Consider the following 72,089-nt stretch of genomic DNA (forward strand, 5'->3'; position numbering starts at 1 on the left):
TTTAAAGGTTCAGAAAACAGGACGTGCAAGGCAGCTCCTCCGGAAGAGTTACTCTGGCTCCATTTTAAAGTGGCTCCACTTACGTCATGTTTCACAGCTGCGATTTCTTCCTGAGTGTTCAGGATGTTTCTTAGCACATACTGGGCTTCCTAGTTAGTTGAATTGATGGTACTGTTACTCACGGATACATTTACCCAAATATGGCATTGTAGGTCTAACTAATGCTAGTGGAGCTGGCTGGAGCCTGGCAGAGGTGTTGTCAGATTTACACAGAATGAGGGGCTCCTGGAGCTGCTCAGACAGAACGCTCACAGTGACTTCATAAAACAGCACAACAGAAAGTGGACCATAATCAATGAGAACTTAAAGCATGACAGGAGAAGGGTGATGCTGGGAGTCGGATCAGACCTATAAAATCAGGTTGGAAAGAGCAAAATGAGTCATGAAGTCAAAATCCAGGAGAATTGGGACCTGGAAGTAGTGAAATACGAAGGAGGACAGGAAGTGGTTCCACACCAAGGCTGTGCATGTTTCAAGCCTGCTTTGGTCCTGCTCTCATTTGGTGTCAATAGCATGTGACAAATTCAAGACTAATAGTTTACAAATGGACAGCACCAAAATAGACACACACGCTCTGAAGATAACCAATCTCTCTCTACCTCAGTTAGCTTCAGGTAAGAATTAATATCAAAGGAATTAAGATAGACTTTGATGTACTATTTTGATTATTAACTTTGTGAAATATATTTTTCTGAATTTGGATTATAATTGGTCGTTGTGCATTTATATCTTTGTCTAATGTTACTAATTGGTTTAAAAAATATCTTTTGGGATTTTGGAAACATATTACTTGCAAATACTAAATAAGATTTCATCTTCATCTCGATAACCCAACATGAATTTTATTCTTCATTTAAATAACTTACACTCTGGATAGTCAGCCAAAGTTAAATGCTAAATGATATATTTTTCTTATTTTGGAAATATTATAAACAGTGGATTCAAAAGTGTCCAAATTTTTGAAACTCTTAACTTCCATGATGATACAGTATGTTAAGTAAGTGCTCAGTTCTCAATATTGATTCAGAACGGTTAGGTACAGAGTTTATCTATTCATTAGTACACATTCCCTAAAATTTCTAGAGAAGTTTTGTAGCAAAAAAAAATGCTCTATCCACTTAACTGTGTGTTCCAAAATTGAAGTAGGAAAACAGGGTAAGTGTAGTTCAAAGGTCAATGATCAGGGAAGCAGATTTTTATTAAAATGTGAATGAATCATCTGTGCTATTAAACTGCTATATAATGAATTGGATTTGAAAGCAATTAGAAAGCTATGTACACCAATATGGGGATAATTCACATTTTAATATTGATGGCAAACATTTTTGCAGTAAAATGTGTATGAAAATGGAGAAAAGCCTATTAAAGATGTACGTAAAAGAAAAAGTTAATGATATTTGGAAAATAGCATGTCAGTTATGATTTTATTAGAAATATTTTCCTTCTAAACTTGAAAATTGGAATGGAAAATCAGATTACAAGACAAACTATTGCTTTCTGGCATTTTAAGTTATTTTGATGGTTTTAAAAAAAAGGAACTGTGTTAGACATATATATAATAATTTAACTAATGAATGAGAGAACCAAAGAATATGCACAATAAAGAATTGAAAAACCAACATAAGTTATAAATAACTTCTCTGGACATTATTAAAAAACTACTTCTCCAGAGCTAATGGCTATACTGGTTCAAATAATATACAAAGAATAATTACAATATGTCTTATTTTTCTGGATACGTTAATTAAAAAGGTAAGTTACTGTGAGCATGAAAACATAGATTCATTAAAAGATGGCAAGTTCCTGAGGAATAGATGAATATCTCATGGTAAAAACGAGATTGTTCAGATTTTTTTCTCCTCCCTAAAATAGTTTTGTACCTCCTTTCACAATTTTATGTTTAAATGTGATAGTATTAATTACAATAGTATTTATTCATCTACGTAGCTGCAAGCCCATGGTTCCCAGAGTATTGCGAGAATATTTTAAAGCAAAACTCTTATGTGACTGTTTAAAATGTATTTTGTGGAATCTAAATATAGTAGAGACTTGATATTAACACATAATCCAGTTTAAAAACACATAAATAATGCTGTTTTAGAGTCAAAATTTTACTTCATTACATGTTTTCATTGAAGTCATCATTCCATTCCACTTTCTCCACAGAATTTTATCCTAATCTGTTTTTATGCTTGAAATTCTTTTATGGATAACCCTCTCATTTCCCTGTGACAACCTTCACCTAAATCTCATAGAGTTGTATATTTTCTTCTTCTTTGTTGAGCTGGTTTTAGAATTATTTTGCACACAGTTTATCACAATAAATTAAATGAAATACACATTTTTAGGAATAATTAAGAGCTACAAAAATAAATTTTGATTGGAGATTCACTTCTAAGTAACTTATATGGGGTTTAAAGTTTTATGTTAAAATGTATTCAAATCAGGGGCTGGCCCCGTGGCCCAGTGGTTAAGTTTGCGCGTTCCGCTGCAGGCGGCCCCGTGTTTCGTTGGTTCGAATCCTGGGCATGGACATGGTACAGCTCATCAAACCACGCTGAGGCAGCGTCCCACATGCCGCAACTAGAGGGACCCACAACAAAGAATATACAACTATGTACCGGGGGGCTTTGGGGAGAAAAAGGAAAAAATGAAATCTTTGAAAAAAAGAAAAAAAAATATTCAAATCAAACATATGGCTATAAAAGGAACTTTCTGTGTTTTTAAACTTAAGAACGTAATTCAGTGCTTTGAATGCCTTCTAGCCATACGCCAAGAAACACATCCTGACCTGTCATGAAAATTGCTCATGACAGTCTGTCACGGGGCAGCTCAATCACACTGTTCCTTAATTGCATTGATAGCAACAAAATAAAATGAAATGAAAATGAAAAGGAAATTACCTGATCTGCTGATAGAGCTGTTATCTCATCATTAGAGTCATTCATTTTCTACTATTTTCTGTTTTTCACTCTGATCAGTGTCCTGGATCTTTTGTTTCTTTGTTTTCATTAATGTTAGCTTTTTTTTTTCTTTAACGGTTTTGTTGAGATGTAAGTTACATGTCACAAAGTTCACCTATTTAAATCATACAATTCAATGGCCGTTAGTGGAATTACTGAGTTGAGCAGCCACCACCATGACCTGATTTTAGAACATTTTTATCACCTGAGTAATGAAAAAAATCACTTGCCATTCACAGGCCATCCTCGCACAATGCAGCGTAGTAAACTTCACTGTCGTGTAAGAAAACGTCTAACTGGGCTGTGATTCGTGCAGGCAGGGAGGAGAAACCGCCTATTTTCCAGGCCCTTCCCAGGCAGATATTGTCAAGAATAGAGTACACATAGGAATTAAAGAGATGGAAAAGGACTCCATACAACGCTTCATGAGCTGGTACCTTCTGGAAAGTCTTTATACGCACCTAGGAGTATGCTTGCACAGAAGGATGCCATGATGTAGTAAGGCATTAGTTATCTTTTGAAACCTATTCATCTATTGAGGAATAGATAATAAAGTCAGCATATAAAATTTCAGTAGGAAAATTTATAGATAGAAACCCATAAATTACAATAAACAGAATTTGGTTATGGGCATATAAACCAGTAGCCTGAATCTTTTGTTGAAATTATTATTATTTTTTGTTTGTTTGTTTTAAGGAAGATTAGCCCAGAGCTAACATGTTCTGCCAATCCTCCTCTTTTCACTGAAGAAGACTGGCCCTGAGCTAACATCCATGCCCATCTTCCTGCACTTTCTACGTGGGACGCCTACCACAGTATGGCTTTTGCCAAGCGGTGCCCTGTCTTCACCCGGGATCCGAACAGGCGAACCCCAGGCCGCTGAGAAGTGGAACGTGCACACTAACCCGCTGCATCACCGGCTGGCCCATGAAATTATTTATAAATACTTTGCGATAAAGCATGGCTGTCCTTTGCTGGATGGTTTGGCTTGTTTGCAGACTGCGAGAACATTTTCTTGCAATATCTTGCCACTGATAGATCTTTGGTTTTTTGAGGAAGATTAGCCCTGAGCTAACTACTGAGAATCCTCCTCTTTTGGCTGAGGAAGACTGGCCCTGAGGTAACATCCGTGCCCATCTTCCTCTACTTTATACGTGGGATGCCTGCCACAGCATGGCTTTTGCAAAGCGGTGCTATGTCCGCGCCTAGGATCTGAACTGGTGAACCCCAGGCCACCGAGAAGCAGAATTGGGAACTTAACCTCTGCGTCATCCGGCCGGCCCCTGATAGATGTTTAAAGTTCATGCATTCAGTCATTTTTCAGGGTGTTTCACCCTCTGTAAAGCTTAGTGTTACTCTTGGGTCAGCATAAGCACCTGACACTCTGGCTTGATATCTTGTGACTGTATCTATGCCACATGCTGATGGCAGCTCATTGAGTGTTAGTTGACCTCTCAGGGCCACCATGGCCCGAAGAACTGCACCTGGTCATTTTGATGCATTAGAGGAAATAGTTAGCACGTTTATGTTCAATATATTTCCAAAATGTACGTTAGCATCAAATTTATTATTGCTACGTGACGTTTGCACAGACTCATCTGAGAAGAAAGCAAATCCATAATTCTTACCCCATGCCTACTTTAGAATTGTTTAGTCAATGAAATGATAGTAAAAGAACCTATTTCATTTGTTATTGTTGGCTTTCTATCTTTCACTCCAACATATGCTCTCTCTTTCCAACATCATGTAGTGTGGCTTCCCAAAAGGATAGTCTCAAAAAGCAATAGTTTTCTGTGGAGTTTCATAACGTCCACACATATGATCATTCAGTAAATTTGGTGAAATATTTAATATCCATAATCAATATTGGAAAATCCCTTTATGTGAGTCTAATTCAATCTCCTTCCCAATGCTAGATTTAAAAATACATATATATCCCTAATTATTGGCATTCACCCTCTGTCGAAAGACATATATTATCAGAGAATACACTAATTTAAGAAGCAGCACTTTCCAATTTTTGCATAAATATTATTGTTACAAAAACCTTTCTTATTTTAGCTTAAAAACTACATTTGAGTAACTTCATTCTCTAGTCCTGTGTCCAACTCATAGGTGAATGTAGGTAACTCCTTGGAAGCTAAACTTTTACAGATGAAATAAAAAAAGCAAAATGAAAACAATAAAACTAAGACTTGCATTATCTCAAGTCACTAAGATTATTGAAATCAAATCGTATGTTTAATCACAGCACTGTAATACCTATACAGACAAAATTTAATTTTAACCTATTTATGCACTTAGAAAGCATTTATCGGATGCCAATTTGTGCTGTCTTCTTTTTCTGTGAAATAGCTAGTGTAATAGGACCCTTGATAATGTTGTAAAAAGGTAGTGAAAAAGTAAAAGAGTATGGGAGAAAATAGAGAAATAAATAAACAGAAGGAAACACATCTTTTCTGTCTTTTTTCCCCACATCCCAGCTACATAGGTCATAAGCTACCTTAGACCAGCGAGATTTTCCTGTGGAAAATTAAAATGTTGAAATGACTACAAATCCAAATGTATGCAGTATAGGCTCAGTGGAAAATGTATGCTATTATGAAGAAATAAAGAAGAAACGTAATGAATTCATGATTTTATAAATGATCTTAAAATACTCTGAAGGAATAAGCATTGAAAATTAGAATGGTAATAACAGAAATAAGTCAGTAAGTTTTTAAGAATAAAATAAGGAATTAGGCAACAAAGAAAAAAAATTCTTTGCCACGATGACTAAACAGACAAAATGATGACCAACCAAAAAACACTCTAAATCAACAGAAGTGGAAGTTAAGATGTGAACCCAGTTCTTGTCCCCCTGAGGGGAGTAACGTGGCGGTGGAACACGGCGGTCACCTCAGTGCCTTGAAGGCGAGCTGCCTCCATCTCCTGTTAGGGTAGTGAGCCCCCTCGGGGGCAGAAGAGTGGGTCCTGAAAGACGATCATACTTGCTACTTCAGAAACAGATTATTTATAATTTCATGAGATGTATTTATAAATGAGAATGTGAGTATAGCTAAAACAAGAAGCCCAGGAAAGCACCATGTTAAATAGATCATAATTCAATGTGTAATAATTTATCAGAAATCCAGTAATGTTATACTTTAATAACAATTTGAAGGCTATTTTAGTTCCAAAGCTTCTAGCCAATGGAATATAAAATAGAGTTTAATAGAAATCCTAACTACAAAATTCTATTTTCATAAGTATTAAGGAATGTCTCCAAGGATTATAGCAAAATAACTTTGAGAAGAGACAAATACTGATTTTATAAAATAAACATTGAAAATCAGAAAATTTAAATTTACAAAAAAAGCATAAAAGTGAAAATATAGCAAAAATATATCTGCATTTTATGTGGCAGTTAGTAAATTACTCAGGCATGTGAATATACAAAGATTCTAACAGGTGAGTGGTGGAATACTGTGTTTGTAAAATGACCCACATGAAAACAGAGATATCACTCTATTCTGCCGTCTGCTCACATCTTCGGAGCAAACATGGCAGCAGACAAACATTCCACACTGTTGCTGAATAGATGGTCGGGTGCATCATTGAGGGGGCAGATTCTGAGACTAGCTCCCTCCAAATCTTTGACAACATTGGATCAGGGAAAGACGTTGCTGATTCTTTCAGGGTAAGGCCAGTATGCTGGTGAGTTTCTCCACTTGTGAGACTGTGTCTATTGCTTAGAAAATTACTCAAACATGATTTTCAAACTTGACAGTAACCCACCAGTAGGAAATACGTGCACATAAATAAATAACTAAAGTTTCATGAATAAAATAGACTTAACATAGACGTACACCCTGATATTTTATGTTCTGTTACATTCAAACATATTTGATTGCAAGTTGCAAAATCTGTTGTAGGCCCGGTGATGAGAAGAAGCCCACTTTAGAGCAATCCCCGGATATTGCAGTTGAGATCAAGAGAATCCATAACTTACCCTAGTTTATTCAGATCAGTAATATCAAAACTCAAGTTTTTTGAGGGGCTGGCCGCGTGGCCGAGTGGTTAAGTTCGCGCACTCCGCAGCAGGCGGCCCAGTGTTTCGTTGGTTCCAATCCTGGGCGCGGACATGGCACTGCTCATCAGACCACGCTGAGGCAGCGTCCCACATGCCACAACTAGAAGAACCCACAACGAAGAATACGCAGCTATGTACCGGGGGGCTTTGGGGAGAAAATGGAAAAAATAAAATCTTTAAAAAAAAAAAAACAAGTTTTTTGAGACCTAGCAGAGCACCTTCCATAACTATATGCAAAGTCAATATTTATATTCAGGCTTCAAATAAGCAAATAAAGCTATAAATAAAAAATAAGAATCACCTTTGTTCCAAGCTCTTAAAACTTGAATACTTCATAAGTAACGGTAAATGTGTTTGCTCGATTTATTTACTAAACATAATGTGTTATTATGACTAAAGGAATATATTTCAAAATCCCTTTATATTTGTTCACATTTTGAGCAAGGCTGATAAATATTGTTCTACAAGGCAAAGGAGCTGAATTATAAGCAGGTTTTTAAAAAGGGAATTTACCTAACTTCTCTCTTTTCTTTCATCTTTTTCCCTGTCTTTCTCTCTCAAAAACATTAATTCACCACCTCTCCTTTACGCATCCATCCATATAGCCACACAAGCTTGGATCGAAAATGCCAAAAAAATTTCTGTAATATACCAATCAAAGATTTCTATTAAGAACTTCTGAGGAATTCAGAATTCTATATTGTCTCATATTATGAACTGATTATGTGTAGTTCCTCAACGTGAGAAACAAATTTTTAGATCACGTATTTGGATTAACAACTTCGTTTAATAAGACATTTTCAAAAAAGGTTATCCATGTACTTCATCTACTTATTTACGCCCACCTCCTTTTAAAACGAAATTAGGCCAGTAGGCATTTTCTTAGTATTTTAAAAGTTATCTTTCCCTCAAAAGGTTTCTATTATAATATTTGATAAAGATAGTTATAAATAAAGCATATAATATAATAAATTTATATTAATACACCTAACTATGTATAGGAAAGTATCATAATGACACTTTTCATGCAATGAAGTGTATTAAATCTATTTACTTAAAATTAAAAATATGGGAGATTCAGGGGCCAGCCCCATGGCGCAGCGGTTAAGTTCACCTGTTCTGCTTTTGTGGCCCGGGGTTCACCAGTTCGGATCCGGGTTCGGACTTACACACCGCTTGTCAAGCCGTGGTGTGGCAGGCGTCCCACATATAAAGTAGAGGAAGATGGGCACGGATGTTAGCTCAGGGTCAGTCTTCCTTAGCAAAAAGAGGAGCATTGGCAGCAGATGTTAGCTCAGGGCTAATCTTTCTCAAGAAAAAAAAAAATATATATATATATATGGGAGATTCAATTAAACTTTCAGTTTCATTATACAAGTCTGTAACATAATAACCAGGCTATCAATATATGTTTTTCTGCTGTTCAGAGGATTCATTTACTCTCAATGTGCCTTAAGTTAGGTTTTAAATTCCAGGCCAGTTTCTAAGTCCTAAGTGCAGCTCTGTTACAAAAAATTTTAAAGTAGGAAATGAGACAATTTTACTATTGCATTAGTAACATGAAAGGAAATCTATTTAAAAGAAAATGAAGAATGGAAATTAATTACACTATTATCTGACATACACTATTATAAAACTATATAAGTAATTGTATCCATTATTTTACCATATTCTAAATAATATCAATTGCACAATATCTGTAATTTAGACATTTTAAAATATTATAAAATCATTTTAACAAAAGTCTAAGTTATTTAATATGCCTGTTTATCAGTGTAAAGTGTTTCTTTTTCTTCATATTATTTTTTAGAAGGAGAAAACCACTAAGTTGGTTTCAAATAATTTGTTTATATTCCTACAACTGTGCTTTCAGTAAACACTCTTTAGTAGTCTTCGTCAATTAACAGTAATGCCTAGGAGGCACAAAATTTATACAGATACTAATTAGACATGCATCTCAAAATGTTTGGCATTCAGATTTGCTGTAGCTCTCAAAAAACTTGTTGAAAATAAATCGAAATTCATAACTTGAAAATTAATGTGTCATGAGAATATTTTGTCGTTTTGGAAAAGAAAGATATTTATTCTCTCTCTCTGTCTCTCATGAATAATTTTAACAAAAGAAGTTTTTCATGGAAATATTTGTTTATTTAGGAAATGAAAGAAGCCTGTTTATAGATACCCATCTTTCCTCTTACTTTTATCATATGAAAGGAAAACTAAGAAATGGATTCAGAGCACACCTACATACAGGGATTAATTTTGGCAAAGGTGTGGTTTAAAACGCTACTTTCTCCTTGCTGCTTATTATACAAAAGCACATAGAGTCATATATAGGCAGTTTTATGCATGTCACAAAGCAGACTAGAACCTTAGAATTGACAGGGTACATTCTTATTATGTGAGGGTACTTTCTGTCTCCACGAAGAAGCGTTCTTTCTGGGCTTCATTGATGAGAAATCTCCTGAGATTAAATACTTGACGCCTGGTGTGTGATTGTGACCCATTCTGCTCTACATCATCTGTTTAATAAGATAGCAAACTGCAAAGAATTGAGAAATTGATTTTACCAAGTTCTAACTTAATGAAAAACAACCCGGTTTCAATCACACTGGAAGGTGAGAGATCGAATTGCTTATGACCTAGATATGGAACTCATGCAACTTCCTGTCTTTAGAGATAAGATGAAACTGGAGAGAGTGGTCTAACAAAACAAAACAAAACAAAACAGCGTGCTGACAGGGAAGACATCATTGAAACTTCCAATAGGGAAATTACATAAGACTCACATTATGTTGATTTTCTATGTCAGCAAAACAAAAGACAGTAAGCTTATTTGCATCTTTCTTTGATAAACAAGGAAAGATTCCTGGGTACCCCCAATTTTTCCTTTTTAAATCTCTCTTTCTCTAAGAAGCATGCAGAAACCTTGACTTATTAAAACCTGGTCAATGAAGAAGTTAATGACAAACAGACTCAAGGTTTTTGTCTCTCCTCAGTGGATGAAAGGAAGCTGCTTCCTCACACTGAGTCCAGGTCTGTTTCTCCTGAGGAAACATAATTTCTTCCTTTTATGATTCTGCCTAAGAAGTTTAAAACACTTTTATTTGCTCTATTTATATACAAATAGACTTTTAGTCACTAGTTATTCGCAAATAGGTGGATAGTAGTAGTTGGTTACGTAGCTAGAGTCAGCCATACTTCTTAGGGCTCACCGCATGCAAATTCTGAGACAAGTTCTTTGTTATTTGATGAAAACTCAAGGCCCTTGTCTTTCGGGTTCTGCAGATCCTTGATGAAAGGTTATCCGCCTGGGGGCAAAGGACTTCTCATGCTAAATTCCTAACCTGAGATTATATTCTTATTAAGAGCAGTGGTAGAATTTAACCTCCTTTAAACTCTTTTCTACCTATAATAATTACATTCTTTTCCTAGTTCTAGTTAGTTAAATATTTGAAAGAAAAATATCACCTTGTAAAAGAGATTGAAAGGGAGTTACTGGTATATTTTTAATATTGCGTTGTCTAGAAAGCCAGAGATTCTTTGATAATTATAGATATGCAAAAGCATTAGCATGAGAAAATATAAGTGCTTCAGTGATATACATATTGAGTTTTTTGTTTTGTTTTGTTTTTTAAACTTTGAGATTCAAAGAAGTAATTCCTGTTTGGAGGGGATTGTGTTTACTTTCCTTAGATGTCAATCAGAATTAGCAGTTGTAACAGTATAACACTGAAAAACCATGAATAAGTACACTTGGAGTAAAACCTGGACCATAACATAGACAACTGATTTGCTTTACAAAAGAAGTTAGTTAAATAACACATTTATTTATCACGCTTTTACTGAGTACCTTCTCTGTGTTAGGAAGTTGGATGGGAGCTGACAAATTGGAAACAAAATTAAGAAGAGAAAAATATACATTAGGAAAAGAATATTACAAATGATATCAAAGCTTCTTCCAAGGAGCTATGTCCATAGGTCATTAAACTTCTTATTTATTCTAATGAGCCTGTTACTGTCGCTCTAAGGACAGAAATAAGGCTATGTGTAGTTTGAGGTTTTCTTCAATACATTCCTTAACTTCAAAATCAATTGAAAAAGAGGTTTGGGGGCCAGTCCAGTGGCATAGCGGTTAGGTTCCCACACTCTGCTTCAGTAGCACAGGGTTCCACAGTCCAGATCCTGGGTGTGGACCCATGCACCACTCATCCAGCCATGCTGTGGCAGGCGTCCCACATACGAAATAGAGGAAAATGGACACTGATGTTAGCTCAGGGCCTATTTTCCTCAGCAAAAAAGAGGAGGATTGGCAGTGGATGTTGGTTCAGGGCTAACCTTCCTCAACAAAAAAAGAAAAAGAAAAGGAAATTTGGTTGGCATGTCTTTGGGATACAGAATCCAATATATCCAAGCAATTATTTTAGAGCTAATTGCTCCTTTATTTTTTCCCTAGTAAATGTGCAAAGGCACAAAAGTACTGAGACCAGGTTATGACCAAGAGGTAGTGGTTTTCAAATTAAAGCAGTATTTCTAGGATTTTGAAATCATAAATTAGAATTTTACTTTATAATTACATTTTGCCTATTATTAAACTTTTAACTAAAAGAAAAAAAAAACTACACAAAATACACCATGAAATGAAGGCTAACACTTTGTTAAACATTACAACACTGTCATTTTTGTGTAGAATTCAGAATAAAGTTTATCTGCATGTACTTTGTGTGTTATATAAATACGTCATTGATTTGAAAGATTGTTGCTCCGCACTGGCATTTGTCTACTTGCTTGTTTTAATTTAAGCCTAGCCACTTGCATTAAATCACGCAAATGACCCATTTCTACATGCCACATACTGAATTGCCTACTGGGTGAAGCAAGCAGATGTGCTGTTGAGAAACGGATGTTACAAAACAACAACCAAACTTCAGATATTGTAAGCAGTTTGGGGGTTGATTTTAAGAGACTGATTGTTATATAAATTATTAATAACGTAGAATGGTTTAAAATTCAGCAGGTTTAAAATTACATCTCTCTTATTCACGATTAAACTCTTAAGAAAACCATATTCTTCGCTATAATCTCAGCTATCAGAACCAGGGCAAGTAAAGAGGATTCTGTGACTTCTTGATAAGCCTAAAAACCAGTTACCATCTAAAAACACTTGTCTGTGCAGTTAATAACTGTTTACATCAGAATGTCATCAATATAAAATACAGAACTGGATTGGTTGCTGGCTTGACTATAGTTTCAACATAATTGCTAACTCCCGATGTAAAATCTATGTTCATCTTAATAGCCTCATTTTTATTATTCATTTACTTTATTAATTTAAATTTATAAAAATAAATTAAATGTATAAAAAATTTAAGTAACATAATTATAATTATTAATACAATATACCACAGTGTCCATTTGTTTTAGTCATTAATAGTAACAAAACTTAAATTACTATTTGAGACTTTAAATTTACTTTGAATATTAGGATTCTTCTATCTACAGATATTTATTTTATCTCTGTGTGAGATAAAATAAAAATTTACTGATTTCTTTATGAGCACATATAGTTTATTCAAAGTAGAATCAATGAAAAATGCAGTGCTGCCAGTGTCTCTAAATAAGTAAACCAATATAATGTGGGGTACACATTATGTTAAGGAAAGTAATGTATAATAGAATATTAAAACATTTTGGAATTAATTGGAATAAAAATGTTTTCTATATCTGTATATACATCTCTACTCCTTTAAATAATACCATGAATGAATCAAAATTCAGCAGGTTTAAAAATATATATTTTTTTTCTGAGGAAGATTCATCCTGATCTAACATCTGCGCTCTATTTTGTACGTGGATCACCATCACAGCGTGGCTGACGAGTGCTGTGGGTCCGTGCTGGGGACCGAGCCCAGGCTGCTGAAGCAGAGGACGCCAAACTTAAACACTAGGAAACCTGGGGTGGCTCAAAAAAATTTTTTGATGCATACACAGTTCTGGATAAGGTTAATTTCTCTTGAAAAAAAAAAAGCCAGTATGCCAAGAATTAAAAAGTAAGAATTTTTCCAGATTCTATTTTAGTGCCCAGTATCACTACTCTAAATAAATGCTAGTCTTAACTAGTAACACAAATCATGGGTGGTCACACTACTTTCCAATCATGTTTTCAGTTTAGATACTAATTTAGAGTGGAATCTAGCTCATTAAAAATATAACAGAATTAACTAACTTGTCACATCGTGACCAAAAGTGTCCCATAGGGCTGTGACTAGTGACCCTCGAATACAGTTAAGGGTGGGCTAGTGGTTTATTTTTTTGACAGGAATAACCGACTCTGTGTGTGTAGAACAAGGGTTTTTAGCATTTTTCTTATCACAGAAGTATTACAAGATGACCATAGAGCTTTTTGAGAATACACCTATAATTACCACCCAGCCTTTGTCTTTGTATGCATATGTGTGAATATAGTAATAACTTTACTCCAGCCTTAACAAGTCACCTTTTATTTGGTTAACAATATGGTTAATAAGTATGTATTCTTATGTTATTTAATGTGCTTCTAAAACCATATGGTTTCACTGAATTGCATCTTATCATGTGTCGTAATATAACTTACTTTAAAAGTATAATTTTGGGGCTCGTTTTCATGATTCTTACAAACAATGTGATGAACACAAGGGAATACTTGAGCACAGTCATGGATATTGCTTAAGAATAGACTTTTAGAAGCAGCGTGCTGAAAGGAAGGATGTAAGGCATTTAAATGTTACTCATGCACGTGTCCACACATATTACATTTTATGAGCCACGTATGAGGTCAGCCTTTTCTCTAAACCCTGGAAAAAACTTGCTAATGGCCCCCTTTTTGAATAATTTCAGTTTGCTAAATTAACAAATTATCTTCATTTAAAATGTGTTTTCACTTTTCTTATGAGTTTATTCATTGCTTTATATGTAAGGTTGTTAAACATTTATGTTTCATATAAAATAATTTTTTAAAATTTTTCTAACTATGCTATCTCAACTATATTTTAGTTTGGTCATTTCTAAATTAAAATGCATTCTAAGTAGTAATTAATAACATTCTTAGAATTGACTTCCTCACAATGAAAATATAAATATTGGCTACGTTTTCTTCTAGGAATTGTTTGGTTTCATTTTTTAATATTTATAATTTTAATTCCCCTAGGATTTATTTTTATGTATAAGATAAGCATCAACCATATTTTTCCCAAATGGGTAGGCTTTTCTCAAATCAACATTTCATTGAAGCATATGCATTTTGTTAAATAATTTATCATGGTCTCGATTAATGAATACTTAGGAATTTTTCTGAACTTATCAATTATTGATTCTTTATTATTTTGAACCTCAGAATTACTTTGTTAATCAGGAGTTAGATTTAAAGTGTCTGAAATTTATTTATCAATTTGGGCTTAATAAGTAGTATCCAAGAATATTAAGTGTACTCCTATCTGCATATTATTGTTTTTATTCTTTTTTTCCAATATTTATGAAATGTCAGTGTACTCAATGTGATTCCATCATTATGGCACTTGCAATGTAGGAGACAATAAAAAAATACTTATGATGTTATGAAAGACAAAATTACCTATAGAAGTGAAAATGAAGCTGCTGAGATCACAAAATGTGTGTGGCAGGGTGCATTTTAGTTGGATGGGTGTCCTTGAAAAGACTTTCTAAGGATGCAAAATTTAGGGAAAACTTGAATGTGCACTGGAGCTGGCATGCAAAGAAAACAGTCGAGGTTACAGAATCCAAGGCAAAGAGAACAGCCTATGCCGAAGCCTGAAAACAGCTTGCTGAAAGAAAGGAAAGGCGGCCAGTGAATCTGAAGTTTAGCGGGGAGAGGGGTCAGGTACAAACTGATGTTGGAGATGCTTAAAGAAACTAGATAATAAAGGATCTATAAAACTATGGTAAAGTGTTTATATTTTGTTTTTCATAACATTTGTAGGGGAGAAACAATTTCCCCCTCTTCCCTTATAGGTTCTTTGGCTGGTCTAGTAATTAAATTGACTTAAAACAGATTAACAGGAGAAAAATAAATTTAATTTTTTCTATACAGGAGCTCATAAAAATATGAAATTCAAAGAAATGACCAAAGCAGACAGCTTTTATATCTTTTAGACAAGGAAACAATAAATTTTTGAGGAATTGGCAAAACAAAGGGGTTTGGGCTTGGGGTAGCTAATTAGAGAAGAAGTAACAAGCTTTGTTTATACAGTTTTCTCAGCCCTGAATTCCCTCTCTCTGATGATTAAGATGCTTTCTACTTTCCTGATATAGGGAAAGTACATTCACAAGGGATATTTATTTCCTGTTTTCAGAGGGACCAAGGAGGGTCATGGTATCCTTCTTGCATTGGTTATTTCTCAAGTACCTTTAATTCAAAATATTCCATATGCCAAAGGGGCATATTAGGGTGGTATATTCTGTTTCCCTTCACATTCAGTTGAGATTTATAGCTGAATTTCTTGCATGTTTTGGATGACCCTTTGAAAAGGAACATTCTTCCACTGAATAACTTGCAGTGTTAACGCTAGTGTACAGGATCCTTACTGACTTTGGAGAATTAATTGTGAATGCGTCACCTCTTTGAATTTATTACATTATTAATAGCTTTGAAAATGACAATATGCTATCAATATGCATCTTTATTTTGTTCTTCACTTTAATGGCAATGTCTGTCATGTTTGATTATCATATTGATGTTGAGTATTGGTTTAAGACACATAGCCTTTACCATGTTAAGGATATAGATATTTTTTTCTTCCCTAATCAGAGTTTAGTGATGAATTTTACTAGAGTTTTTAATTTCTCAACTGATGAATTTTACAAAATGCATTTTTAGCATCTATTGAAATAATCATGTCTCCTTCTTTTGATTTATTGATGTCCTTAGTACATTTCAAGTAGTGAAAAATTATTCTTTTCCTGAAATAAAAAGTATGTAGTCATGTTTTATTATTCTTCAACTCATGAATTTAAATTTCATTTAAATTTAAATTTCTTAGGTGTATTTCCCTATAGAGTTTGTTCCATTTATGCTGACCTCTCAGCTTGAAATTCACCCCTTTATCTGTCATCTCCTCATCCTATTCTTCTTAGCCTCTTATTCACACTTTAATTCCTCACAACTTTCTTTATATTCTGGGAACACCTCTCCTCTGCCTCTCTCATTCACTAATACCAGTTGAAGAGAGGCAACTCTCTCATCTTCAACATCTCAATTACAGCTCTCAATTCTATTTGAGTTCTAGCTCCTTACCTTATTGATTTTGATTTTTCCTTCATAACGTGATATTTTTGTGCCAGCTACACTTTCTTGTGACTGTCCACTTCTGTTTCACAAAGGGCATATCTTATTACACTCTCCTGGAGATATAAAAGAGTTACCTGCCTTGTATCCAGGAAGTAGTCAAGATTGTTTTTTTCTTTAGCAAATAAATTGGACAACAACAACAGTGCATTATTCTTAGGTGTATGTTTTCTGATGCTTTTTTCTCTCTAGCTTTTCAGAATACATTTTCTGACTTTCAACTTGTTTGGTTGTTTTCTCCTTGCTTACCCTTGTTTCAAAGGAGATGTTTCCAGACTGGACTGTGATTAGTGACTTCATCAGAGCTGTCTCCTTAACCACAGACTTTCCATTTGTGCATGGATAAATTTCATTCCCAGAGTTGATGCTGAATCTCAAGATGGCGTGAGCAGCTCTCAAAATCCCCAGTTGTTAACCATTTTAGACCTAGTACAAAGCTTCTCTTCTAGACAGCATCTTCTCATAGCTTAGTAGACTGACTGCTAATGTTATGGAGTAAATGGGATATGAAAACCCCAAACTGCCAATATGAAAAGCTATTCAAAAATTCTACTGCCACTACCCCATTTATACGGGAATAACCATTCCAGAGCACTGCAATTTTGTCAGGCAGTCCTTCATCTTGTCCAGCTTTTGTCTTGTTTTCTTTTGCAAGAATGTTATTATTCTTTTCTTTGATGGTATTTTGCAAGGTACAGAGGGACTATAGTCGCCCAGCTTTCTTGATGATACAGTTCATGTGTTCCATGTTAGTAAATAGTTTCTTTTGCTGCTGATGCAATGAGCTTTCCATTATATGCATAGGATTACCATAAATTTAACCTTCAGGGGGTTTTTCTCAATGTGGCTCCATCTGTCTTATCGTAGCAGGTATTCTCCTAGATTCTAATGTAGTGTTCTACATCAATCTTCACTTTGGTTATAAACTTTCTCTTTTTATTTGTATCAGTGTAACTGAGCAAAAAAGGGCCCGTTCTGCTCACTGCATTCTGGCGCCAATCAGTTACAAAGAAGCTGGTGGCTGAGAAAGGAAAATTTCTACAATTATCCAGCATAATTGAAAGATGGCAGATTAGTGTCCTAAAGAACCATCTAAAAATCAGACAGAATCATGAGGCAGTTATGTAGGGGAAACGGGCAGGGAAGGAGGGGGTTTAGGGATGTCAACTATGCAGTGTGACAAAATTTATCTCTTTTGTCTGTCATTCATGATGGGTACCAAAGCAAAATTTTTCTTTCTGGAGGTCATGATGGTCCTGGGGAACTCAGAGAACAAAGTAGTCTTATCATAGCTGGGAGATATATGTAAGCAAGACTCATAGAACTAGCAGATCATGGATTTTGTAAAAGTGAGAGATGCTTGATCATCTAGGCTATGTGCAGGCTAGAATGTATTCACAGAGACTAGTGGATCAGGGGCATAGTTACAATATTGCTTCCTTTCCCTGAGATGGCTTCCCTCATGCTAACTTAAGATCTAGCTGTTACCATTTCCCCACTGTCAGTTGTAACTTCATAATCATATGATATACTCAGGAATAAGGCCATTGACGACTTCTGGCTACTTCCTGCCAATGACTGGGGTGGCAAAGGGGAAGAATCTGGAAGCTTAAAACCGACAGCGTGGATCTGAGCAAGCCTTTTAAATTGTCTCACCCTTTCTTAGAACCGAGGGTTAATTCTGACCTTCATTAAGGCTGTTTGGTTTCCTGGTTGTTTTGATGGGGACCAACAACATCTTCAGAAACCCCTGCAACAATATTTTCTACATTTCCAACAAAGGCAGAAAGGAAAGTGGTGGCACATGCCAGGACAGTGGTTCCAATGGGCATAGATAGTGAAGGTGAGAGAGAAGAGAAAAAGCAAGTCATGCCACCTGTGAATCATGTACATGTATGTTCATATTTGTTGACCAACTGGAAAATTTTATTTCCCTCATTGTCTGCTGTGGTCTGTACTTTATGATATACTTGACTAATTTGTTTTAGGGTCTGCATTAATTCTTCGTTAAAAAAAGCTAACTGCTCTTCTGGCCAAATAGTTTCTAGGACCTGTACTGCAGAGTCAGGTCCAAGTTCTACCTCTCATGTCAATTAGGATTTTATATCAGTGTTGTCCAATTTTAGTTTGCTGGGCTTCAGGAACAAGGGTGGTTTTAGTTTTCAATGATTCTAAATGAAAAGGATAGAAAAAGTTGAAAATGTTAATTTGGAAATCCATACCAGATAGTGAGGAAACTAGAAGCATTCAGGATCCAGTCCAGTTTACAGATAGAAAACAACAAACCTCAAAGACAAATAACAGAACAAAAATCCAACATTCACAAGTCTGTATTATGGTTTCTATTGAAATATAATTTTTCTCTCTAAATTCAATCTCATTTTTATCAAAGATAGCCAAATTAAGACTTATTGCCTTGCAAAATAAGTCTAGTTTGAATAAACTTGGCCCAATTATTCACATAAGTACAACAAGAATAGCAATTTATCATATAGGATCTTTGTAACTTTTTATAAGGAATCTCAGATTGAACCCTATAGGCCTCTTGAGGCCAGGCCAACTACTTGTTGTTAGTCTCTACTGGCAATATCTACAGATTTGGGTGAATTCCTCTCTTCTCAAGGTCCCCCAAATATCCTTGATGTTCCCTGCACCTGCCAGAGAATTGACATTCATTACTTACCTGGTAAGGTTGCTGGCAATCCTGTAAACAAGGTACCAGGCCAGTATTTCCAATTGGCTTTATTTCGTAAAGTCAATCTTTATTCCTCACAAGTTGTCTGGTCATATCTGAGTCTGCATGTTTCTCTCAATTATTGCATACCAGTCAAAGCCCTGGCAATACAAGCAGTGTTCCCAATTGTGTCCTGTTATAAGGAGAACAGATTCTTATTGAACTTATGCAAATAACTATATTGCCATAAACATAAGAACACTCACTCATCAAGAGTTTTTCTGAGGAAGATTAGCCCTGAGCTAACATCTACCACCAATCCTCCTTCTTTTTGCTGAGGAAGACTGGCCCTGAGGTAACAACCATACTCTATTTTATATGTAGGATCTCCCTCTATTTTATATGTAGGATGCCTGCCATGGCATGGCTTGATAAGTGGTGCATGTGTACATACGCAGGATCAGAACTGGCAAACCCTGGGCCACCAAAGTGGAACGTGTGAACTTAACTGCTGTGCCACTGGGCCAGCCCCAAGAGTTTTTAAATTCTGGAGAGATCAGATAGGAAGGAAAAGACAAATGTTTTGATTTTCCTTTCTAATTTCTATAACTCATAGTTCCTTAAGAGAAAACAGAAAAAGGTTTCCTTAAAACTGGAAAAATAAAACATTAAAAATCAATGATATTTCAAACAAAAAGTCATAAAAATTATAATCATCCTTATCAGTTTATTTAGTTTCATGTAACCAACTCTTGATCTTCTGTTAGCAGTTGTATGAGGCCATCCATTTATCATCTACAGTTCTGTAATTTTTTTACACAGCTCAGTTTCACAACCTGAAAGTTTATAAGAAATCTGCATTCTAGAGCAAGTGTCAGAGTCCTTTCCATGAATCTCTCTGAAGAGGAAATATATTTGCAAAAAGAGAGTAAAACATCACCTGGCTGCAAATAACAAAATGATCAAAATGGCAATTGACAAAGACACCTGGCGATTTCTGTGACATACAACACTTTGAGATAATGACTAGAATTATGACTGACAACCAGAACAGATTGTAATTTTGGAATGTCATATAATTTTTTAAATACTTATATTAATAATATTTACCCACACAATATAACATATGAAGTCTTATTATCATTTATTTGACAATACATCCCATGTAATTTAACATACCAAATAAGTCTAATTAGTTTAACACCCTCCTGTTTATAGAAAGAGAGAACGATTCTTTGAGAAGTCCCAGGGCTGATCAGAAATTTTCAAGGTTTCCTTCTTAAGTGAAAAGAAAGACTTTATCCAGGTTCTGAACCTTAGGACAAGTTTGTTAAAAATATCAAAAAGTTTTAAAACACTTGGTCAAATAGGAAACAATGCTTAGTTATCCATTCAATCAAGGTGACAACAGAAGATGTCAAAGGCAAACTGAGAGTTAAAAGAGTCAAAAAACCTTAATAGAGAAACCTCAGTCTTTCTGAACATAGGAAATTATTTTAACAAAACATAAATCTTCTATCTTTAGGTAGACTTACTTAAAAATAAAGAAAAGCCTCTTGTAACCTCTTCATCAAGAGCAGACCAAAAGTTTAAGAAAATTACCTTTTGAAGACAGAAAGTCAAATTCCAACTTTCTACCATTTTACTTTTGATGTTGAAATTCATTCATTTTAATCTCAGCAAACTTGACCATTCACAAAACTCCTCGGGCTTTTATTTCCACAAACCTTCTGTCTCTTACTTTTTACATTCAGAATTTGTCCCATGCCTTCTTTTCTTTCCTAGTACTTTAGGACAAATTTATCTTTCTTAACACAACAAACAAAAATATCTCTATTCTTTATACCTTTTTTACTGAAAACATACTTCTACTTTCCCTGTATACAGACTTTCCAGAAATAGGTGCTTTCTCATAGAAAATTTCTCAGCATGCAAAAAACATGTTTATCAATAAATCTAAGCATCTTTCAGTTTCTTTGAGATAAGAGACCAGAGGCAGACAAATTTATGCTTAGTAATCAATTGCTAATATTTTATCTCATTCCCAAGAATTGTTTAGATTTCTCACAAAACGTCATGTGACATTAAAGCAGTTAGCGGGGCTGGCCCCGTGGCCGAGTGGTTAAGTTTGCGCGCTCCGCTGCAGGCGGCCCAGTGTTTCATTAGTTCGAATCCTGGGCGCGGACATGGCACTGCTCATCAGACCATGCTGAGGCAGCATCCCACATGCCACAACTAGAAGAACCCACAACGAAGAATACACAACTATGTACCGGGGGGCTTTGGGGAGAAAAAGGAAAAAATAAAATCTTTAAAAAAAAAAATAAATAAAAAAAAAATAAAGCAGTTAGCAATCATCTTAAGTTTTTTTAGTATATGCATCATAACACATAATTGTTGTTAAAAAGTTCCCGCAAAACTTACCCTTTTCACATATATTCAGTTTACTTGTTCCCAATAATTATATTTAGATTGCCTACAAAAACCTCACAAGACATCAGACAAAATCAGCTATTATTTTATTTTTTGCTGAGAAACTTTGTAACAGAGATAGCATGCTTGAGTCATATCCAATGCTGACAACTCTGAAAACATATTTATTTTAATCAAAGAAACAAACAAACAAGCTTTCATTTACCAAAGATCATTTGATGTCATGTTAACCTGAAAGGCATCTGGGCTAGTTTCTATTACATTTAGAAATAAGTTATAAAAGTGTTTACTCCAAGCCAATTAAACAGAGCTCCTTTAGAAATTATATCTTCTGGAGGCAGAAAAATACTATAGAGACAGATAGACACAAACAGAGATCTTCAAAATTTTAACCAGGTCTCAGGAACAGAACTCAGAGGAATGGTTGGATCCAAACTATTTTCCTGGCAGGTGGACCTGCTCAGAGGGCCAAAAATATTTCCTAAAGATTCTTTTTGTTGTTGTCATAAGGATCATTTTTACAGCTCTTTTTGAAACAAGTTTGTCTTTTAGAAGTTTCTGCATATTAATCAAAGACTGCATCCCATCATGAGAGGTTTTGAATCCTCTCTTATCAGGGTGACCCTTTAAGGTGGCCTCGTCTGAACCAGAGTTTCCCCAGAATGACCATTATAATTCCAAATTATCTTAAAAGTTTACTTACTTGCAGTTGCTTAACTTTAGATCAGGAATTTCAGGGCAGTTGAAGTGGGGAAGTTCAGCAAGAGAGGAGATTTGGTGTTGTTTCACCAGCATGTTTAGTTATTTTCTTTATAGGGCAGTGGATTATTCCTGATTTCATTTGGAAGCTTCAAAAGATTAAAATAGGCTTCCCATTGGTTGTTTAATTTTAGAGCTCACTTTTTCCAATTGCATATGTAAATACACCAGTTTGAGTAAACCAAAATTGTCCCATTTTGGCCATTTTCTCTCTAGAGTCTAAATAATGTTGTGGCCATGTGGTGTTATGAAAGAAAACTATCTTCTTCCTGGGCATGGGTTCACAGCTGAAGTCAGCCCATTTAGCCAAGAGGTATCCCAGAGGGCTTTTCTTGGGGTCAGATGGAGTCCCCCCCATTTCAGAATTACAAACATATAGACATTCGGACACAGATGGGTTTCCAAACAGAACAGACAAGTGCACCCAACAGATTCCAGGTAGTCCTACACTATGTCTCTTGTTAGTTGATGCCCAGACTCAGGTGGGTCTATCCCTCTGGGATTTCTCCTACAAGAGACAGGGAGTGCAAGACAGGCCTGACTGAAGTGGCTTACCCCACTCCAGATTGAGCTCATTGACTCACCAGAAGCAAAAACAAACAAACAAATCTAGAACCTGTTTCATTTCTTCAGCCACAGGGAAGCCTTGGAGGCAGTCACCAAGTAAGAGAACTCAGGGAACCGTGCCCGGGAGAAAGAAAGCCCCAGCAGCTACTGGGAGAGTCTCAAGACTTCTCCTGGAGTTGAACAGTCACCAGCAGAGGCGCGTCCCATCGGGGTCACCAGAAATTTATAACTGAGCAAAATGGGGTTCCTCCTGCTTGCCACAATCCGGTGCCTATCAATTGCACATGAGCTGGTGGTTGAGAAAGGAGAATTTATATGATTATCCAGCATGATAGAAAGATGGCAGACTGGTGTCCCGAAGAACCATCTTCGAATCAAGCAGAACCGTGAGGCAGTTATATAGGGGAGATAGGCACGGAAGGAGGGGCATTAGGGATGTCAACTATCTGGTGTGACGAACTTCAGGGCACCACATCATCTCTTTTTTCTGCCATTTGTGATGGGCACCAATGCAGAAATTTTCCTTTTGGAGATCACGATGTTCCTCAGAACTCAGAGAACAAAGTTGTCTTATCACAGTTGAGAGATATACGTAAGTGAGAGTCATAGAAACAGCAGATCATGTATTTAGCAAAAGCCATAGGTGCTTAATCATCTAGGCAACATGCAGGCCAGAACGTATCCACAGAGACTAGTGAGTCAGGTCATAGTTACAAGATTCTGCCTGAACCTAAGATGGCTTCCCTCACCGTAACTCAAGATCTAGCTGCTACAGAAGCAGAGGCATTAGAGGAAAGTCGGAAATGGTCGTGTTAGTACTACTGGCTCAAATCCAGGAGCTTTTTTCCTCAGTAATTAAACTTTCTGATAATTGTTAGTCTATTTTTCTATAGGATAAAGATTACAATTTATATTAATGAACATATATAAAACTCTGCTTGAGTGAGAATTGCTAAAGAATATTATCTCAAAAGATAAGCAGTAAGTGTTTCACTAACAGAACAATTAAGACAAGACCAAATTAGATATTCCAAGTTCTACAGTGGACCCCGGTGTGTGTAACTGAGGGTATTTAGGTAAATTGGGAGAATTTAGATTAGTGAGACTGCATATTATGTCATCAGATGAAACTAGTGAATAGTTCTTATTGTCATTTAGGGTTTGCTAAACACTGTGTGAATTCTAGTATGAAAAAAGACAAGGGTTTAAATTCCTTAGATAGTGCATAACTCGCAAAAATAGCAGTAATCATGAAATCTAACCATACTCTGCAGCTAGTTTTACACAACCCCTCTCGTTCAACATTGTAAGAGAGGTGTCGCTCCCAAAACATTTCTTCAAACTGCATTAATATGCTTTAAGTGCTAAACAGAATTTTTGCTATCAAACTGATCAATACTTGCCAATGGGAATATTTCTCCTGTTTTTTATTTTTCTCTTGTTTTTTCATTCTGCTTGTTTTTTCAGTGGAATTGGCTTTCTTTTCCTGTGTTTACTAACTATCCTCCTCCTTTATTTTATGAATTGCTTGCTATTATTTGGTCATTTTTCTAGTACTATGATGTGTAAAAACTGTTTTTATATTGAAAAGAAACAAACAAACGAAAAGCCTATCTATTCCTTGTCAAATCTGTTGTGCATACTGTTTCTTTTTTGTCTTTGACTCTGGTTATGGTATTTTATTCATATGGAAATTTTTATGCAGACGAATTAAAAAATCTTTTTCTCTGTGTTTCCGGGTTTTGCTTTCATGCTTAGAAAACCTTCCCTTATTCTAAGATAATAAACCACATCTTATATTTTTTTCAGTTATGACATCATTTTATTTTTATAACATTTAAATGTTGCTCCATCTGAACAGCAAGGCTAGTGAAGATGAAAAAGAAGGCTGTGCTGATTTTATTATCTAGAGTGGGCAATTTGAATTTTTGTACCATACTTCTGATATCTTTCATTGGTTTGTTTTCAGTATTTTTATTTGTTCACATGAAAATATTTATTTGAATTTTACTGTCTAAGATAAAACTCTGCAGTAAATGTAAAAATTGTTTGCCTGATTGTTATATTCCATTCAGCACTAAAGAATTGTAGTGAAATTACAAAGCGCACCAACCCAGGAATTAGTAAACACACAGGTTCTAGTCCTACACCTGCTGTTTGCTAATTGTTGGCCCTTTGACCAGTCTTTCTTCTCCCCAACTTAGAGTCCCTGCTAGAAATGAGCAAGATCCAGACAGGACAATGGCTCTTTAAATCCATACTGTTTTATTGTACCTTAAAAAGCATCAATTAGTAGAAAACTGGCTTCTTGCCCAGCTTTATTGTTGGAGTGCAACCTCCCAGGGAAATTGACCTTGTCTTGCCACGTCTGATAACAGGAACCCATTTGTTTCAAACTCAGGACAAAATCAGCCACTCAGTCCTGGCATTATTGGTTTTTTGTCTGTTCTCATGAAGGACTTGCTTTCTGCCTCTGGTTTCTGGCATTCACATTGCATTAAGTTGCCAACTTCACTTTTAATAATATCTCCATTGCATGCTGAACTTGCCCAGGATTCTGGAAGCTCCTGAGAGACTGGAGGACATCTGGGTCTCACATGTTAGTCTGCTCTCACCCAAGACAACTGTGTGCCGCTTCTGCCCGCTGACCAAGCAGCGTCCTTTTGGAAAATTACTTTATGCTCTTCATTTCTCCAAACTTTCCTTGGATTTGTGTATCTATTCAAAGGTAAAACTGGGGACTGGATTAGATAATTTTCAAGCTTCCTTTGGTTCTGACAGAGTATGATTTTATAAAACTATATTTGAATCAGTGGCTCTAATCTTTTTTAAACATTCATAGACTTTTTCCCTAATGCAATTATGATTTCATTTTCTCTTTAAGGAACCTAGTTCATCTTGGGCATTCTTCTCTTAAAGAACCAAAAATGATGATTTTTAATCACAGGTCTTGCGTTCTAAATTGCACTGTCTTTATTTGTAATTTTACCCGATCCATGTAACTAAATTAAATCTGCAGGAATTCATCGAGTGAAAAAGCTCATTGCTGGCATCCTCGGGTATAAAACATAACTGAAAGGCACTGTTTAACTTTAAGGAGGTTATAATATGTTTAATACTCCAAAATTATATTATTCTCATTCTTTTATTTTATATATTGTTTCCAATTTTTTCTTCTATTTTATTCTATAGCGGTCCACCTATTCGTTTATCATTTTGCTGAAGATTTGCCTCACTCTATCTCTCTTTTTATAATAATCCAGTTAAGTATAAACTTCCTGTAGCTCAAAAGGAAGAGACATAATTACTTTGAAATGACCTAACTGACCTAATTCCAGGTGTCTTGTTCTTCTGTATCAAATTCCTCTGACACTGCTCATATTTGTTTTGTGACTTATGTTAGGACCCTAGCAAATGAGAAGCTAAAGAAATAGAAGAGGAAGAAGAAAAGGAGGAGGAGGAGGAGAAACACCAGGAGATATTGTCAAATTCTAGAGTAGGAGAAAAGAAACATCACTTCATCTCCTTAAAATTTTTATTTTGTTCCTAAACTAAAGCCATCACAGAGTGTTACAAAAAGCATCTTTCTTTTACAGAATGACCTTGAGTATGTCACAAGGTTTTTCTTCCTCTTTTTCACAGTAAAAGAACTTCAAAGCTCCTTAAATTTCATAAGAAATTTAATTATATTTTGTCATCAATAATTTATGGTTCCAAATTACACTAAATTGGCAGCTGCTGATGTGAGGTGCGAATGAAATCAGGCCAATTCTAACCAAATCAGGCATAAAATTATATTTTAATAAACCTCGATTCCACTTCCTGTTACCCTTTTCTCTTTATCACACATGCCTGAGCTGCATATAATTTGTGTACACAGATGCTGAGTTTCATTGCTTTGGCAGTTTAGAAACCTGACTGTTGAAAAGAAGATGTTAGTGTAGACAGGCAGACACCACTGAAAGTGAACACACACACACGATGGTGATGGGAAGCTGCTGGTTAAGAAACAGCTAAGGAGCCAAAGCAGAAGAGACCATGTAACGTGTACGTATTCAGCTTCTCTGTGCTCCTTTGTGGGGTTAAAAATTCAGCCAGCCTGCTAGCTTTTGCACTAATTACTTATATAACAGGAGGAACTAAGGAGACGCAATGGGGAATGTAGCCTTTAGGCGAAAGAAAGGTGGTAAAATAAAGTCAGCATATCTCCTTTTATAGAAAATGGGAATCTAAAACTTACTATCAGAGAACTGTAACACCATCTCTTAAAAATGTACCTGCCGGCTGGAAATCGTGAATAGCAAGCTAATGGTGGTGAAAAAACCCAAATCTCTTACCATTTCCTCAAAAAAAAACAAGTAAACAAAACTACATAAATTCATGCTTTTAGCATAACTAGAAGATAATGACCAAATTTCAATCACCTGTAAATAGAATAATAAACCCGACTCAGCAAAGTTCTCTCTTATCCTCTGCCCAAGCCTTTGACGGCAGAGAAGAGCGGTCCAGGGACACGGCAGAGACAGAGGACGGGGAAGGAGCTGCAGGATTAAGAGGAGGTGACCTCTTCAGGGCGAGCAGGTGCAGAGGGTCAAAAGGAGGGCACTCATTCATCCAAAAAAAGATAAACTTGGCAACAAGAAAAAACAAGAAGTATCATGAAGAATATCTAAAACTTAAAAGGGCCAGCACCCCGCCACACCACTGCTCCTGCCTCAAAAAGGCCATATTTTTGGACTAAAAATAATCCATTGATATTTCTTAATCTACTCAATTATTTCAAATGAAAATGCCGTTGTAAGAAAATGTGCAGAAAGTGCAAGGAAAATTTTCAAGAAATCCACTAGAATCATTACTAGGATAACTACTACTTCAAGCAAAGTCGTTAGAAAGCAAAATTCAAAAAAAAAAATTTGAACTCTGCAAATTTGGGGCAATTGTTTATTTTCAAAGTATGAAGAAATAAATGCACCACGCCTTCCATCGGCCCCAGGGCATCTTCCTCGGTAGCTTTGAACCTCCCGCCTCATCTCAGCTCAAAACGGGCCCCATGCAACTGTTCCTGCCCCTCTGGGGGTTCCTGCCCCTGCTCCCGCTGCTGCCCAGGCAAAGACGGCAAAGCCACCTGCTGCAAGAAGCGCCCCTGCGAACGCTGCCCGGGGGCGCCCCACATGCCCAGAGCTGCGTCTGCGGGGCCTCGGCCCGCCCGCCGCTGCACTGATGTCAGGAGCCTGCGCCCGATGGAAACAGGGCAACGTGCACACACACATGCAAACACGCGCAGACCTGCTTTTCTCATATACTGCTCACCCGTGTGCAACATGCCCGGGTCTATGAAATATGTGAATTCTAATAAAAGTTGTTGATAAAAAAAGAAATAAATGCAAGTTTTTCTGAGAAGGAACGAAGGAGCTGTGCTTTGCTACCGTGGCGTGCGCATGCGGAACGTTTGGTAAACCGTCCGAGCCATAAGCCACAGCAACGCAAAGGAACAAGCAATTTTCACTCATAGAAAACTCCATAAAAGGTAAGCAGAAAGTAGGAAAGAAAGCAATTCAACTTGCAGAGTAAAACTAAGCCAATTAGATAGACTTCACCAAGCATTTGAGGGATGTTAGCAAAAAATAGAAACAGAAATAGGGATAAACCATAAAAAGAAAAATGAGAGCAGACTGAACTCAGAAAATGGAAGAAAAAGACAAACGAATGTCTGAAGTGATAAATAAATTCTAAGTTTTCTATCACAAGACCTGAGAGAAAACTTAGTAACGGCAATGAAAGGAAAACAGTAAAACAACCCAAAAAATGATGTAAAGAAATAAAGAAAAAATGGTCAGAGAGCATGCTTGAAACGGAACACAGGAAAAAAGATCCAGCATATGTTTAACTGGATTCTCTGAAGAAGGCAACCAAATTGAAAGAACAGAACTAATATTGAAAACCAGGACCCAAATTTTTCCTAGAAATCAAAGAAACCCGGATCTACATATGGAATGGGCCAAGGAAGCACAGAGAGAACTGACCTGCCGAAATCTGTTTTTAGACATTTCATAGCAATTCTATTAAACTTCCTAGTTAAAGAAAATTTCCTCAGGGACTCCTGGCCAGAATAGCAAATAACTAAAAAGGATGAGAGAATTAGAGTGACATCAGACTTCACCAGTGATGGGGCGTTTTATGAGGCTTGTTCACAGAAAGACTGCATCACTGATTAAAATCTGGCTTAGCTGTCTTCCAAGTGTCGAAGCAAAAAGCAACGTCTTCACTCAGGTGATCAAGGAATGCTCTCCCCGAGTCCTTCTCAAGCAGCCTAGTGGAGGCAGCGCTCCATCCAACCAGGAAATGACTGGTGAGACTCCAGCAAGAACATGCACGGTAATTGAAGACCACAACAAGGAGGGGAAAGAGTAAAGAAAATTGTGTTGTATGCTGTACAATACGTCATATTTTGTGTGTTATATGTTATGATGAAGCAGAAGTAATATAGTTGAAATAGGAGAAGAGAGTAAAGAGAAATACTGAATAAGCTTATGAATTGCCAAATAGGTAAAAGGTTGTAGTTAAATATTATTTTAAATTGACAAATGGGATTGTAAAAGGTTAAATTAGGAAACAGAAACAAAGTGTATTTTAAAAGGTACAGATACAAAGGTAATTACTAGAACAAAAAATTAAGCCATCCTAAATTCAAAAAGAAATTTCAATAAATAAAAGAGCAAAAAAGTCACATCGATAAATGCAGAAGGTATAGCATAATACACTTAATAATTATACTATAAAAATATTATGACAAAGCCGATATTGAACAAAACATGTATTGTGCATAGTAATAAATCTAAATGGACCTAATTTGCCTATAAAAGAGAGAAAAAAGATAAATTTAGCTAACAAATCAAAACCTAACTGTAAGACACATAACTATAAGAATTGAATCAAAAAGACTAAATAGAAAAGTATGGAGAAATGTATTCTGAGAATTGGAAACAACAGGAAATACAGGGTTGTTACAACAGTAATAAAAAAATTAGAAGGGCTGCCCCTTGGCGTAGCAGTTAAGTTCACATGCTCCACTTAGGCGGCCCGGGGTTTGCCGGTTCAGGTCCTGGGTGCAGACCTACGCACTGCTTGTCGAGCCATGTTGTGGCAGACATCCGGCATATAAAGTGGAGGAAGATGGGCATGGATGTTAGCTCAGGGTCAGTCTTCCTCAGCAAAAACAGGAGGATTGGTGGCAGATGTTAGCTCAGGGCTGGTCATTCTCAAAAAAAGAAAAAAATTAGAATTTAAGTAAAAAGACACTAAAAGTGAGAAAAAACAATTTTAATGCTAAAATACAAAATTTGCTAAAGAAATATAGCATTTATGAATTTCAATGCACCAAATATTACAGCAATCACCTTATAAAGCAAAAAATCATGAGACAAGGAGATATAGATAGAAACACTATGAATAGCAGAAATTAATAGCATTCATAATATAGGACAGATACGGTAGGGGGAAATAATTAAAGATATATAATAACTGAAGGACATAATTGATAAAATAGATAATACAGATATATATAGATATATATATATATATATATATATATATAAAATTATACCATGAAAATAGAACACACCTTCTCCTGGAGTTTCCTGAAATTTTACCTATTAAGTCATAAAAGGGACAGCACCATGTTCCTTAGGCACAAATGACCCAGACAAAACTGCCGGATCACAGTGAAGGACAGCTGGAACTTATCAACATAAAGGCCACTTTGTCCTGAATTGTTAAAACTTTTCATCAGACAGTTCTTGGACTAACCTGGAACTACACGCTGAAAACTGAGACATTCTTAGAAACAGACAAAACATATAGGGTTCATTTAAAGCAGCAAACAGGGGCACAGAGTCATAGTTCTAAATGCTTTTATTAATAAAAATGAACATAAAATAAATGAACTAGATTTCTAGTTAAAAAAAACTAGAAAAGTAAACCAATAGTAAGTAAGGTGAGGGATTTATAAAGGTGAAAACAGGAATAAATGACATGGAAAAATAAAATAATTATGCTTTTTGTGTGAAAAATTTACTAAGTGGCAATAATTGATTTTAAAAAAGCAAGGAAAAAAATTTAAAAAAGCAAGGAAAAACACAAATTTACAAAATAGGAACAACAGTGTGAAAATAGTTGTTTAAACAGGAGAAAAAGGGAAAAATTATGAGTGTTCTCATAACTTTCTGCAAATAAATGCATTTCTGGGGAAATAGGATTTACCAAAGCCATCCTCTTTAAAGATAAAAAGCTCAAATTTGCGGATGTCTGCAGAAAACAACAACAACAGTAGAAGTAGAAGAGAAAGTAAAGGAACCCCACTGGCATCAGTCAGGCCAAATTAGTTTCAAAGGGAAAAATCTACAAAACCTTCCTAAACCAAATAGTTGCAATGTTCCGTAAACTGCTCCAGAGTATTGAACATAAAGGAACACTTCCTAATTTTTATGAAGCATTACCTTGATAACTAAGCCTAATAAAAACAGTGCTGGAAAGAGAAAAGAATATTAATCATGAAATATCAATGCAAATTATTAAATTAAATGTAAGCTAATAAATCTAAAATACTATTATTAAAATGATGTACCATGACCAATTAGAATTTATTCAAGGAATGTAAGATTTGTTTAATATTAGGAAATCATGAGTATAATCCTCTGTATTCATAGATAGAAAACTTTTGACAAAATTTAAGTCGTATTCCTGCAAAAGAAGCTTCAAGAAAATAGAAATATATGTGTATCATGATAAGACATATCTTCTAAATCTATTTTAATAGAATCTATTCTAAATCTATCCTAACCCTCACAGCCGTCATCTTACATGATGTGCAGATAGTAATGCCCTTTCAGTAAGATGGGAACAAGGCCAGGATGCTGCTATTGCCTGTAAGAATCAACACCTTCTGCAGGATTTGCCAATACAATGAGAGAAAGAATATCGATTAGAATAATGAGAATTGTAAAACAGGAAATAAATGGCCTCTATTTGCATGAGAAAAGTCCATATAGCCTATGAATTCGTGTTAAATCCTAAAAACTCAATATCAAAAGCTGACTAAAATAATAAAATAATTTTAAAAGGTAGCATGTTATAAAACTAATATATGGACATCAATAGCTTTTATATACACAATCAATAACTAGTTAAAGGATGTAATATAAAAAAACTTATTACATCAGCCAAAAAGAAAATAAATTTCTTAGAATTAACATAGTAAAAATAAATAAGACAACTTATATGCAAATATACCTAAAAACTACTGAAAATCCACAGTGAGATTTGAGCAAATGGAAAGATAGCCTTGGTTCTTGGATAAGAAGAAAAAGTTCATAGAAATGTTAATCCTCCTTGATTTAACATAAAAATCCAATAAAATAATGATAAAAATACAAAGTTTTTAAACTTAGACAAGTTAATATTAAACTTCATGACACAAAATAAGCATGCAAGAAAGCCAGAAAAAAAAAGTGTGAAAAAATAAGCTACCAAAGGATTTCCCATACAGAAAGCTCTGTATTTTACACTGAGACTTGAAAATATTGAGATTGAGGGAATGGACTAGAGAGATCCAGAAAGAGATTCAAGTATATACCAAAATTTGGGAAATGACAAAGATGTCACCTGAAATCATGGGGGCAAACTGGTTAGCTATTTGGAAAATATAAAATTAGATTCATACCTCACCTCCTGCCAAGAGTAAATTTCAAGTAATCAGAGACACACAAACAATGAGTGATAAAGAGAGAGGGAGAGAGATAAGAGAGGCATTCAACTTCCAGAAGAAAGCAGGAATGGATTCATTTATCACTGAATATAGGGAAATGTTTCTAAAAGTGACTCAAAATAAAGATGTGATAAAAGAAATAATTGATAAAAATGAGTACATAAAGATAATTTTAAAAGCTATTCCATGAGAAAACAACATAATCAAAAATCAAAAGATAGCTGACCTACTGGAGAAAATATTTGCAATAAATACCACAGATGAAGGGCTAGTATCGCTGACATATAAAGAACTCCTAAATTTTTTAGGAAAAAATGGTCTACAAGACCATAGGAAAGATGGGGAAAAGGCAAGAACAGACACGACAAATAAAGAGGTAAAAATGGTTCTTCAGCATATGACGAGATGTACCAACTCATCATAATTGGAGAAATGACATAAGCCCTACACTGAAACATTTTATGTATATATGTGAAAACCTATTCTGTTGACAAGGCTTGAGAAAACAGACATTCTCATCTATTGCTGATGGGAATGCAAATTTACACAACCCTCTTGGAGAGGAATTTGTGAATATGTAAAAAAAACTATGTATGTATTTACATTTTGACTATCATTCCAATTTTAGGAATTTATCCTGAAAACGTGCCTTCAATAATATGAAAATAGATATTGTCAATAATATGAAAATAGAAAATCATCACAGTATTATTTGTAATTGCAAAATGTTACAAACAACCTAAGCACCCGTACACGAATAGTGGTTGAGTAAACTCTGGTATGTCCATATATTGTAGAAGTATTCACCTATAAAAGACATGTTTGAACTGATCTGTTTGAATGTATAGTATATTAGATATTTTTAGAAGTAAAATAAAATACACATATATTTGCTCACTTGTGTAAAACAAACACAGGACAGATACACCAGACAGTACTAAGGTTAGTTATTAACGGGGATGGGTTAGAATGGATGGATAGTTGACATAGCTCAGAATGTATGGAGAAAGGGCACATTTATGAGTATGACTTCTTGCTTAGTTTTGACTTTTAGAACATAGTTTTTCACATGATCAAAACTTAGATAAAATCCAGAAGGATCACAAAAAAAATGGTATTAAAAAAAGAAACAAGTCAGCCTAGCTAATTTCAAATGACTGAAATAACCACACTGAAGGAACGAAAAAAGAAAAAAACCTAATCCTACTAACTCCTGAACACATTATTTTGTCTATATACCCTCAGGCTAAAGGCAAAAAAGCTGTAGATAACTATTGAACTCCAGATTTTCTGGTTTTGACACTAATATCACTTAGGAATTCTGAAGTTACTTAATGTGTCTTCAAAGAAAGAGTTGTGGATACTGCCTTACTGACAAGAACTGTTCACAGAACCTTGGAGTATAAGGTGGGTGATTTCAATTTACCCTTTGAGGATTCTCTTGGCCTTTGGACATCAATCTCTTCTCAGGCAGTGAAAGCTGTTGTCACGTTTATCCACATGGGACAGCACTGCCTAGTGAAATGCCCACAGGGAGCAGATCAACCTCCCCGGGAGCAAAAGTACATACAAGCTTGGAAGCAAATGATCAGGTTATTTTCACTCATCCAGTGATAACACTTGTTGTACCCTGATGTCTGTTTCCAGATTCAGAAGAATGACTAAATTTGCAAATTGCATTTCATAGCATTTTACATTTCAAAACACGTATGGTAGCTTAATCTATGCAAGAACAAATAAGTCAAATTAGGTAATATCAATTTTAGTAATATGCATCAGAGTCCGAACTTCAGTACAATCAACAGGCAAATGTATTTTGCAAGTTAAAGTGCTGGTGTTAGTTTTTTTGGATGATGATCTCTCACAAGGAGTAATTGAATAAATTAAGCTTAATGCATCTGAAACACTATGCTAATTATATTCATTTAAATAAATGTCTTTATGATGAGACTTTCATAAAAATATTTATAAGATTAAAATAATCGCCAAAATGCTGTGACTGTCGATGAACCCGGAGTCCACCTTATGCAGTGTTTATGTTCAAAGACATGTAAAACTAAGGCTTGGAACACTTCACCGGACAGAAGGCTCAGTAGATGAGTTAAAATACGGGAGCAGGGCAGCGCTGGGGGTTGAGGGCATAGAGGTGGAATCATTGTAATGCCACATACACGTTCAGGTAGTCATAAAGCCATATCTTGACACAAACCATACAATTTTCTGGTACAAAATTTGCAGATATTACTTATACTCCAATCTCTTTGCTTAAAAATGGGTCTTTGTAAAGGTATACTTACGCGCTAAACTGTTTCCCCAAATAAATGGCAAATACCCCAGTCATACTTAGAATGTATTTGCTGCAGGTCATGAATTTTTAGGGTGTCTCTTCATTGGGATTCTTATGAAGAGTTCAGATATTAATGCAGTCATAGCTCTTAATTTATAACAAATATTCCAGTCTGGGCCAAGATTTATTTGCTGTTGCTTTCCATCTTTGTTCCAGGAGATTTCGATAAGTCAGGAGATTTCTTCTACAGCTGGCATTGCACTTCAGTCGTGTCAGCAATATTCCTGTCCCTCACTACAGGGGGCCTCGCATTTAAAAAGCATCACTCTGGTTTCTTGGGCAGCCACTTTTCCTCCCCAAAACCTACATTTCATTATATCTGGTGGGACCAACCACATTTCCTCTTTTAAAGAGTGTCTACACAATAGACCACTCTTTCCACGGTATTTATCCACTTGTACCATAAAGCAAGTTTATCCCATATATAGAGTAAATTCACTCCAACGCTCCAGGATTCTGATAGTTTCCATTTCCTGGAGAAACTTATAAGAGGAAGTTAAAAGAAAAAATACAGTCCCTGCCACTACATCGGGTCTACCTTCTAAACTCCCCGTTCTAGATTCCCGTCCCCTTTGAAGAGCATGGAATTGACTTAGGTGGTGCAGTAAACAGACCCTCATCTCTGAGTGGTCTGCTTCTCTGCTGGCCCTGGGTCACCATGCTTTTCAGAGGCTCAGGTTGCCGCACTTGTTAGACTGAAGGAGGAGAACACCAGGAGAGGTCCTAGGAGATGGTCCAAAAGCCAGGTTTCCTCCCCATTCATAACAGGACCTTCCCTCTTTCTACGAGTAGCGTCCTTTGCCCCTACCAGATAGATTTCCTTTCCTTTCCTGCCGGTCTCTTGGCACATGGATCTCTTTCTATTTCCCCTGGTGAAAGTGTTATCCCTCTGTCAATACGATTTCTAGACCCACGTAACCTAAAGTTGTGGGAACAGGAGGCACAAGGTCCCCAAGGTCATTAGGAGTGAGAGTAAGTAGAGCCATTCCTGTCTCAACTTCTTTTTTTTTTTAAAGATTTTATTTTTTCCTTTTTCTCCCCAAAGCCCCCGGTACATAGTTGTATATTCTTCGTTGTGGGTCCTCCTAGTTGTGGCATGTGGGATGCTGCCTCAGCGTGGTTTGATGAGCAGTGCCATGTCCACACCCAGGATTCGAACCAATGAAACACTGGGCTGCCTGCAGTGGAGCGGGCAAACTTAACCACTCGACTACGGGGCCAGCCCCTCCTGCCTCAACTTTTGTACTCAGACTCACCTGTTTGGTTCAAGGAGGAAAAGGTGATCATAGAAACTTTATTGGTTTTCAATATTAGTATCTTTTAGTTTTGAAATAGCAAGAAGAAAAATGGTTGTAATAGTCATTATGGGCCAGGGACTGTTCCTAATCTTTTTACCTATAAGATCCTCTTTGACACTCAAAAATACCTCTGAGTATGCCTACCTCCATTTCTTGGTGAAGTAACCTGGCTAAATTCCCATGCGTAATAGTCAAAGGTGATATTTGAACAGTCTAGCTCCTGAGATCAAGAACCAAACCACTATATTGTACTATTTCTTAACATACAGTTTTTTACACTATTGTATTAACCAAGAATGTCTGCTCTATTGTGGTTATATTGGCATTATATAAACCTCAAATATACCCTTAATGGAATTGGTAATATTTTAAATAGTTAAAGCTTGTATTTTGGAATATCAGTTGGCAATATTCCCATTTTTATGAATATTTACAACACTAGATATACTTTATAAAAATAATTAATTTACTATTGTTTGGTTAGGATAGAGAAGTCATTTTTATGTGTCCTCCCCAGATTTTGAAAATCCATCAAATACATGAACAGAAAAACTAAATTAGGCATTATTTAGAGACTTGGTTCACAAACTGTAATGTACAAGAGATAATATGGTGGAACTAATTTAAAAGAAAAGCCTAATCCCTATTCTATGTAAATTTAATTCATGAAGTTTACAGTGCTCAAATCTCAATGTTCTTAGAACCAACTGTGAGCATTGTGAAGACGCCTGTGCGGGACCAGAGGCTCTGAGTCCGCTGCTCTGGGAGCAGGCGGGGCAGGCAGTGCTTTTAAGTGGTTCCCAGGTGATCGACGTGCAGCCGGCGTGGAGAACCCCTGGGGTGTGACATCCAGACCTCCGAAGTTTTAACATATCTCATGTGGTTAGATTGTAAATGTTTCATTGAAGCAATGAATGAAATATTGAGTTAAACTGAATATGGAAAGGTGCAGTGTAGGTAATTTGAATGCTTTTGCATAGGAGCAGAAGCTGTATGATCCTATGCTAGTTCAGGCTTTTTTTAAAACTTAAAAAATATTTTTTTTAAAGATTGGCACCTGAGCTAGCATCCATTGCTAATCTTTTTTTTTCTTCTTCTTCTCCCCAAAGCTCCTCAGTACATAGTTGTATATTCTGGTTGTGAGTGCCTCTGGTTGTGCTATGTGGGATGCCACCTCAGCATGGCCTGACGAGCAGTGCCATGTCCGTGCCCAGGATCCCAACCAGGGAAACCCCGGGCCACCAAAGTGGAGCACACAAACTTAACCACTCGGCCATGGGGTGGCCCCCTAGTTGAGCCTTTAAGTTACTAACCACCACCTGGGTAGCTCTCCTTTCAGATGGAAATAGTAAACTCAATACTGCCGAGGGAAATATGATTAACACAAAGCAATCATAGGATGCTAAATACATTGGTGAGGTGAAAATAGTTAAACGATATGAATAAACTATGCAAATGAATGCAACAATTGCATATACCAATTAAGTCAATATACCTGAAATTGGTGAGAATTATGACACAATAATTATAAGAAGCATTCTCCTAAGAGTATATATTTGTGTTAACTATTATTAGTTGCCTGTTCCAATTTGGGAAATTAACAAGAGGCTTCAATTTTTGGTAACCTTACAATTGCCCATATCTGCTGACCTGTTTATATAGCTCTATCCAAGACTCTTACTTCTTGGGTTGACCAGAGGCTCTGAAAATCAAAGGTCCATAGGCAGTTGGAATTGGTTCGGAGAAAGTTAGAAACACTGCCTAGGTGAAGTGCGGGAACCATCTGTGTTGTTCCATTTACAGCTCAGAAGACAGAGGTTCAGACTGAATACAAAGGATCTGGAAACAGAGCAAGAACTGAGCTGGATTCTGTGAGATCAACACTAGCTGAGTTCATCTCAAACTTTACATTCAAAGTTATCTTTTGTTGAGTCTTTTAATTTTCTTCTCTAAAGAAATTTCTACCCAAGGCCAATTTTTCTTTTCTTTCGTTTTTTTTGTGAGGAAGATTGGCCCTGAGCTAACATCTATTGCCAATCTTTTCTTTTTGCTGAGGAAGATTGTTGCTGAGTTAACATCTGTGCCCATCTCCCTCTATTTGTATGTGGGATGCCACCACAGCATGGCTTGATGAGCAGTACTAGGTCCACACCCAGGATCTGAACTGGAGAGCCCCAGGCCTCTGAAGCGGAGCATGCAAACTTAACCACTATGCCACTGGGCCGGCCCCCCAAAATTTTGACATTTTCTTCTTCACACCATCTCTCTCAGGCAAAGAAAACCTTTTCTATAACATAAATAGAAAGTCTTAAAACAGTAATTTTTAAAGTTCAAAATCGAAATAAGTTTAAGTAATGTTTAATCTTTGTGAATTTGTTTTCTAATTTGCAAAACAAAATACCTACCTCATATAATTATTTTGAGATTTCAATTAGGCAATATATTTTAAGTGCCTAGGAGAGTGTCTGAAATGTATGCATTTATTATGTATTCAATACATAGGAGCTATTATTAATTTTCTTATTATTGATATTAATTATTCACCATATAGCTATTTGGTTGGTGAAAAAGGATTTAAGCATTAATATATCAAAATTTTCTATCTGTATGTTAGAGGCTTTGCCAGCTACCCAAGTTACTGGTAAGTTTAGAATTTTAAATGTTTCAGATGCCTTTAAAATTAACTTTATATTTGTAATTCAGATACTACTATAAATTGTTGCTCAATTTGGCTCAACTCTTGCTCACTAATCTGAAACAAAACAACTTTAGAAAAAGTAACTTTAAAAGAGGTGGCATCTTAATATTCCTTAAGATTTAGGCTAGTTTTAAAGTATTAAAAGTAGTTTTCACTTTTTTAAAAAGTAATTATTTCTAGAAAGTTCCTGTAGATTCAGATTATAAGACTGCACTATAATTACGGCTCAGATGGTACTGTTATTCTTAGCTTGTATTTTCATTTGTATGTAACTTCATGACAAGTACCTTTTCAGGCTAGAATTTCTCACACTTTTCAAGCAAAAAATAGAATTTTCTTCTGTAGATTGAATAAGCAAGAATTCACCAACTGCTAGGATAAAAAGAGTGTTTTAAAAATGCTGTAAAAAAGTTTTCTTTATTTGTTTTTTCCTGACGTTTAACAATTCTTTTCAACTTATATTGGTTTTACATTTTTACTTTTATGCATACTTTAAACTTTTCGTAATCCACTATGAAAGTTATATGCTGAATTAAAAAATACTTTAGGAGGGAATTCAGTGATTTTTTAAACAAAAAATAGAGAGGCTCTTATATGATATCAGTATCTTTAAAGAAGAATATGTAAAGCAAACGATTTATAGAATTTCTTTTGCAAACCATTCTGAAATTCTATCCTCCGTTGAATTTTATGGTTGTAGATGTCATCTGGACGATTGTTCTCTGGAGAATCAGTTTCTTTGTGGCAAGACTGCACAAGGAGTTGATGATGGTTGTAGAGTCAGCAAAAGCCCAGAACTATGGCATTTGGATAAAAGCAGAAGTTTTGGCAAGCAGACTATGAACACAGAATTGAGAGATGGAAAGTTGCGCCTCAGGACGTCCAGTCACTCTATGAACACCAGGAACCCAGACTTGATTGGCAGCCACCAGGCACCCAGTATTCCTGACTGCCAAGCACCAGTTCTGCGTGTGGAGTGTGGGGAACACCATGCTGAATAGTGAGGCTGGGTCTGCTGATGTGCTTTCTGCCTTTGTCAGCATTGCTGTAGCATCTGTGAACAGACCTTCTAGATTCTGTCTTGCAAAAACTGCCCTATATTTAGCAGTTGCTATTTGTAGATTCTTCTGGTATTTATTGTTCTACACGTTTGTCTGCAGTGAAGCATTTGCTCAGAATTCAGACCATCTTTGATTTCTTATAAGCTTTATCAGTCAGTCTAAACGCTGCCTCCCCTGTTTTACATAGCCATGTGGCCAGAAGGAAACGGTGATGACTTGATCCTGACCATCTCATCAAGTTCTGATCACCTTGTCAGATCTTCATTACCTAGTACTGGTCCACCTCACAATATAATTATAACAATGACTTTTTACTTACTGTGTTTGACACGTCTCTATCTGGGATTTGTAATCAGACAGTCCTTTGTCCACAGCGTGCAGTGGGCAGAATGACCTCCATCTCTATTCCCAGAGATGTCCACATGCTAATTCCCAGAACCTTGAATATGTAACTTTACATGATGAGGAATATGGGAGGCAGCAGATGGAATTAATTCTGCTAATCAGCTGACTTTGAGATGGAGATATTATCCTGAATTATCTGGGTAATCACTTAGTTGGTCCAATGGATTCTCAAGAGGGAGGTGAGCGAGTCAATGTCAGAGTGACGCAGCATGAGACTCAACAGGCCACTGCTGGTTCTGAGGGTGGAAGGAGAGCCAGAGAGCTTCTAGAAGCTGGGCAAGGCAAGGGCATGGGTTCTCCCCCTACAAATTGCAGAGGAAACATCTGCTGAAGCCTTGATTTTAGACCAGTGAGATGCATTTTGGACTGCTGACTTGGGGAACTGTCAGAAAATAATTATTTGTTATATTCAATCACAAAGTTTATGAAAATTTGTTACAGCAGCAATAGAAAACTAGTACAACTCATCTCTGCCATGTCTATCAATGTGCATAATGGGAGCAAGGGCAAAGATTGTAGGAGAACATACAACTTCCTTAAAATGATAATTTGATAGATTATCAAAGACTTGATAAGAATTGCATATAGACTGAGAAGGAATTGATGGCCGATTTTTGGAAAGGAGGCAAGGTACAAATTGAGTCTGAACTGAAAGAATAAAATAATAAATACAACATTTGAGATCATGAATGGGTGAAAGTAGAAGAAAAAATGCATTCCTGCAATTGAGCATTTTCTGCTGGTACCTTACATCTTATGTTGTTTACCCACCTGATCCCTAAAGAACAACACTTTCCCAAAGCACCACATATTCTAAGAGAGGACGCCATTACTGAAGTCAAGAGAGCATGTGTTCAGCTAGCTCATATTAATTATTGAATTGATTGATGCTTTAGCAACACAGCTTCACTGCTCGAGTGTATCTGGGTACCACAACTCTGATCATCAGGTAAGAGTATCTCTCCCCTGAAACTGAGCTTAAATTTACTTCCTCAGATCACTTCAAACTTTCCCTTTAATACGTCATTTCTGTTTTGAGGTAGCAAATTTGATGCGGAAGGTAGAACCGAGGTGTTATGGGCTGAATTGTGTCCATCCCAAAATTCATATGTTGAAGTCCTAACCCTCAGTTACCTCAGAAAGTGACTGTATTTGGAGACGGGGTCTTTCAAGAGGTAATTAAGTCAAAATGAGGTCATCGCGTAGGCCCTAATCCCGTGTGACCAGTGTTCTTATAAGAAGAGGAAATTTGGACAGACACATGCAGGGTGAAAACTATGTGAAGACACAGGGAGAAGACAGCCGTCCACAAGACAAGGTGCATGGCCTGAAACAGATGCTTCCCTCAGGGCCTGAGAACAAGCCAGTCCTCTGACCCATTCACCTCAGCGTCCAGCCCTCAAAACTGTGAGGAGAAACGTCTGTGGTCCTTTAAAATGACAATCTAATACACCAGCAAACTAATACAACAGCTCAAATGGATTTCATTCAAATATCAGTGGCTGACTTTTTACTTCCTTTGTAGCATCTTTTTAGTGTTTATTGTTCAGAGTAACTAGAAACAGATAGTCACATTAATGGACTTTGTTAGAACTGGTATCTGGCTGAACAGGCAGACCGCAGGGCTGCAGTCACCAAGAAGTTACAAGGGTGCCAGATCAGTGACAGAAACACAAACAAAAGCAAAACCGAGGCTGAGGAGCAGCACCCATGTGTTTCTATGAAATCACCCAGAAAGGGGACTGCTGTGGGCCTCAGGGAAGCTGTGTCTTCCAGAACCTTCTGGACAAACTTTATGGAGGAGGAAAGCAGTAGCTTGGAAATATAAAAGAAGGCGGGTGTGGACCGCCGGCCTGAAAGAGGAAGCCTAAGTCTGGAACCAATGGGAAAGCGAGAGTTAGCCTAGGAAAAAAGAAAGTGGCGGCTCAGCAGCCCCTCATGAGGGAAATTTCTGTTAAGTATTTGATTTTTTAAATAGTTTTATTCTTGATAGCTCTAATAGGCAGCCACTGCACAACTGTGCAACCAAAAGGTGCTCTACTCAGCGCACGTGGTAGCACTTTGGCTTCTGTACGTTCAGAACAGGCACAACCAAGTGCCGACTGACCTGTTTTAGCTCACTTCTGCTCCTGACGGTTGTCCACAGTGCACTCTCCAGTGTTTCTTTTTTAAAGGTATGCCTTTTTTGGTGAGGAAGACTGGTCCTGAGCTAACGTCTGTTGCCAATCTTCCTTTTTTTTCCTTTTTCTCCCCAAAGCCCCAGTACCTAGTTGGGTATCCTAGTTGTAAGTCATTCTAGCTCTTCCATTTGGGATGCCACCACAGCATGGCCGGGTGAGCGATGTGTGGGTCCATGCCCAGGATCCGAACTGGAGAACCCCAGGCCACTGAAGCAGAGCACATGAACTTAACCACTAAGCCGTGGGTCCAGCCCCCACTTACTGTTGTTAACATCACAGCACATTCATTTTCCATGATGCTATTAGAGGTCGTGTTCGCTGAAATCAATACTCATTTTTAGGATGCTCTTGGCCTCCTCTCCCCACTAAGAGTTACTTTGTAAGGTAAGGTCAAAGATCCTCATGCTGGGAGAATATTTAAGTATAACTTGTTCCTTCAAAAAATAGGATATGTAATAATATTATTAACAAATTAACATAATAATTTATAGAAGTCAAACTGAAGCAAAGGAAATAAAAATAAAAAGCAAAATCCTTTCTTCATTTACTAAATTTAATTCTATTCCCACACGTTAATTAGTTTAAGAAATTTCTAACCACATACAATCTTCTATATTTTATACAGTCCTTTTTGCTTTTAGACAAATCATAGGATGCAACTGTTCTGAAATTTTTATTTATGAAGATGTCTTGTGCATCTTTTCACTTTAATACTCACAGACCAACTTTATCTTTTAATGACTGTTGACTTTTAGTTTATTGATCTAGCAGATTTTTTTAGACACCTTTTGGTAGGCTATTTCCAGTTATTTTCTGTCACTAAATGTCATGTAGTGCATATCTTTTTACCGACATCTTCATTCAGTTTTCAAGTCTGTTTGTAGAGTAAATTTGGAGAAAAATGTTAGTCTGTTGCTTAAACTATATCCAGACTCTATTCCTTCTGAACACCTGCACTGCTTCCAGCTCTCCCAGCACCACCCTCTGGCCTAGAGCATGGCATAGCCCCTGATGGCCCTCGGATTCCACCCTTGCTCCCCTGCAATCCAGCCTCAATCCAATGGTCAAGACATCACCCTCTGCTCGAAATCTTGGGAAGTCGGACCACTCTGCTCAGGAGGATTCATCAACAGAGGATTCACCCCTCCACTTCCTCCACAGCAACTTTCTTGCTGTTTCTCCATCAGGTCAGGCCACAGGGCCTTTGTTTTAGCTCTTTCTTCTGCAAAGATTCTGTTTCTGTGAAATTATGCAAGGTCACTTCCTGCCCTCTCTAAGTCTATTTTCAAATGCCAAGGTCTTAGTCCTACTCTAACTGACCACATGAAAAATTTCTGGCTCTTCAATCTACACTCCTGCTCCTCATTCCTCAATTGTTTTGTATTTTTAAAAAAATGTTTACACAGTGCTTGTCACCTTCTAGCCATATACAATCTTGTGTCACTTAACAATAGGGATATGTTGTAAGAAATGCATCCTTGGGTGATTTCATCATTGTGCAAACATCCTAAAGTGTACTTACACAAACCTACCGTTTGTGGTACAGCCTACTGCACACCCAGGCTCGATGGTACAAATCTTACGGGACCACTGTCGTATATGTGGTCTGTCATTGACCATAACACCATTATGTGGGATGACTGCGCTTTATAATTTACTTGTTTGTTATATCTTCATGTCTCTCCTCCTACTGGACTGTAAGATCTGTTACAACAGGAACTGTTATCTGTTGTGTTTACTGATGGATCCCAAGCGCCAAAAACAGCCTAGCGATTTAAGCACTTAATAAATATACAGTGAATAATTAATGGGTCAAGTTTATGTTCATTTTAAATGATCATGTTGCACATTTGTTCCCTAAAAAGGCTCTAAAGGTACAGTTCTTTCCACATACTCAGAAAGTTGTATATTATTAAATATGTTAATCTCTCTCTAGGAGAAAATTGAGAGAGAGAGAGGCGGACCACACTCAGTATGGAGGTCAGCAGCGATGTCCTGTAGTGCCCACATTACACATGAGCTTGCCACCAGGCAAACTGCCTTCCTATGAAATATCAGAAAATCAGTGCACTGGAGACGGAGCGTACTAAGCAGCTCGAGCCGCCGTAATAAAGCACCACAGACCGGATGGCTCAGACTGCAGACAGTGATTTTCTTAAAATTCTGCAGGTGGGAAGTCCAAAATCAAGGTGTGGTTGGCCTAGGTCTCTTCTGAGGCCCCTCTCCTTGGCTTGTGGATGGCCGTCTTCTCGCTGTGTCACTATATGGTCTTCTGTCTGTAAATGTCTGTGTCCACATTTCCTCTTCTTACGAGAACAGTCATATTGGATTAGAGCCCACCCTAATGACCTCAGTTTAACCAAATTACCTCTTCAAAGGCCCTAATTCAAAATACAGCCACATTCTGAGCTGCTGGGTGTTCCTACCTCAACATCTGAATTTGGGGGGAAGCACATTCAGCCCATAGCACTGACCCATGAAATTATTCGTCTTCCTCCTCCAGGGTGGCCGTGAGGGTCTTCCTCTCAAGAGTGACACAGCCTTTGTAGCAGGCAGAGGTCTAAGGTGACCAACAATGACCCACAGCGCGTACAAGCCCCTCTCTTGTGTGTGGACTTGTGACTTGCTTCTCGACAGCGGAACATGGCAAAGATGATGGGATCGCAGCCCCTGGATTAGTTTACACTGTGGCGAAGGTGATGGGAGAGACACTTCCACAGTTGTGTTATGCTGTATGACACTAAGACTCTCTCTTTCACAGACTGGAGCAAGAGATTTTCCCATCAGCCCGAAGAAGAGAAGCCCATGAATTCTGCAGCTTCAGGGAAAAACCTCATTCAGCAACCTAAGGGATCGCGGAAGCAGGTCTTTCCCTGGTTGAATGTCCATATGAGAACCCCACCCAGCTGGAACCTTGACTTCTGCCTTGGGAACGAGGAGCAGAGAACCCAGACTGTGCACGCTGTGCCTGGACTTCTAACTTACAGAAGCTGTGAGATGATAAATGGGTGTGGTTTTAAAACACTAGTTTTGTGGTCATTTGTTATGCAGGAAAGAAAACAAATACACTCTTTGTGAGAAGTTAAGAGAGGTGAGTGAAGACTTGATTGGCCCTAGAGCTTATGTGTCTGCTGGCTGCCTCTTAGTGGATCATCAAACCTTTTTTATTTTGCCTTATTATTATCTCTCAAATTAGTGTTATCTCATCCTGCCCCAGAGCATACGTGATATCGCAATTTTTGGCACCCTGAGTGATTTTCTAATTGATCTCACTACTTAATGATTCCCTTTGTCAACCTTTCTCACCCAAACCGCCCCCTGGGATCATTTCCTGTGGTTACAGTTTGAGGGCTGTGGCTGCTCTATGGAAGAATTTACATATTCTTTTCTCCAAAATTCCATCCTAACACCATTTTACACCTTGCTTTCTTGTTACCCTAAAGAAAGAGGAAAAAAAGAAAGGAAAAATGTTAAAAAAAAAAAAAAAAAAAAAAGAACTCCAAGCTTGGAGAACTTTGAAGATAGTTTTGCCTTCTTAAAAATCCCTGCAAAAATTTTTGCTTGAAATTCCAATGTTTAAGATATTATTGACAAGTGTTTTCTCTTTCTGGAATTTTCTTTTAAAATAAGTTACTTTGTGGAAGGATGTTAATTGTTAATGGGCTAGTGAAAATTATGGGTCGGGTTGGAGTTAGAACTGGGGTGAAGTTGGGATATGAAATTACAAGCAAATCTGCCCAAGGAGAGGGATGTGAGTGGGAAAGTGGGAAAGAGAGAGCAGAGGAAGAGTCTGAGACCACTGAATAAAAGCCTTCACATCCTTTACCATATTTCAGAGTTTTTATTAAAGAGAATCACCAGCGTCAGTTTTATATGTTCTATTAATTTGGCGACTGGGACCTTTCTTCCTTGCTCTTCAGAGGGTTCTGTACCCCCAAATCATGCCACGTTCTTAGAGCTCTCCATGATTGTGGGAACACCAAGTTAAAAAGCTGGGTAAGAGTCTCAAAGGAATTGTTTTAAAATGCTTCTTTATTTAAACGAGTTGTGGGTGGAAGGTGAAGGTGAGATTTCAGTCTCCGTGCTGCCTGTCAAACACGGGCTGTGCTGCTAACCTAGAGGAGCTGGGGATGCTGACTTGCTCTTTGCAAAATTTTTGAGCAAAATGGTAAGATGGTATAGGGAGTGTTGACTGATGCCTTATCCATAATAAAACTGAACCCAATCCCTGCGGAGTTGTGTTATCTTAGTACGTGTGTGTCCTCCATTGATGCTTCCAAGCTGCCCGGGGATTTCAGGCTTATAAACTTATCATTATTTCAATATTCTTCTGGATTTCAGATGCTGGAGATCCTGTGGAATGCTGTTTTTATTCTATCTATCTATATCAAAATAAACCCATCTTGTTTACTGACTGATAATATGAAACTTTGTACTTATATCTTCAATACACAATGTCTAAGAATTTGATCGGTATGCTGGTAAGTGATTCCTTCATTGATTACTCATTTTTAATTTTCCATGGCACTCATTCATTCCTCAGGACTATCAGGTACTAGGTCAAATATAGTTTTTACCGGCTTTCAAAATTCAAGAGTCTGCATTTAATTTCCATAATGAATACACAAACAAATATTATGTACCTATGTGTCTTTGGGCAACAACGTTAATTCAACTTACTTTAATTTGGATGATATAAGGTTGCAAAAATATCTGCAGCTACATAAACAATGTATGTTAAATTTGTAACATATAGAAAGAATTTCAATATGATGACTTTGACTTTGGAAATAAAGCAAGTAGAAAATAAACTTTGTACCCCTAAACAAACATGTCCTTATTTTCAAACATTTTAATGTTATTGCCTGTTTTTTAAAACGTTTGTTAATAGAAAATAATACATTTTTTAAATGTTCCATTATGAGCCATAAAGGATCAGAAGAATAGTGAAAAGATACTTAGGCTCTAAGTAGATATAAAAATATTTATTTCCATTGTAAGTGACCAAAACATTATTAAAATACCACATATTCAGTTAGAAATGTGCTTTGTTCTGATCACATTAAGCTCTTATTTAATTTTATTTGTGCAATTTATTTTGTATTCAATCTTCTATTGTATCATACTGACTAACAAAACTTTATGGAAATACCATGAAGTAAATGGAGATATATCTTTACATTACATTTATTTACAATTATGCTTTCAAAACTAATCATTCTGTTACCAATTATTCTGTAATGTACTATCTATGAAAAATGTCTGGGAGTATATAAAGTCATCAAGTTCAAAAGTGCATCATGATTCACCAAGGAGGAACTTATGTGTGAATAAATTTTGTGATATTATGACACAGGACCTGGTATAAGGGCATTAATGCCCATAGACTTTAGGATCCCAGACCTCGTCTTTACATGTTGGTGAGAACATTTCTGTACATGTTGTCAGGAGGTTATCTGCCTTGGGGTAAGATAATCCTTGCTGTCTGCTTTCCTCTCAAGTTCTAGACAAAAGTGACTGGATATTAGACCAAAGCTACCCTAATTCAGTTAAATAAGCTAAATCAAAATTGTAACATAGATATAACAGTGCATCATGTGGAGAAGGAAAGAAGATAACATTAAAATTTCAAAATAAAAAGATTTTAAAAGTTTTCCTATATTTGACTTTTGAGGTCTTTTGGCGAAACGTTCAATCACTTATGCTTCTAAATGGATTTTTTAAATTTTACAACTTGTTCAGTTGCTATAAAACCCATTTCCTGCAGATTCCAAAGGCTTGTCACCATTTTAAGGAGCATTCCTGCAACTTGCCTCTCCAGTTAGCTTTCATTATGGGAATGTCTAAATTCAAGGGCAGAAACTTGTTTCATTCTCTGAGGTTTCACAGACAACATCTTCATTAAAACTCTTAGATTTGTGATTATTCCTGGTAACAGAAAAATGTAAAACCCTATTTCAAATGTTCTCTCTTCTGATCACAACATTAATTAGAGGCTCAGACCTTGGTTTGTAAGGCAGTTGTAGCATCTGTTTCTGCCCTGAAGTGGAGTTCATCTGCATGTGTCTGATTTCTTCACCCTATAATCATCATGTCTTGACTTCCATGTCCAACAGGCGTGACCAAGAAGCAGGAAGCAAACTGCCACCTCAGCAGGCTCTCATCACACTGCACCCTCTTCCTTCACTTTCCAGGCCCAGCGTCACCAGGAGCTAAAGCAAATATATTTGGAGATTTGTTTTGTTTTGTTTTGTTTTTTGAATTTTAATTAGTTTGTTTATGGGTTATATCTACAGCATGTGCAATGCAGGTATTTTCCATTCTACTAAACTCTTTTTAAAATGAGAAAATGTTAATTAAGTATTGTCATTCATTAAAATTTACAGGTCATGAAGGAGATAGTGCCAAAAATCTTATTTGTCTAATGTTACAAGTTTATCAGGAATTGTGCCTCTATTGATTTGATTCATATGTAAATTGCCTTAAAGTAGAATTAACCTGTCACTCCTGTAATTATTAATTATGCAATTATTTTATAGGTAAGAGGTAAGAAAGAAAAAGAATGTTAGGTATATTAATGCCAGACATCATTTATAATATTATTTACTATACAAGTAATTATGGTTTTGATTTCCATTTATTTTACTGTAATACCATATTAGCAAAATATATAATTAAATTTATTAATCATTTATTACATAAAGGAGAAATGCATGGAACAGCTAAATTAAGGAAACCACACATCATGGCAGTGTTAATTTTGTAATATGATGATAACTTCTGATGTCAAGAGCATGGTCTCTTCCTTCCCATGCAGCTCATTTATAGCTTTGTTCATGACTCCTTATCTACTTTAGGTACTCTCTTATTTGTTTAAAGAAAAAAAGGATTCAAAGATTTCAAATAATCCATGTGAAGTCACACTGCCTCCCCTTTAAAGTACTCACTGTCTTTATAGATGCAATGAATTGTAATTAGAGAGGTTTTTTTTTAAAAAAGATTTTATTTTTCCTTTTTCTCCCAAAGCCTCACAGTACATAGCTGTGTACTTTTAGTTGTGGGTCCTTCTAGTTGTGCTATATGGGACGCCGTCTCAGCATGGCTTGATAAGCGGTGCCATGTCTGCACCCAGGATCCGAACTGGTGAAACCCTGGGCCACCGAAGCACAGAGCATGAACTTCACCACTCGGCCGCAGGGCCAGCCCCAGTTGGAGATATTTTTGATGACCTCTAGCAGTCATACCCTGAACTACCACATTAGTCGTGGCATGTATAACAGATATTTATTATTTTATTGGATATCATAGAACATCCATGCACTAGTCCACAAAGCGCCCCCCTGATGAAGGTGAAAGAGTGTGGGGTGCTCACGCAGACTTGGTTGCATCTGGGGATCTCTCAGTTACTAGCTGGATGTTACTTAATCTGAGCCTCAGCTTTCACCAATGGAATAAGAGCTTTGAAAAATTTTTCTGAAAATTAGATAAAATATGAAAAGCATAGGGACTTTTTTATAGTTAGAGAATAATAACATGTAGCTTCTCAATATATTAGGATAAAAGAGACCTCAAGGGTGCAACAGTTAAAATTTAGCTGGGACTATATTAGGATATAAAACTCGGAATTCAACTCTCTCTATATAACAATTATACTCAGCTTGTTTTTGTAATAAAATGTATGCATATAATATGTAAATAAACACAAACATAACAAAGGAAGTAAATTTTAATTAACTCTGAAGTTGAAGGTGTATTGTCTAAATTAGTTTGCACTAACAGATTCTGAATATATTTGAGGTGTAGATATTCTCCTTAAAATTAAACACGTTTTATTTCTAGATACATTTATCATGTGAAGATGCTGCCTAATTTGTTTTAATATAATTCTCCCAGATTATAATTCCATTACCTGTATGCTAATTTGGAAATGAATAAGGTCTTACATCAAAAACTCATCTTTAAAGATTTGTTGATAAATTGGTATGCGACGGATACAGAGGACAGATTGGTGCTTACCAGAAGGGAAGAGTGCAGGGGAGGACAAAGGAATAAAGGGCACAGTGTGCAGTGACACATGGCAATTGGACTTTGGGTGGTGAACACAATGGAGTCTTCACAGAACTTGAAATATAATGATGCACACCTGAAATTTATATAATGTGATAAACCAATGTTACCTCAGTAAAAAAGAAAAAAATTAACATGTGAAATTATACTTCAAATGATTTAGATTACTCAATTCTATACTTGTTTGCAACAGTAATACAATAAATATGATCTTAAACTCTCAAAGCGATGCAGTGAATAGTTGTGGCACAACCAAGCTTTACTTAAACTTTAACTTCCTGAGGTCTATTAATTGTGGGTATATTATACAGTCCGTAGACATCATTGGACAGGTAATTACCGTGTTGATTAATTTTCCTGGTCTGCCTCTGTGGTCGGTGCAACCAGCAGAGAAGTGTAGACTGTGACTAAAAGGAAATACTCTCCCCCATTTAGTCTATGGAGAAAATATAACGTATCGCAGGATAATATTGCTTATTCCCAGAGGAGCAAACACTTTCTTTTCCAGGGTGCTATTACTTAATTTTACTTTTTGATTACTCACCTTGAAAGAGGGCCCCCTGCACCAACTGTGGCTCAGGGCATCTTCCTGGAGATACACTTGGCCTCCTCAGAAGGACAGAAACCGTGCTGCTCCCCAAGACCAACTCTCCTGAACCCTCACTGACTAATTTAAGGCCGAAGCACAGGGAAACGCACCACTTCTGCTTTCAATTTTCAGATACTTATAATTGGAGACTCCATGCTTAAGAAGGTCATGCAAGTTTAAATATCACATGGTTCAAAGAGGTGTTAGTGCAGCTAAATCACAGAGGACTAAAACGCTTATTGGAGCTCCTGTTTGATTTTATTCTGCAAGCCAATGACTTAATTAGCACCAGCTGCAAGAAAAGCATTACATACTTCATTCAGTAAATAATTTAGTGACCCCAACAGTTTATATTTACTTATCAAACTAATCACCTTGATATTTAGAATTCAAACTATATTGCTCCACATTTTGAACAGCAAATAGTATTTGGTTGAATAAATGCATAGTATGAATTGTGGACATATGTATTCTAATGAAGCAATGAAATATTTTACTATATGCAAAAATCTAAAGAATAATCCCATAGTTGATAACATGAATGTGACTTTTTCTTATATAAATCTATTTTTAAATTTTCCCTGCAATTAAAATTTAATCTGTTATTGTAATAATACTAATAAAAGTATTTTTATTTACTCTAAACTAATCTAATAGAAAAAGGAAGTGAGAAGGTATTATTTAGAGCTCAGTTCTATGAATTTAAGGGCAATAATAATCTTAATACATAAAAAGAAGTATAAATATTCTTAATTATTGTTGGTAATAGCGGGCTTTACTTACATCCTAAGAGAGGCAGCATGGAATAGTGAATAGATCCTGTGAATGGCAGTTATGAAGACTAATACTTAGTGTGAACCTATCACTAAATTTTCCCAGTTTATCCACAAACTAATGGCTCTGAACAAAATAATGTTGAAAGTCTTCTCTGGCTCTAGAATTCTATAATTTTGAGGTTTCCTCATTCAAAAAACACAACCAGTTATGGGGCTGGTTCAGTGGCATAGCGGTTAAGTTCACAGGCTCCGTTTCAGGGCCTGTGGGTTGCAGTTCAGATCCCAGGCACGGATCTAGCACTGCTTCTCAAGCCACGCTGTGGCCGCATCCCACATAAAATAGAGGAAGATTGGCACAGACATTAGCTCAGCGACAATCTTCCTCACAAAAAACAAAAAAACAACCAATTATTTGTTATCAACATAAAACATGCAGAGATTATTCTAATAAGTGATGGTTTAGTCTAGATGCCATATCTTTCGATCGTGGGTGCTGATAATGGCCATTAAGAGACAGTAAGTGTGTCAATATAAAATTATCTTCCTGGTTGACTTTACCTGTGTACTATTTCTTTTTAAATGCTTTTATATAGTATGAATTATAATGTGCACTTATAAATAATTAAATGTTTATCAAATTTTTCTTTGCCAACGTCTATAGTGTAGAAGCATTTAATATCAATTTTATAATATTAATTATGAATGAAGGCACCAGATTGTCTACTAAACATTTATATTGCAATTATCTTGCATGGATGGGTACATTGTAATTAGTTAAAAATTTACTGTCAGAAGTTAATTGTGCTTATATGTGAAGTGCAGAACCTAAAACCCCGTTTGAATAATGTGGCAGCTTAAAAATGGTTGCTGTTATGTTGGGCAGATGCACTGTTAAGTGTCTGGAATAGAGGATTCCTTGCCATACTATCAGGTCTATGTATCAGACATCTTAACTTGATTCTAAACTTGAAGACAAATCTGGGCACAGCGAAGAGACTCATGGGGTAAGCATCATGTCAAAAAGAAAAAAAATGACAGCACAAAAGCAAAAACCTCGAGGTGAAGAGAACTGAGGCAAGGGCTGGAAGTGTTTGAAATGGGAATTGTTCATATTGAGTCCAGAAACAGATCAGTCTCAATCGCATCGTCCTTCAGCCAATTTTCATCAAATTCATAACTGAGACTTAGGACAAAAGAGTTGACAGTAGTTTTTTATCATAAAATATTGCAGGAAAAGTGAAGACATATTCACTAGCATTCGTTCCAAAATCTAGGCAGCTTCAGTGTTTACTTATGGTGGAAATGTGTGTCCTTCACACAGACAGACATGTGGACAGACCAGGCCAGTGTGGAGCGCTGGCTGCCCATCTTTGACTTGCAGGATCCATGTTATCAGTTTTGGTAGGCACAAGCAGAAGCTGTAGGCAATTTGATTGATGAAACCTTATGACGTATATTGTTTTTGGTATTTGGTTTTTCAACAGCAGAAGCAATAGGGATTATCTTCAAAGAAAGACGTATTAGGAAGAGCTGGACTCACAAAGGAGGCATAGTGATGGATCAAATTTCAAGAAGGAACCTCAATCTCTTTAAAGGGCAAGCCGGTTTACATGGGGGATCGGAGGCCACACCAGGGATACTAGTCTGTGACAGCAGTGGAACAATTTTTAAGTCTGGGCTAATGTGACTTTTGGGAGAAACAACTGATTAAGTACGGTAACAGATCAGCCCAAGACTAAATAGAAATGATTTGAAAAATTGAATAAAAATAGTTTTTACTCAAATAGCTAGGAAATTCAGGAAAGTGTCTGTGTGTGTGTGTGTGTGTGTGAGAGAGAGAGAGAGAGAGAGAGAGAGAGAGAGAGAGAACCCCACATGGGGATAATCATTGTATTACCTCTAACAGGGGATTTTCACATTTAGGTGTTGCAAAGTCCTTTTGGGGGTTTAGGTCTGTATTTCACTAAACAAGAGTGTGATATGAAATTTTATCATGTTTACGTTTACAAGTTCAACCACATTTTCAAATTCAGTTATATACAATTTGCTTGATTAGGGCATTAGAATAAAAATACATCTTTACTGTTCCCAAATACCGTGAAGGAAGGTCTCTGAGGAATGGAGACGGTTCTCATGGGATAAGTGAGATAAGCAGACTTGCCCACGTTGCCAGGAATGGCAGATGCTTTGTGTTTTCTCCACAGTAGCCCCAAATCGATAACAGCACAATAAGTGTTTGCTTATATCCTCAGATGATAGTGTACAAATTAATCCTGAGAGATATGGTACAAATAAACCACATGTGCCCTTAGGTTTCCTGATGCACCATTTGAAAAGGTTAGCAGATTAAATCAAGGAATTCCTTCTCTCTTTTTCTGCCAGTTTGGTTTAATTTTTTCTAAAAATCTCCAGGTAGAAAAAATACACTAGGTTCTCCTGTAGAGAGAATTAAATGTAAGATTGAGTTATGCACATTCTGATATGCTTGCTTATCCAAATGGGAGAATTGAACCATGCTTCTTGGTTGGTTTCATCTGTCAATGATCTCAGAGGAATTTTACCACAGGTTAGCTAGATTAGAATTTTTGAGAGAAAATAGACCTCCATTAGCCTCTAACGCTTGCCTTCTGCTTTTGTCCTGCTTTATCTCCTCTATATGCCTGCTCCACTGTGTCTTCTTTTTCTAGAAATATTTTTGAATGAAATAAAACATAAAAATTGCATGTGTGAGCAAGACTAAACAAATTCAAATTACCCACTGGAGGTGGGTATTGGTGTTATTGGGTCAATGTAGGTGAGAATAATCTTCAGAAACGGTATTTTATTGTTTGTTTCAAGAAACTATTCATTGTCTTCTTTTCTGTACGTTTAATCAAGGCAATTAATGATCTTCATTTTCATTATTGATTTTGTACTCCAGAAAGTTCAAAGCAAATTTTTTTCATGAGGAAGATTAGCCCTGAGGTAACATCTGCTGCCAATCCTCCTCTTTTTGCTGAGGAAGACTGGCCCTGAGCTAACATCCATGCCCATCTTCCTCTACTTTATATGTGGGATGCCTGCCACAGCAAGGCTGATGAGCAATGCATAGGTCTGCGCCCAGGATCCAAACCCATGAACCCAGGTCCACAGAAGCCGAGTGCACAAACTTAACCACTGTGCCACCAGGCCAGCCCCAAGCAAGCGTATTTTGAAATGGCAAAAACACATTAAATTCCCAAATAACAATTCAAGTCAGATGAGGAGTATATGAACATACATAAAGAAATTTGCAGACATTTGTGTAACCCTAAAAGACGAGTCAGATGACATTAAACAGGGTAGAGATGAACTTTTTGTGAGACTCCTTAGAATATTTGTTTTGTTTTTTAAATGCCCTGCAGGCAAATTTAATTCTTGACATTTCTGGGAGGACCTTACTAAAGCTGAGTATACATGACCACTTTATGAAACAGTACAAACCTGCAAATCAGTATTTTAATGGGTCAGTCAGTAGATGAAAGCTTGAGACACCAGGAATTTGGGTTATGTCAGGAATGGCAACGCTATCTTTGATTTGGGGAGAGGACTAGGAACGAGGGCAAATAGTAGTCTGCTAACTAGGCTGAAATATTTTCTTGGTATAAAATAAGTTTTGCATGAGAATTGAAATGCAATTGTATCTAGCCAACTAAAATAATTCATGCCTGGTTTGCGTATAAATTCGTTTTTAAAGAGTCTTTTGTTTAAAAAAACTTGTTTTATTAATATATACAGAAATTCTTTGTAATCCGTCTAGTGTTATATATTTTTCCGTAAGAACCATTTCCTTATCTCTAAATCTTAAAAGAGGAGTAATGTTTCATAAAACATTATGTTGCCGTAGATTCAAAGCATAGGCCTTGTGTGTGTGTTTGTGTGTGTATGTGTGTACAAATAGAAATGTCACCGCCACACATAATTTATTTGCTTGAGCTGAGATGTGTATATTTTCAAATGGTATTTATTTTTAAATAGCTAAATCTCATCATATTATATTGTATTGAGCATTTAAATCTAAAGTATTTCGAAGAAAATAATTTTTCGTATGAAGGTTCAAATGTTTGTACAGTTCTCTCTACATTCATGTTGATGATGTCTTGCACCAGGTTTACAAAATCTAGCTAAAGGCTTAATGTATACAAAATTAAATAAGATTCCATATGAAAACTTATGAAATAATTTCAGCAACGTAGTGACTATATTTCAGCCATATCAGAAAAAAATAATTTACTCAGATAGTACATTTCCTATACCTTTAAGTAGATCCTTTTTTTCTGAGTGAAGGAAAAGATGCTGATAAGTATGTTATGAAACTTGTTATATTGTTGAAATAGCCATGACCCTAAAATGTGAACTGAGATTAGTTTTAATAATACCTCGGGTTTATTAGAATTATTTCGCTTTACGTTTACCAATCTTTTGATGGGAAATGCTCCCTGGGGAACACTGGAATGGCTCTGCTGGAGCTTTCAGGTGTGGGCTCCCCCAGGAAACAGCAAAAACCTTCTGTTTTGTTGAGGAGGCAATCATGCAGCCTAGAAAGAGATCTGTTTAGCTCCCACATCTGAGTAATCTTGTGGATGACTCAACCTAATAGAACTCTCAAAAGTTGATATATAAAACCAGAATGCTAAGTGACTTTTAAAATCAAACAATAAAAGCCAAGAGAGTCTGATTTTCATATCACCTGACAAACGTAATTTTTTTCTCTGTGAGTGAGCTACATGGGGTTTGAAGGCTGCTTGGTGGTAAATCAAAATCTGTAGCCTGATGTATGGTTTAGATCAGCAGGTCTCAAATCAGAACCTGGAGACTTGCTGGGAAATTAAATTCTCAGACTCCACCAATCCAGGTGGATCAAAATCAATTAGAAACTGAATCAGAATGGAACCAGGAACTCTGGTTCCCTTCCAGGAGCCTGTTTTTTAACAAGCACTCCAGATTATTCTAATGCATGCTAAAGTTCAGAGCCCCAGATTAGGGAACAAATACCACCAGACCAGTGTAGGTCTAAGGATCCATCTTCAGGGTTGCGGTGTAAATAATAATGGGGGTGGCTATGACTCATCGCTGGTCCGTCTTTGACACTGTGGTTGGAGACCAGGCAAAGGTAGCCTCTGTGTTTTGTCATTAAATGTATTAACAGATTCACTCTATTTGCAGTGAAGACTTGACATCATAGCATCTATTTTGCATGTTTAGGTGACCAAATGCCTCTAGTTATACCATTAGGTCTTGGTTTATAGATGACTCAGGCTAATTTGTTTTCCCTCTGTCCAATGGCTTACGTGAGCGCGTCATGGTAATCTCCTTGTTCTCTCTCTCTCTCATTTCCTACAGTTTTGGGCTATTGAGAACCCGAAGATCTATAGTTAATGAACTCTCATTTTTGCAAAAACATATTAATATGAAGAGGAAATTCTCCTCCTTTTGAAGAGGAAATCAACTTCAAGAGAAGTTGCCAACACGCCATTGCCACGAGATTATAGCTTTTAGTGCCTCTGAAGTAGGTGTTTCTGTTGAGTTTCAGCCTTGCTGGGTAAACCACGAAAGCCACCCTTCTTCCACGAGTAACTGGATGCATTAAGGTATTATTTAAGTTATTATTTGTGTGATTATTTCACATTCATTTAAATGATGGAAATACTTTCCATATGTCATCACTTTAATCTTTGCATATAAGATAATAAATGGTGCTTTTGTCCAAAGCATTTAAAAGTACTTTATTTATGTAAATATGTTTGTCTTATAATAGAGCCTATTCTTATAGAGAAGAAAGTTTGCGACATTTGTGGGAGTTGAACTTTCATCAAACATATTTTACTAATTTATCCAGTATTGATACGAAAGTGGCAAAAGGAGAAGAGATGGTTTGACAGTCTGATTTTATAACTTTGACAGCACCTGTTTCACAGTTCTTAATTTGGCATTGGCAGTATAGTGAGAACTTTGAAAAAAACTAATTACTAAAAATCTATAATTAGAAAGTGTAATGTTATCAAATAGGTTTTATGTAATTACGAAGGCCAATTACATTTTAACATTTAGCCAAAATCAGTTTTTTTAAGCCATTTTCTTGGTGAAATTAAAATGGACCTGTTAATCAATTTAGACATATCTGTTCTTGAACACACACCTCGCTGCATATGTAGCATTCGAGTCTGTGGATTCAGGTCTCTGACTCTTAAAAAAAAGTCTGCAGTATTTTAAAGGGATGTCCAGGAAAATAAAGGGTTTATTCTTGGCAGATGATAGCGGGTTTCCCCTTTGAAGAAAGGTAGATTGTACTTTGAGCCCCTCCTTTGGGATGTTTGTTTGAAATGTTAATTACAATAAGTGGTTTAGCAAGGATTAGGACAAGAGCCGAACACCGCTGACAGCGAGCTGCTTCTCCTGGGAATCCTTCTGTTTCAGCGACCGCTGAGGTGTAGAAAGTGGACGCGGTTACTGCGTCCTTGCCGGCAAAACGTCGCAAAGACCACACATTTCTGAATGGACCTTAATATCTACTGTTGAACCAGAAACACTGGATTTTTAAAATGATTCATGTTTGAGAAAGTTCAAAAACTTAATAAGTGAAAGAGTACATTATACTAATGCCTTTTAATTCACGATGTGTTTGTGTATCCTGCAATTTCTTCACATGAGCAGTCTCACTACGTCGTAGAGTATCTTTCCTAAAACGCATCTGCAGAGACAATACTTTCTTAGTTGCTGAAATTCAAATGCACAAACTCTAAAAGCGATTCTAAATATTTACTTATTCATTAATTCATTTAAGAATTATTAAGACGGGGGCTGGCCCCGTGGCCGAGTGGTTAGGTTCACGCGCTCCGCTGCAGGCGGCCCAGTGTTTCGTCGGTTCGAATCCTGGGCGCGGACATGACACCGCTCATCAAACCACGCTGAGGCAGCGTCCCACATGCCACAACTAGAAGGACCCACAACAGAGAATACACAACCATGTACCGGGGGGCTTTGGGGAGAAAAAGGAAAAAATAAAATCTTTAAAAAAAAAAAAAAGAATTATTAAGACGTTAATATGGGCCATGCATTAAAAAGTTCCTATGTGGACCCTGAACTTGTGGGGTTTATACCTCAGCAAAGGCACAGATATTTTCACAATATGGTGTGATATAGCTTGAATGGAACAAGGAGAGCGGTGCCGTGTGTGTCCACAGAGGTATTACTGACTCCTGGAAACAGGGAGAGTGGGGATGTGTGTGTACACAGAGGTATTCCTAACTACTGGAAACAGTGAGATTTGTGCTGTGTGTGTACATAATCGTATTTCTAACTCTACTGGGGAGGCGTCAAGAAAGATTTTCTGAAAGAGGTGGCGTGGTGAGTGAAATATGGGATCTGAGTAAGAATTAGTTAGGGAAGGGAGCTGGGGCATGGGGAAGAGTCATCTTGAAAAGGTCAGCTCTGTCAAGTCTGTGTCAGAGAGAATATATATCATGCTCCAGGAATTATAAACATTGCATTTGGCTAAAATTATTATTATAAACACTGCATTTGGCTAAAACATTCTGTCCCTTTACTGCTTTGAGACCCATCCATGCTGCTGTGTTTACATTGGTTTGTGTCATTTTCTGTTTTTTTTTTTTTTTTTTGAGGAAGATTACCCCTAAGCTAACATCTGCTGCCAATCCTCCTCTTTTTTTTGCTGAGGAAGACTGGCCCTGAGCTAACATCTGTGCCCATCTTCCTCTATATGTGGGATGCCTGCCACAGCATGGCTTGACAAGCAGTGTGTAGGTCTGCACCTGGGATCGGAACCAGCAAACCCTGGGCTGCCAAAGAGGAGTGTGTGAACCTAACCACTGTGCCACTGGGCTAGTTCTGGTTTATCTCTCTTTTTTTTTATTACTGAACATCTTTCACTGAATGGATGTGAAAATACTATATTATCTTAAGATTATTTTCTTTTTTATTATCATCTTTCTCTCTATCTCTGTATTTAACATTTGGACTTCATCTTTATATACATATATATATATTTTTTTTTTTTTTTGGTGAGGAAGACTGGCTCTAAGGTAACATCTGTTGCCAATCTTCCTCTTTTTTTTCTCCCCAAAACCCCTTACATAGTTCTATATCCTAGTTGCAAGTCATTCTAGTTTTTCTACGTGGGGTGCTGCCACAGCATGGCCTGATGAGTGGTATGTAGGTCTGTTCCCAGGAGCCAAACCGTTGAACCCTGGGCCACAAAAGTGAAGCTCATAAACTTAGTCACTCAGCCATGGGGCCGGCCTCATTCGTTTTATGTATTAATCATAGATAGACTACTTATGCTTTACTCTTAACGCCAAGATGTCTCATCAAGCAGAATATCATAGTAGATTGGAAATTCTGAAGACAAAATAAAACCAAATTTTGGCAAAATTTACTAATTCCTTTTATTTAGCCTGATAAAATTTTCTTTCACATTAGTTACCCACCACCTTTTAGGCTAGTTTTGTGGAGGAATCTGAAATCGGCACCATATGTGAAATGTTTTTTCTTTGGAGAGAAAAGTGAGCATCTATGTAATAACAACGTACAACTTTGAGACGAGCTCAGGAAGAATCTGCATTTTTTTGCATCTTGAGATAAAGAAAATCTCCCAAATTATTGGAACCCATGCTAGATTTTGTCTCACAAAGTTACCTGGCACACAGTGAACTTGATCTAAAAGGAAATTCAGGGGGTACGGATAGAGGGTGGATGGGGTGTGAAAGAAAGAATGAACTGACTCTTACAGCCAGTGTTGAGATTTCACAGCGTGTGCTAGTGCTATTCAGGGAGGTGGAGAAACAGAAAGATGGGCAGTTCAGGTGGAGATGATTAACACTGCTGTGGAAATACTACGTTTTAAACAGCCGCTGAATGCTTACCGGGGCCACCACGCTGACTATAGTTGGGTAAAGGGGGTCAGAAGGTACAAAATTCCAGTTATAAAATAAATGAGTCTTGAGAATGTAAACTACAGCATGGAGACTGTAGTTAATAACACTGTGTTGCATGTTTAAAAGTTGCTAGAGAGTAGATCTTGAACGTCTTCATTTATTCTTATTGACTATCTTTGTAGGGTGAGAAGACAGTTTTCAGGGGCTTCCACGGGGTCTTTTTACAATATCATTTTTTCACCCATGGGTCAGACAATCAACATAAGTCGTCTGCCAGTTTTTAATTATTCCTACTCCCTCTATACATACTGGAACTGGGGAAGTAAATACCAAGTTTCGGCAGCCCCACTGGATCTGCGGTGAGATGACCTGGGCAAAACCTCCATTTAATAACTGACTCTTGAAGTCCTCACCCAGGCCAGAGCACAATAATGTTTTCTGGATCTCCAGAGTTTAGGGTCATTCAAAGACAACATCCAATAATTCACAATACATTTGCATACTAGCTGTGTCCCGATATGGAGTAACTCTGGAAAATGGAAATAGGAAGCTCTGAGAGGGCAGAGAAAAGGGTCAAGCTGCTCCTTTGACCCACTGCAGGGCAGGTCATCACATTGAAGCAGGAGGAGGCTCTGGCGCTGTGGACTTGCTGAACTATTTGAGAACAACTTGCAGATATCATGACGTATAAAACCACATGCACTTCAGTTTACATCTCTAAGAACAAGAACATTCTCCTAGACAGTCAATATGAAATTTTCAAATTCAGGATATGTGCTATTAGTACAATACTATTATTTAATGAAAAGTCCATAGTTAAGTTTTACCAGGTGTCCTGGAAGAGCCTTTTTTAGAGCCTAGATCCAATCCCAGAATCATAGATTACATCTATTTGTCGCATCTTTAGTTTCCTTTAATCCTCAGCCTTTCTTTATCTTTTTTGACATTGGAATTGTTAAAGACTACAGACCAATTGCACTACTGTAGAATATGGGACATTGAAAAATGTCCATGATTTGCTTGTGCGAGACTGCTTTCTCATGAACAGCCGTGCTGTGACCAGTTAGAATGGCCAATCCTTTACTCCCGCTTCCCCTGTGCTTTCAGTCTTCAGACTTGATTCCCTACAGCAAGGCAGGAGGCTCTGACTTGCCAACATCAAAAGACAGAGGCAGTCACTGAGTCCAGGTATCAATTAGCCTACCTCACGGATCCTTCAAACCTGTGCCTGAAGATTGAGCTAAAATATGAAATTGATCCTCAGTTGAGGGCACCCATGTCAACAGATTTCACCCCATCAGGCCTTCTATTCTGCTGGCCTGTGCCTGCCACCCCTAGAATCCATGCCTAATGGCATATGCTTCCCAGAATTCTGCCAACAGGGTTGGTAACACTTGCTGCAATGGGTCAGTAACCCTTTCAGTCCATAGGCTGTCTCTTCCGGAAAGTGTCTTTGTGCTTCTCTATCTGGATTCATTGGGCGCTAATTCTCGCTATGGGCCTGGAGTCAATGAGAGGTGGTGGAGGTCAGTCCTGGGGAGAATCCTCATCAGCCTGTAAGAAAACTGCTTGAGGCCCAGGCGTTGAAGGTCTTATGCAGAGGAATCAGGTTTCTTCAGAAAGTTGAAGTTCATACTCACACTTCTCATTCCAGTGAAACAGCACCCATTTCTTCTGTGCCTCCACCAGTCCCATAACTGCCTCTGCCTTTTATTGGGCTCCTGATGTTAGGTTTATCTGGGCATTAATGGCATCCTCCTGGCACAGATTCAGCAGATCTGAAATTATTCCTCAAAGGAAAATCCAACCACTGAATGCTATGAGTTATGTCTGAAATGTTGAATTTATTTTATTTGGGAAGAATTCATAATTACTCGTCTTTTTATTAATAGTTCAACATTTGAAGAATTTGAAAGCAAATAATGTTATTCATTGTCTATTCAAGAGGGATTTTGTGTTTGTTTTTTAGAATACATAATCAGTGCACATTCCTCCTTAGAGGTCCAAACCGAGAAAGTTACCAACTGGTATAATTGCTGTCATTTGCCCAGTGTATTTTACTTTTTATTATCTAATTTATTACCGTTTCTTTAGATCTAATCCCATGCTTTTTATGGGAGCATGGAGAGCGAAGTACATCAGCGATCTCCACCTCCAGGCAGCCCCAGAAGATGAATTACACCTGGATTACGTCTTCTTGACAGCACTCACCTTAGCAGAAGGGAGCCACGGTCCCTGTGAAACGTGGTAACTTCTGTGGAGTCAGCCTGCTCATGCTGGTGTCTAGCTTCTCTATTTCCAGTGTAAAAAGTTAACTCTGTGAACATGTAATTGGATGACTATTTCATGTTTAGATAAGTAAGGAGTAAAAAACACTAGTACAACTTGGTAACTAAAACCACTCAAACAACAAAGAGATGTACATACTTTGAAGGATTTGGGTTTTAAAATTCTTTGAATCTTGATTCAAATGATTTGATTTGACATATTATGGTAGAAAGGATTTTCTAAAGGCAAATAATTTTTTTTTTTAAGATTTTACTTTTTCCTTTTTCTCCCCAAAGCCCCCCAGAACACAGTTGTACATTTTCAGTTGTGGGTCCTTCTAGCTGTGGAAGGCAAATAATTTTCATGTGACATTAGAATATTCTTTTTCTACTCTGACAAAATTAAATTATAATAATCAATATGATTAGCCAATAAGTATCTTGACTAATTATTAAGCAATTAAAAGGGTGTGATTCATTTTTTGTATTAGATAAATTAACATTAAAATTTAGAATTGATGCATTTAAGATAGGGTCATTGTTACAACAGAAAATAGCCACGGCATATAACTAAGTATATCTAATTATTAGAAGATTTATAACATGTTTTCATAGAAAATGGGAATTTATTTTCTTTTCCTTAAAAATACAGTTGTGTGGTCCCTGTATACTTATTGCAATAGTACATATTTATGAATCCACTAAACTCTTTATTATTAATGCTAAAGTTTTGAAAAGTGAAAAAGGAAACACCATTAGAATGGAAGGGGATGCTAAAAAAAACTGGAATGTTGCTACCTGCCTTTATGAACAAAAACTACATTACAAAATGCTATTATATTTTGAAGCACATAAATACTTATTTACTTACTGTTTTGATTCCAAAATGAGAGCAATTAACTTTGACACAGGCATAATTTCTAAACATTACTACCATTGTATTTATACAATGATTGCATTAATGTATGAATGTTTTTAATAAGATTCTATTGTATGCGAACACTTCAGAGGTACTCCAAAATCTGCTCTGTACTGCGTGAACTAGGCTGAATTCGATCTCATTCAGGAATTAAGTCAGAAGCAGCAAAGATCTAAGATGTTGCCCTACGTGCACAGTTGCATATTTCTATAAACAGAGACACAGATGCAATGACAGATAGAGATACAGATATGGATACAGATACGGATGTGGATACGGACAGATGCTGGCATAAATGGCCAGTCGCAGGGTCAGAGAGCAGACGGTCCTCGGGGCAGTAATGCAGGCAGGGGAGCCCTGCAGCACGGACCTGGGGGAAGCCTAGCATGCGACCGGGGTGTGGTGATATGATGAGAGACTCATGAATAAGCCTGTACTTATGGCAAGATTTTTTGTAGGAGATGCATGCAGAAAACTAAATTTCTGAGCTTATATACAAGAAGGACAGCAGTCCCCCATTCCCCTCCTGAGAGAGGAACATAATTCTAATCTTCTCAAGGTACACAAATTATCTCTTCTAAAAACAGGAGTCAGATCCTGGGTCTTAATCCTTTGAAATTTAAATTAATTTCTCCAGGGCAAAGATAAGGTAAGTGTCTCCAGTTTACAACCCAAGGCTTATCCCTTTTGAAATGAAAACACATAGCAAGATAAGTGTCCAAATTCCTCTGGAGCCTGGGGCCCCTCTGTCACCCTCTCTGCTAACCCAGGTCCCTAACCTGGAATGCAACCATTTAGTTGTTGGGAAGATAAGAGGTTTATCATCCTTGGATGGGATAAGAAGAAGAAAAATGGCTGCAGAAAAGCGAATGTTTCTGAGGGAAGTAAAGCCGAATGTTCTCTATCCCCACAGCATGTCTCAGGAGGCCAGGACTTTTCAGGAATGCTGAAAAATGCAGGGAAGATTTATCTCCCCACATCAAGTACTTTTTATGTTTTGTGTAATAGCCGTATTTGTATTGATCTGTGAATTCATGAGCATGCAAAATGCATAAAATGTCTCAAGTCAAACATAATCTCTAATGACGTTCCCAGGATTAGCTTGACAGCATATTTGCGTTGAGAACCGCTACGGTGAGCTATTTGGAACCCAGCTTTGTTCAGTCCAGATCCATTTCCTTCAGTAGTGACGGAGAGATGTCACGCTAACTCCTGACCGGCTATAATCTACCATGACGGTTTACTTCTCCCATTGTTTTGAATTTTGTTTTTGAGGGAAAAAATGCCCATAGTGTTTTATTATGACAATTTATATACATTATTCAGATTGATTGCTAGGAATGAGATATTGTCATTTAGAAGAAAAAAGGGAGGGAAGGACAGAAGGAAGAAAGGACAGAAGGAAGAAAGGACAGAAGGAAGTGTAGGGGAGGAAGACGTTTCCTCTACCCACTCTGGGTCCTTCTGGCCAGATAATGAATTAAATTCACATGAGACAGAATAACAGGAGAAAATTAAACAAAGCCTTATAACACGCATACATGGGAGATGCTCAGGCAACCTGAGCAACTCGCCAAAATGGCTGAAGCCTCCCCATTAAATTTCATCTTCAGCTAAAGACAAAGGAAGATGCTGGGGGTGGGGGAAGTCAGTTACAGGAGGTTACCAGACAAGTACAGTAAACAGGAGTAAGATTATTATGTAGATTTAAGTCCTTGCCTTCCCCATTGATTAAGAGTTTCTAGAGATAAGGTCATTCTCCCTTCCTCCTGGTACAGAGGGAGACACCTTTACAGATGGAGATTTCCCTTACAAATGTAAATGTCTCTTAACAAAGGGTAAGTAAATTCTGCTTTTCAGTTTCTTTTCTGTCTGCAGCAAGTAACCAGCCCAAAATAATCCTCATGCCAAAGAGACATATCTTGGGGTGGCCAATTCCAGTCGCCCGCAGAAGGAAGGAGGGAAGAAAGGGAGAAAAAGTCTGCGACAGCTGACAGCTGGCAAATGAGAGCTAAGAGTAACAGCAAGGCTATTGAATTCTCAGATAAACAGAAACAATCTCGACAACAATTACGGAGGGGCGCTCTATGATAGGACAAAGACCAGGCCAGGACATACAGAGATTCCTGAAGAAATACACAGCAATCTCCCTGGCTAATATGAACAACTGCTGCTTCTTTACCAATGTCAGTTCTACCCTATTCTGCTCCCCAACTTCCACGTAAAATATTAATATTAAGTTGTGAGTTACCTGAGCTTCCTGAGAGGATTGACTTACGAACAGACCTGGTTTTACTAGACTTTCCCTCAAAATGCCTCCAAACGAGTTCAAATACTATAGCAAGACCCTCCCATCTCCCTCTTACTGAGATGCCCCAAGGATCCCTGTGGTGCATGTTCTCCCTGCAAGCTAATAAACCTGACTTTAAGCATAGATGTGTTTCTGCTGCTCTTCGTCTGGGGGGCAAAGCATGAAATCCCAGGGAGAAGACACAGCAAAATTAAAGGTTCCGACATGGACTCGTGCACGGAGTGTTTCAGGAAAAGGAGGACGCCTGTGCGACTGAGACGGAGAGGATGATGGAGAAAGCAGTGAGGGATGAGACCAGAGAGCTAAGCAGGGACGAACACACATTATAGATAGAGCCTTGAAATAATCATAAGGACTTTGAAATTTACTTTGAGTGGGATGGGAAGCAATTTGAGGGTTTTGAGTAAACAGTGGTTTCTTTATAAGTTTAAACAAGATCACTCAAACTGCTGCCTTCAGAGCAGCGTGAGAGACGGCAGGTAAATAACCAGGGAGCTCAGCCGGGACGCTGCCTGCTGACGCCAGTGGGCCGGGCCAGGTTGTAACAGTTGTGATGGAGACATATTGGAAGTGTAGCCAATAAATTTGTATCTGTTTTTGCTTCCCATTTCTAAAACCAACAAATGTTAATTACTTGTTCTCATTTCTTTGTAAAGGGAATTTTGGGAGGGAAATCATATATTTTAATATATTTCTGAACATATTGTTGCATTAACAGAAATGAGGATAAAATGCTTCAAAGTGTTAAATATTCTGAACAATTTAATAAAGTACCCTTATCAACTAGTAATAGTTTCATCTTTTAAAACCTTTGTGAACATTAGTCAAGACTTTTAGCTTTGATATTGACATCTTGAAATTCGACTTTATAAGAAAAAATTAAAACGATTAGTAAGTGTTTAGAATTGATCGCATATCTACCTATTCAATAACTTTGTCCTCCAAAAATGTAGATTTTTAAAAAAATTTGAAACTGCTTTCTTCTTTCACTTAGCAAAACAGTCAGACTTTCAAAGAATCTCTTTTCTTCTTATCGGATAAAGTCAAAATGCTTAGCATATCCTGTAAGATCCTTGATCGTCAGGCTCCCACCTCCTCTCCTGTCTCGCCCTTGCTAATAATGCCTGACTGCTCCCCACACACCATCACCCACCATGCCCTATAGGCTTCTTCTCTGCATTTTTCTCCTTTGCAAAAAGTTCCTGCCCCCTTACAAGTTTATGTCAAGAATGTACTATTTTCTTTGCTTAGAATAAAGATTGCAGAAACATTTTTCAGAGAAACGTTATTGTTGAAGTGTAACACATCTATCCTATAGTTCTCAGGGCCTGTGTGACTGACTCTGATCATGTCATAGGAATTACTAGCACTCTGGAAGCTTCCTTTGGCCACTTGTCAGTCTGTCTCCCTCACCTCATCAAAGGTAGCCACTATCCTGATAGTAGTTTCCATGGATATAAATATATGCTTGCTGTCTATTTAACTCCAGTAAGATGATAAGCCATTGGAGAACAACTGTCTGATCAAAAAGAATCGAACTACAAAAATATAGGTGTCCTTGTTCTCCTCAGAAAATAACCAACCACTGTGAGCTACTGTCACTTTTTATTTCTTCCAACAATGCCGCATAAATCCTAGATGCAGCCCTTCTCCGAGAATTCTTCCCTCCTTACGGGTGAAAGTCAGGTTGTGCATTGTTACCCTCTTGGTGGTGTTTAGAATAGAGCATTCTGGTCTGACTCTATTCAGGGGACGACTATGTCCTTGACAACGGGTGTTATTGTTCAGCTAAAACAGGTTTCTTGTCATTCTGAAAGTGTCTTTTTAATTTACTAGTCGGCTTAAGAGGAATACATCTGGTGAAGGTTTTATTCCTGTTTTGTATGTGACTTTACTTCATTGTCAGTTTTGTGACAAAAGCTTGCTCTTTAACTTTATCCAACCAGACAGCCACATCTCCTGGAGGACAAGGTCGAGTGAAAGCTTGTTCTGAATTGTGCCCTGAAGGTCAGTCGGTCTCAAAAGTAGGTCAACAAGTGGTTCCATTTGAAACATTCAAAAGTCCTTAATAAAATGTCTAGCCATCAAATTCTAGAAATAGAACATCAAACAGAAAATATTTTGATTTTGTATTTGAATTCAATATCTATCTAATACTTTCAATTTGGTTGTATATCATAGGTCGTTTTTCTATGTTTATTCAGGTGTATTAATATAAAGGACTGGTCAGCAAAAAGAGAAAAACTAAAACATCCATTAATTTTTGAATCATCTGTGATTTTTCATCTGGGAGTATTCTTTTATTTGACAAATTTGTTATTTATGGCATGACTTCTATGTTCTGGATGTTTTGCTAGAGGTTGTTGATTCCTGGTAAAAACTATTTCTTGCATCTGTGAAGTTTGTCTGCAAGAAATAAAAACACATAAATACAAGTCATAATAAGTGCAATGAAAGGACATTACAGATGCTATTAGAAACTATGGTATTGAAACATCCTATTTGTTCTCTATATGTTGCTTTATTATATGTTAAAATAAAAATTAAGCTGAGATTCTAAACCTCTGTGAAAGACTTATGAGATAAAAATCCAAATGAAGAAGGAAGAGAGGCAGTGAAAAACAAAATAAGAACATTAGATGAAAAAGACATATTTTCTATATTCTACTCCTAGAATTAACACGCACCAGACAGGAGAATCTGAAGAAGTTACTTCTGAGCTGAGATCCAATTTCTCGATTTGTAAAACAGAAATATATAACATTCCTTTGAAATACATAAGAGAGTTGAGGATAATCAAAAGAAATAATGTATACACAACTACTCTGTATCTATAAGGCCTTAAGCAAAGAGAAGAAGATAACTTATAAGTTTGTCTTCAAACATGCATGTTCACAATACAAGTATCACGAGCTCCATTCACTTGAAAAAAAGATTCTCCCTCTTCCAGGAAATCTTAATTTTCACATAAAATGCTTTCAGACTCCCCAATTGCAAACTAAAATATCACCAACATCACTGTCAGTTGTACACTTTTATTCTGATACACAAAAGTTTTTTTCAGTTTTCATTTTAACTCAGATATTCCCTGCAACCGATAATGTACAAAGCCCAGTGATATTATTACTGCTGACTGAGTTGTCAGATAAATGGCATGTCAGTTTTCATTTGTGTTTCTGAATGCCTGGCAAAGAGTGACAGCTGCACAGAGCTTATAATTTGATGTCACATTATCTCAGTGAATGGAGCCATTTCCATATGAAAATACATTTGAAATTAAACCTTGAAGATCCAGATAATATTTTTACTGATTTAAAATGAGACTAAGTGTTACAGGGATACATTTCATAATTCTGACACCATGTTTGAAAAAACAGGAAATGGGCAATGAAAGCAGTTCTGAGGGAGCGAGAGCACTGCCTTTTTCCTGTGTTAGAGCATTAGATGTATAAACAGGTTTGAACTACACTCCAGTCTAAATGATATTCTGGGTCCACACATGTTTTTCATTTTGGTATTTCCATGATTAAATTCCTTTTAAGATTGGTCAAAAATTACTTTTAAAATACTTAATTCTATTTTATTTTGTTTCAGACTGTTTTTTCTGTTATTGACACAGGCATGCTCCAGAATGCTGTTTATTTCCTCCTGAGATTTTATTCAAGTGTTTCTTGAAGCTGGCACCGTGCAGTGATGCTACCATGGCTTGTATAAACGTATCTGGAAAAAATGCAGATTGCAATGTAAAGCAAAAGAAAGTTATAGCTGATTGTGCTGGACGGGCGGCGATGGTGAGTGGCAGTTCTTCCGAAGTGGAGCATAGGTTTGGTAGAGATGGAGGGGCAGGAGCCTGAAGCAAGCGTCTGCTCCTATCAAGGAAGGAAGGAAATTTCAAAACCTCTGCTAGTTCTTTCTCGCTGTTAAATGCTTTACGGGCTGACATAGTTGGCCTTTTCATGACCACAACCTGAATTTGTTTTTGGGTAAGGAAATACAGATGTTGAGCTGGGTGCAGGGCGGCAAGTTGGTGTTCCCCATAAAATGAATAAAATTCTCAATTTCAAGGGTGAAGGCTTGCAGCCCCGTGGAAAGACGGTGAGAGGGAGGAGAGGTCTGAACAGGGCTGAGTAAGAAGGTTGCATTTTGCCAAGCACGGGTTAGTTTTTAAAGTGTTTTGGGAGTGGGCTGAGGGGCAGCAAAGCCCTTCTGAGAGCAGATGAGTGATGCGGCGGTGGCTTATGATCTGTGCTTCTGTGCAAGTCCTCCACTAACGCACATCTCCACCCAAATTTCGCTGCGAAAAAACCTCCTGACGCTGGATGTTTTATAGAAAGCCAGAGAACGGGTTCAGTGGTTGTTCCATATTTACTAGCTAACTTACAAATGTAAAGATATTCGTACCAGCCCCAGGAGACAAGACAGGGGCGATGAAGAATTCAGAGACAGGTAACATCAACACAAGAGGTAACTAGAACTGCAATTAAGCCTCTGAGATCCCCAGACGTTGCAGGCAAGGCTGGATTTCCACTCTTTTTGGGGGTGGATAATCAAATTGTGTTGTCTTGATATGAAGGAGTTCTTCAAAATCTCCAAAGTATCCGGAGACATCTGAGCTGCTTCATTTATATAAGTGAGATGGTGTCACCAGTAATCTGTGGCAGAGATGATTCAGAGACAGCCACGTGACCAGGGGCTGCCTTCTCTTCTCTGACTATGTTCTGTACTTTCTTCTAAAAGATATCTCTTAGGATAAATTTAAGAGTATAGATTAACCACGACTTATATCTTCATATTAAATTCGTGTGACTATGTATTTTGAAGCAAGAATTTCAAAAGCAAAACGTTCCAAAGACGCAAGCTTCCTATATAATGAGAAGCTCTCTAACCAAAACTTTGCTATAAACTATTTTCTAATAAAACACTCTTGTGTTAAAATATCTCGGACCCTTGGCTTTGACTTTAAATGACATTTCTGGATATTATCCTACGTGGTCTAGAAAGTCAGGGTAGCTGACAACCAGAGATGGGCAATGATTAATGACTTATTAAACACAACTGCTTATATGGCTGATTATTTTCTGATTTCCTTGGGGCTGTGTTCACTACAAACAGACAAGAGTCAAAATCCTTTTGTAATTGGAGTCATACTAATGAAATGAACCCAAATCTCTGAATAACATGGACAGTGTGTTATGTTTCATTTCTTTCTCTTCTGTAATTGCCATTTCCTCTATAATTCTTCCACTCAACAATGTGGAGGGGCCAGCCCAGTGGTGAAGCAGTTAAGTTCACATGTTCTGCTTTGGCTGCCTGGGGTTTGCTGGTTCAGATCCCGGGTGTGGACCTACCCACTGATTGACAAGCCATGCTGTGGCAGGCATCCCACATATAAAGTAGAGGAAGGTGGGCACAGATGTTAGCTCAGGGCCAGTCTTCCTCAGCAAAAAGAGGAGGATTGGCGGCAGATGTTATCTCAGGACTAATCTTCCTCAAAAAAATTAATTAATTTTAAAAAACGGAAAAAAATCAATGTGGAGAGGACTGATTCTATGTCTTAAAGATAACAATGAGCCAAACAAATAAGAGTTTCTGCCTTATGGAGCTTACATTCTCCTGGAGCAAACAGAC

General features: G+C 37.1%; 2 long non-coding RNA genes across 2 annotated transcripts; both read left to right on the forward strand.

The window, feature by feature from the left end:
• The first annotated feature begins 159 nt into the window (after positions 1-159).
• On the forward strand, positions 160-4,716 carry LOC139077059 (uncharacterized). The gene is made up of 2 exons (XR_011529246.1): positions 160-674; positions 3,720-4,716. It is a non-coding gene; the product is annotated as an uncharacterized lncRNA (long non-coding RNA).
• A 20,552-nt stretch (positions 4,717-25,268) lies between these two features.
• Positions 25,269-50,912, forward strand: LOC139077060 (uncharacterized). The gene is made up of 5 exons (XR_011529247.1): positions 25,269-25,596; positions 39,675-41,389; positions 45,124-45,711; positions 46,962-47,101; positions 48,737-50,912. It is a non-coding gene; the product is annotated as an uncharacterized lncRNA (long non-coding RNA).
• Positions 50,913-72,089: the final 21,177 nt, after the last annotated feature.

The sequence above is a fragment of the Equus przewalskii genome, chromosome 18 (assembly GCF_037783145.1).
Source record: "Equus przewalskii isolate Varuska chromosome 18, EquPr2, whole genome shotgun sequence".
Classification (NCBI taxonomy): domain Eukaryota; kingdom Metazoa; phylum Chordata; class Mammalia; order Perissodactyla; family Equidae; genus Equus; species Equus przewalskii.